The following is a 72,089-nucleotide window of genomic DNA, read 5'->3' as shown; positions in this document are numbered from 1 at the left end:
CCCTCCAACAAGTCAACACTGTCACTGTGTCAGTACTTTATTTTTCTCTATTCCACTGTTTTATTTCCTTTCCTATTGTGTACTCACATATATATTCTTTTATCACCTGCTATTTCAGAAATACATTTTAAATTACATATCTTTAATGTTCTTTGAGTGGGTCTTTTTCTTGATTGTCTAGTAGTAAATATTTATGTAAATAGAACTCTTCCTTCTCCTTTTCACCTAGAATATCTCTTACACTTCAAAGTTCCATTCATGGGACGTATTCTCAAAATATATTGTTATTCTGATTCTTCCTGATAAGAAAGGCACATTAATCAATCATTCTACTTGAGAATAACCTCTTTCACATTTTTCAATTTTATGATAAAATATATGTTAATATATATCAGTGCCTCATTAGAATGTGAACTTTTTGCTAGTTGAAGATGTTAAGAAATCTAAATATCGATTAGAAGACAGTACAGTTACCATAATGATAAAGATTGCTGTGACTCCCCATTAGAATGTAAGTTTTTGAGAACAAGATGTTTTATATGGGTCAAATTTTATTCTGGGTCTCAACCATAATGCTTCCCACATAGTATTGGATGAGTGACTTTAGAAGGAAGTAAATGAAAGAGAAAAGAAACAAAAAGGGGAAAAAAAAGATTGAAGGAAGGAAGGTTCTTTTTTCTAGTTATGTATTTAGTATCTGTAAATTTTTCATAGTTTTAGTTATTCTTTAATTGTTTTGTAGTTATTAGATTTTTCTAGTTAACTATGAGATTTGACAACATGATGTTACTTTTATATTTCATTTGATACCCTATATTCGTCACAGCAATGGGCCCAAAGATTAAATTTAATGAACTAATTTTATTTCACCATCAGTGTATTGTTTGATTAATTTCACCCAATATTAAGCTTGATATTGTCCCACTGAAACTGTTAATCTCAATATTCTCCTCTATATTTTTTATATTTAACTGATGATTATAAACTGAGTCTTTGAGATAAAATTAAACTATATTAAAAAGAAACTTCTCATGGAAAATTTGTCAATATTGGTAGTTGTTTTGACCACACCAAAATCAATTTTTCATTTTTGGAAATTACTTAGTTTGAATATTACACTTTATTTTATATATCTCTTAATCAAAATGATAATACATATTATTTTGTTTTTTATAAGTACATTCTTCACTTCAGATGCTTGCATTAAAGAATGTCCTGTGTTCTGTGGACTACATGAACTGACCTAAGTGTTAGTTCAGATATTTATTTTATTCTCACAATTATGAATAAAAGCCCTGACTCCAAAAGAAAAAAAAGTCTTGTGGCATCAAGCAGATTTATTAAAAGGCTTGCCACTGTTTTGTATATGTAAAACTATTTCAACTGTTTCCCTACTATCATCCTGTTTCCATTGAAAACAGGTGGTTTTGCTGATCTCATTATTTTCAGGATACCTCCTCATACAGTTCATGATTAACATGTTCTGTTTTTGTGTTATTGTTTATAGCTGCTAAAATTAATTTCCCTATTTTACCTCTTTTTTCTTGTCTTCCATTTTTGAAAGAAGTTTGGGTTAGGGAGAGTAGGTCTCTGAAATTATTCTAACATATTTGTCTTAGATTTATGCCAAATTTAATTTATGTTTCTCTTATGGGCTCAATCATCCCTTCCCAATATTAATAAGGTGAATGAAGCCTAACCCCCAGTACCTTAGAATGTGATTGTATTTGGAGATGGGAGACTTTAAATAGGTGATTAGCTTGAAATGAGGCCATTAGAGCAGGCCCTAATGCAATCTGATTGGTGCAAGAAGAGGAAATTTAAACACAAGAGAGACACCAGGGATGCCAGAGCACAAAGAAAAGACCAAATGAGGATATGGGGAGGAGACAGCTGTCTCAATTCAAGGGGAGAGGCCTCTGGAGAAATCAAACCTGACAACACCTCGATCTTCCAGCCTCCCGAACTGTGAGAAAATAAGTTTCTGTGTTTTAAACCTCCTGTCTCTAATATTTTGTCATGGTAGCCTGAGTAGACTACTACAACTTATTATATCTGATGCACTTCTACAATATGTACTTTTGAATTAGTGACTAAGTTGGGCACACAAATGCCAAGTTTTTTTTTTTTTTATGGTTTTAACGGGAATTCTGTCCTATGTCTGTAATACTCTTTGCCTTAAGCTTGATGACTAAAACCCTTATTCACCCATAATCATCTGTTTAAATATCAGACTGTCTTCCCTTGATTTTCTAACCCAACCACGCACATTCTCCTAATATCTTTAAAACAAAATTTTCTTCTTTATTTTTTTTTAATTTTCTTCTTCTTTGTGGCACTTAGCACAAACATTGGTTATATACATTTCTTTGTATGATTATTTGTTTAGTATATCTCCCTTCCTCCTACACTATAAATTCCATAAAGCATATTAATATCTATTATATTCCTTTGTACCCTCATCCAGTGCTTTTCATAGGTATTCAATACTATTTATTCAATGGGTATATTAATGAATAGATGAATTTTAGATCAGAAATTGTATTTCCACAACAACTAAATCTGTGCATGTTAAATCCATAAAGGACTGGATTGCTCAAAATGGATCACAAATATTTCACTAGTGAAAAGAGGATGCTAGGGCAGAGGCACATAAACATACCATAATTTTAGTCCAGTTTGTACTCAGAAAAAAGTTTATTGTTAATCAATTAAAATGTTAATGATTTGATATTTAACAAGGTGTTAGAATTAAGAGTGCATTTCTGAGATCATAATGAAACATCAGACAAAGATATTACCAAAAAAGATGAGAAATTTAGTTATTTCATATTTGATATTAATGGTTAGGTAAATTTTAAATGTTTTATTTTTTAATTTATAAATATGGTAAAATTAGTAATGATTTTATTGTATCCCATATAAAGCTTGTAGTGGTTGTTCAAGTGAAACAATTCTTAGAACAGTGATTAAAACTAGTAGAACCCATGGGACACCTGGGTGGCTCAGTCGTTAAGCGTCTGCCTTCGGCTCAGGGCGTGATCCTGGATCCCTGGGATCCAGCCCTGCATCAGGCTCCTCTGCTGGGAGCCTGCTTCTTCCTCTCCCACTCCTCCTGCTTGTGTTCCCTCTCTCACTGGCTGTCTTTCTCTCTGTCAAATAAATAAATAAAATCTTTTTAAAAAAAAAAAACTAGTAGTACCCATCATCTGCCTATAATGTGAATCTTCATTCATGTTTCTTGTTGTCCTATCTGTCTGCTTGTTTGTGTGAATATACTTTGTTGAATTGTTCATACAATTGGCTGATGCTGATTTAAAGTTAAAATCTTGATCAGAGAATTAGGGGGCACCTGGGTGGCTCAGACAGTTAGGCGTCTGCCTACAGCTCAGGTCATGATCACAGGGTCCTGGGATCGAGTCCCTCATCGGACTCCCTGCTCAGCAGAAAGCCTGCCTCTGCCTGCTGCTCCCCCTGCTTGTGTTCTCTCTCTCTCTCAAGTAAATAAAATCTTGATCAGAGAATTGAACTTAGTGTTAATAAAAAAAACAGAACTGTGGGAAAGGCAAACCCAGATAGATAAGGAATAAGAAAACTGAAATGAATGCTGACTAATGCTTTTGTACCTTAGCTGTTTTATGTATTTAAAAAATCAATAAACAGATACTTTATATGTTCTTATCAAAAAGGATGAAAAAACAATTGGCTAGTTAAATTTTAGTTGATTGAGACTTTATGGCTCTCTTTTTCTCTAAGTTACACATTTATTTTCAAAGCTGTATGCTGTGTTCCTAGATTTCAAACTCAGTGAAATCTAGTTTTCTCTTAAACTCTGTTCTGATGAATAATTGCTATTTAAAATAGATAATGTAACACCATCTTGGTACGAACTAATGATTAGGTTGTCATTTTTTGAGGAAAGAAATTATATTTAATCTTTGAAAGATCCTCCCAAGGAAATTGTATGTGCTCTGAAATGCTAATTACATGGTGTTAAATAATTCATATATCTTACTAGTTTTATGGCCTGGCTATATACTGAATGACTACTTATATATATGCTTGCATATTTTATATGCATATGTATAACATATTTTCATATAGTTTTATTCATCTCTTCATCTAGAGGAAAAAAACACAGCTCAGACTCTAAGATTATAATTCTTCTCAGACAGAATATCTGAGTTTTATCAAGGTTAGTAAGAGATAATAGAAAATATTTTTTAATAGAACCTAGTTTTACCACAGTTAGTGTGTGCTATGAAATTTTTTAAAAAGAACAAGTGATTTCCCCTGTATAGTTCCTCTTATTTTCTTTTTCCAATTGTCAATGTATCTTTTTATATTAATAATCTTTTCTTTGCTGATCAAAAAGTCAAGCACATTCACTTTCACCAAGACCTTAGACTTATGTCACCACTCTTTTCAGCCATCCTGCTGAGTGCCCCAACTCTCATCCCTTTAGAGTTTGTGAGTAGAAATTATATAGATACATATAAATTATATAGAAATCAATAAAATTACAGAGTTTAAAAGAATTGTCCTTCCATTCAACCATCAATCCAGCTGTTCATCCATAAAACTACATATTTATGTAGTTACCATATTTATTGAACATCTTTTATGTACCCATTGCAGTCCAGGTGCTAAAGATACAACAGAAAAAAAGTAGGCAGAAATCCTTACAACTTGAGGATTACATACTTAGGATTTTGTCTTTGAAGAATAAACATCCAGTCTCTGCCGTATAAAAGGAGTTTCCAAAGTTCCTCTTGTTCCACAGGTTTACTTAATTTTCCAACCCATCATGAAGATATTCTTTATTTCAACCTGCATTACTCTTCATTTCAGTTACTTAATTTCTCTATTGCCATGTCTCACCACAAGACAAAAAGTAAATTACATATGTACAGAAAACACATTGCCAGTTAGTATTCTTAAAAGACAATTTATCAGGGACACCTAAGTGTCTCAGTTGGTTAAGCATCTGACTCTTGGTTTCAGCTCAGATCATGACCTCAGGGTCCTGGGATCGAGTCCCACCTCAGGCTCTGCACTCAGCAGGAAGTCTGCTTGAGGATTCTCTCCCTCTCCCTCTGACTCTCCCCCTCCCCCCTTTCTCAAATACATAAATAAATCTTTAAAAAAAAAGACAATCTGTCAAATGGATAATAGTGGACTAAAACATTGAAAATAATTTAATAACATTTTCCTGTTAGAATTATTCATATTATTTTTGCTTTTTACTTAAAATAATGAAGAAAAAGAAAACTTCAGTTTTTTAAACAGTTATTTATACTAAGTGATAGTTTTTACAGTGGTATGAATTAGCATGCTTTTGTTGTGACTCAAGAAATTGGTTTGAAAAATTGGCTGCTTTTCTAGAAATCTTCGGAAGACTAAGAATAAAGATTCCAATAACTAGGGACATGCAAGGAACACAATAATGGAAATGTTGATAGGCCAATCCAAACCAAAAACATGTTTTTTAAATAATTTCAAGATAAATTTAATTGCCTATTTCAATTTTTGTTTAAATTCACTAATATAGCATTTATTTAGAAAAATTGTCATCATTGGATTTCTTTACTCTATATAAAGGTGGACTCCATGTATGTATTAAAGGCCTAACAATGAAAAATCCAAACAAGAGTGATAGAAGTAATATGGCAGAATGTCCATATTTATTTAGTTTTTAAGTTTCAACTATTTAAAAAAATCAAACTCCAGATAGATATGGGAATCTCATACATATTTTCGACATTTAGAGTAGAGGTTTGTTAAAATTGTTAAAATTTATGAGTGATGTCTGATTTCCTTTACATAAGCAGAAGCTCATAGCCATGCTTTAGAAGCATCTGCTGAAGCCATGCTTCAGAAACATAAAATACTTTCTCTTAACAATACAATAGTATACACAAAGTACATGATCAATGGGTATTTGTTTTGATATTCTTTCTGCACAATACTATTTTGCAGGAAGGGTAAAATATATAGATCATGAAACCTGCTGTGTTGTGCTGAATATATAACAGTATATTTAGTGCACTACTGCTTCAGTGTCATTAATAGCACTCTAGAGTATATAAGATTTAAAGTATCTTCTTAAGTCTTTAACTTACAACCAGGCAGTTCCTTGGGCCACTGGGAGATAAAAATCCCCTTGGTGTGATACTTCAAAGGTCACTAAGAACCATCATATTTTAGGAAATCCATTACAAAGTTCCAGATCCTTAAGATGAAAATGATAAGAAAGAAAATCAAAGAAAGCAAATGAAATTGTTGGATGCCTTTGGCTGACCTTACATAATGCACACACTACAACAAAATATTACTGGATAGTGTTGAAAATCAGAAGTCATAGACGATGAAGGGAAAATGAGGTAGAACTGACAATAATGTCCATGAGTAAAATGAATGCCACTAAGACCAACCAACTGTGCTGATTAAAATTGTGATAACAATTTGATCCTAGCTTTTTAAAGACAAAGGCAAAAAAGCTAGCATGGATAGTTACATGATTTACCATGCTCATTAATTTCCTATTGTTGCTATAACAAATTACCACAAACTTAATGGTTTAAAATAACATAAATGTATTATTGTCTTATAGTTATGGAGGTCAGAAGTCTGAATGGGTTTTACTAGTCCAGTTTTGGTAGGCCTGCACTCCTTTTGGAGGCTCTAAGAAAGAATCAGTTTCTTTGTCAATTCCAGCTTCTAGAACTGCAGTCATTGCTCATGATCCCTGTCTTGGACATCCTTAAAGCTAGAAATGTAGCGTCATCAAATCTCTGTTTCTTTGCATCTGTGTTCATTTCCCTTTCTCCTCTTCTGTGGTCAAATTTCCCTCTGTCTCTCTTTTATAAGGACACATGTGATTACATTTAGGATCCACTGGGATAATGCAGGGTAATCTCCTCATCTAAAGATTCTTAATCACATCTTCAAAATTCCCTCTGCTATATCAGGTAATATGTACTGGCCTTAGGAATTAGAATCTAGATAATCTTTGGGAGCCATTATTCAGCCTATCTACCAAACTCCAAAAAAAGAATCATTTACTCAAAAAAAAAAAAAAAAAAAAAAAGATCCTAACACTGAAATTAAGAACATTTTTGTCATTCCACAAAATGAAGACATAATAGAGAATATGCTGATCCCTAACTTGGAAATCATCCAAAGAGTAAAATCCAAATGATGTCATTGACCTTTTTTCTAAAAATTCACCTTTTGGTACAATGACTACAGAATATCAAATAACAATTTAGTTTTTTGAAAGTCATCCTAAAGGTTTCCATTTTGATACCTTGTTCTCTTTCAGTTTGGCTGAATTCAGAGATGGGTTTTGATTGTATGAATTCTTTACAAAAATAAATGTATGTCTCCTACAATAGAGAAGATCTATATGTACTGTAGTAAGGGAGATGTAAAGGTGTTCTGTCTAGCTATGACCACATACTTTTAACCCTGGAGTGTATGTTTAGTCAAATCTAATGTAGTTATACTTACTTTTTCTAATTTCAAATATAATAGATATTATCCCTCAGGTGTATAAAAAGAAGTTAGTTGTAGTTGTTAGTTGTATACTTAGTATAACATTTTAAAAGCAGGAGGATTATAGAAAAAAGGACAAAAACATTTATCTAATGAGCTAAAATATGATTAGTTTTATATATTATGAATGCATTACAAATGTAAAGATAATTTTTCTTCCTCTAAAAATCTGACCTCAATGCTCTGGAAAAACAATAAGTGTGGGAAAATGTTGCATTATATCATTGTGAAAATGGCAGAATGTTCCCAAAGCCTGGGGAAAATAGGAAATATTTAATTCATTTATTATTCGGTTTTCATTTTATGTGGGGTTCTTTGACTTTATATAAGCTATATTCTTCTGTGGTTGATGTGTTAACATGTGTTGGGAGTGATACATCCTAAGGTGAAGGTCTATTTCCCAAAGAAACATCTAAAATAATAATAATTCCACAATTTGGATTTTTCAGGAACCCTATTGAGATGTATTTTCCACATAGATATATTACTGTAGACTCTCTTTTCATTCTCATTTCTCTGCTTTAAATAAAATTAAAATCCCAAATTTTAAATGGCACAATATAGGTGAGTCCCATTCAAGAAAGATTATGCAAAACACCAGTAATTAAAGCCACATTTAAGGGAAGAAAGGGGATGTGTCTTCCATACAAAGATTGACAAATGATGTAAAATTGTATAATTTCATTCATTAAGTCATCACTGTTCTAGCAACTTGTTATAAAAAGTGAAAATCATAGACAAAGATCCCTCCATTTCTGTAGCTTATATTCTACTCAGTGAGGCAGAGGAAATAAACAAAAAAGTAAATAATATTATGTTATTAAAATAAGTGCCATAAAAGAGAGGGGTCAAGGAATTAGACAAAGAATGAGGAATATGACTTCTGGGTTGAAAATTTAAACACCATGAACCCTGCACCTTCAGGCCATCCAGTTTTAAAGCCATTCCTCTGCCTCTTTGCTCATTTACTTTCAGTTTCTAGAGGAAAAGGAGTTGTGTCCTAAACATTTTTGTATCCCCAATAGGTACCATAGCACCTGATGAGAAACAGACCTTCAATAAATAAGAGTTGATGGATGGAATGGATGAAAATATAGAAACTTATAACTAAAAAATCAAGGTAAGTGATTTTTCAGTTTGCTATTCACCAAGTTTGTTTAGTGAAAATAGCTATATTCTTTCTACATTCTACATTTAAGCAGAGTCCATTATTATTTTTTTCATTGGAATGAAATTTATATAAACTTGAGATTACTTAAATATGTTTAATATATTGGAACAGTTCTGAAAAGGAAGGTACAATTGGCTAGTTCCCTAAGGGTTAGGTGATTATATTTTTACATCAAAGTGTTTTCTGCCATGGTTCATCAAATTAAAAGTCAAGTTTCAGTAACTCACAGGAAAATGTGTTCCCTTTCTGAAGCTTATTTCTTTTGAAGTTTTGATAGATAAAAAAAACATAATTCTTCTTATACCCATTACCAAGTGCCAATTCCATGATATTTGTATTTAGCACATTTTTTCTTTTGGTAAAATACATCAAATAAGAAATTAACAAAAAAAAATTAGCTACTCATATATATTCTACATTGAAGAAAATTTGAATGTTTATCATAACTTCTGGCTAGAATAACTTCCTACTAATAAATGAACCAGTAAAGTATTTTATCTCACAATTGCCAGAAATTTAACCTTTTCTCATTCTGCAAACCACTCCAAACCTGAAATTACATATAGCACACATTTTAGGTAGCACTGTATAATAGAAAGAACATGTAATTTAAACTCAGAAAGCATACTATTCTAATGTTTACTCTGCTACTAATTTCTATTTGAAATTGGGAAAGTTATTTAATATGACTCTGTATTTCTTCAATGTAAAGTGACAATTACGATAATATATTGGGAAGTTTTGTAGACTACGATGCAAACATGGTTATTTACTATGTTTTAAACTATAATAATACATTTTCTAACTGTACTTCTATAAACTAGATCAATTTGGAAGCTACTTATATGAACTGCAATATCCTTTTTAAAAAAAGATTTTATTTATTTGAGAGAGAAAGAACGCACATGAGGAGGGGAGAGGCAGAGGGAGAAGCAGTCACCCCGTGAGCAGGGAGCCCAATTTGGGGCTCAATCCCAGGATCCTGTGATAATGACCTGAGCTTGAAGGCAGGTGCTTAACCAACTGAGCCACCCAGGTGTCCCTGAACTTCCTAATATCCTAATACACATTTAGTAATTCAATTTTTCTGTATTGTTAAATTAAGTACTCATTGGCCATCCACCCAATTATTAGAAAAATTTACTATTATATTTTCTTCTTTTGTATTTTAACAAATCTTAACACGATGTTCAGATATAATGTTGCCCACAACATAATGATGATAATATATTTGTTAGATAATAGTGAGAATAGTGAGAAGCATATAGATAATAGTGAGAATAGTGAGAAGCATATAGATGATAATATATTAGTTAGATAATAGTGAGAAGCATATACACATACAAGTAATATATTTGAAGGTTTATATACCTAAACAAAGAACTTGCAAATATAGAACTAATGAAAATTAAAATAAAAAGCACTTCTAGTCTCAGGTAAGACATTTATTCTCCTGATCATTGATTTGATTAATTTATTTTTGGGTGGGGAATGGGAGAAACTGAGAAACTCAGTTAACAAACTGAGAAACTTTTTAAGAGGGGATCTAGACAATAATTTCTGATGATCTAAATAGTAAATATATTGGGTTATATTCTCTGAGACTTCATGTGTTAAGAGAAACATCCTTAGTATTCATGCAGAATATTATTTAAAAAATTTGTGATAAAATTTATTTATTTTAGAGAGAGAGAGAAAGAGAGTGAGTGCACATGAGTGGGGGGAGGGGCAGAGGGAGAGAATCTCCAAGTGAACTCCCCCTGGGGGCTCTCTTTCATGACTCATGAGATCAGGACTGGAACCCAAACCAAGAGTTGGACACTTAACTGAGTGAGCCACCCAGGTGCCTCAATTTTGCTCATTTGAAAAGATAATAATCCCCTTATGTTATTTTTTCATTTTTATCTTTCCTTTCTGCTATTAGGGATTAATCAGAGAAATTTCACATGTACCTTGTAGATAATGTAAATACAGCTCTATAATAATGTTCCAAAATGGTACTTCCAAGAAATAAAAATATGAGATAGTTACTCAAAATACATTATCACTCTAAAGTGTAACAAAAGATTTTTGTGTGCTGAGTAAACACACACACACACACACACACACACACACACACACATAGATCTAAAAACAACAACAGGGGGCGCCTGGGTGGCACAGCGGTTAGGCATCTGCCTTCGGCTCAGGGCGTGATCCCGGCGTTCTGGGATCGAGCCCCACATCAGGCTCCTCCACTATGAGCCTGCTTCTTCTTCTCCCACTCCCCCTGCTTGTGTTCCCTCTCTCTCTGGCTGTTTCTACCTCTGTCAAATAAATAAATAAAATCTTTAAAAAAAAATAAAATAAAATAAAAACAACAACAAAAAAAATCAGATGGAATCTATAAATAGTGATAACAAAAACATTTAGCATGCATTTGTTTGCTTATCAAATGACCACTTCTTCCATCCCACTTATATCTTAATTCTATTTAATCAAAACGCTTGCCCACATTCAATTTGAGTAAATATCCACTTAATGTATTTTATCAGAAACCATATACATTTTTAGCAAATGCTTTAAAGTACTTTCTATTTATCAAGTTCTAAACTGAACTCTGGAGATCAAGAGTATATACAATGGATATGGCTTTCTTCCCCCCTAAGCTGCAGGTTATAGGCACAGGAATTATAGAAGAGAATGCTCTCAGTTCTAAGGTGGCACATGAGTGCTTGAAACTAAGATTTGGGAGGTGATAGAAAATTTCCAAAAAAAAAAAAAAAGTTCATCTTGGAAGAAGTAGGCATTAACAAGGTAAGGTAAGGCAAGGAAGAAACCTCCAGGTAGATATGGAGCATGTGCTGTGAAAGAGCCAGATGCAATGTAAGTATTATTGTGTTTAGGGGACTGGAAGTAGTTTAATTTTGCTTTTGCACTTGGTAGTGAGTTTAAGTATCAGTAAAAAGTCTTAGTGGAAAATTAAGGTAGTCTGTGTATGGTGAGCAGAATATATGTTCTAAAGGGATTTTCAGTGCCTCAGATCTGGGTACGCATTGTATCTAGAAAATGGAAAATCGTTGCCCTGTTGCAGATACAAAGGCACTGAGTATGTGGAAAATACTCAGTGTGTTTTCTTTCACTTATCTGAGAAAATGCTAATAAAAATAATTTTAGGGATAAATTAATGGAATAATTCACACAACATGGGGTTCAAGTGATATGTTAAAAATACCAAGAAAAATAAGTCAGTATAATTTGTTTTATACTGATTTTTAACATGATAGTTACATATATGACTCTTTAACCTATATTTAAGTGATTTTTTTTTTCTATACAATGTGTGCATAATACATTTTCACCTGAGTTTTCTATAGTAATTAATCTATATATTTTCTTTGGTAAGAGAATAAAAAAATGTATATTTTATTTTGCATTAACAGCCAGATAATAAAATGCCAGGTTTAATAATTAACACAGGCCTCATTGCTGTATTTTGTATTCTTTCAACTTTCTTTAGATGGTCTGTGTCTCTGCCTTTCTTTCATTTATCTAATTTCATGTTATATTAAACCTTTACTTTACCTTTGATGATTATGACAGCCTTTAGGCCACAAGTCCTTTGTTGATCAGTATGTTTCAGAATTTTCCTTTTCACCTTGTCTTCAGTTTCAGGTTTATTTAAGCTATCTAAAAACATGCCTCTCATTAATTTGCAATCACATCATAATACAAACAAAAATAATAGCAATTTCCAAAGTACTTTGTAGATTACATAAATCCACTATTTCAAGTTTTTAAAACAACAGAGATTGTTCCAACTGCATTAATAATGAAATAGAAGCTCAGCAATGCCAAGAGTGTAATCTAAATAATCTGATAGAAGAGCAGCTAAAAGGTCTCAAATTCCGTGCTCTAGCAAACATTTAATTTCTGGGTTTAACCTGTGAATGAGCTGATGACATTTTTCTCCAAAGCTCTTTGCTTTCTCAAAAGGTAAATGTTTCAACTATTGAAAACAGAAAATATGTTGCAAGTACTAAAACAGTTACTATTTGAGAAATAATAATATTGTGGAAACAACACATACATACCCTTGTATGTTCTAGTGATATTAAAAAAATAAAAACAGTAAATCAATAGTTATAGCTTATTCCAAATTCATATAAGTACGTTGTTTCAATGCAGATGACTTGAAATGTTATAAAAGTATTAAAGTGTATAAATTCAGTGAATGACTATAAAACTACATCATAAATAAACAGGTTTACAATGTGTAAAAATAGGAAAGAAAATTTCATCTTTAAGACATTTATTTTAGTATTTCTGAAAATTTTCAAAGTATAAATTATATAGGATAATCTATAAAATGAGATTCAAGTAAAGTGTTTTAAATTGAATAGTTCCAGTATTTTGAATTATGCTGATAATATATAAAAACTCCAGTAATTTTATAGGTAGGTTCTAGTTCCCACCAACAAAAATAATCCTACACTGTATAATCAACAAAAAACCTGAAATAGGTTTTCATCTCCTGTTGTTTGTAGAAAATTCTCTTATGTTATGTCATATATATATAATTATATATATACTTATGTAGTAATTATGCAGTAATATATATAATTATGTAGTAATTTTTTAATTTTGTGCTTTTTATATTGGAAACTATGTAGTAATTTTTAAATTTTGTGCTTTTTATATTGGAAACTATCATAGAAGATAATAAGATATGTGTCTAGTCTGCGATTATTTTAAAACCAAATTCTGTTTGCAACCAGAGACTAAACAATGGACTTCTAGGGGAATTTTCTTAATGATTCTGTATGTTTCTAAAATCAGATTCTCAAGTCAGGAAAACTGCCTTAAAACAGTCTCTCTAAATACAAAAAAGAACAACCTTTTCTTCAAAACCTCAAGCAAGTTCTTTATTATTGGGATTAATTTCAAGTGATAGAATAATTTCAGGAAATCAAGGGAGTAAGATTTTTTCTTCATAATGGAAAATTATCATCTTGTTCACTTACCTCACCATCTGTCCTGTTTCGACCTACTCTGTTGGTCATTTGGGCTCGGTTGAGAATCTTTCAGAAGGCATCATAGTTGTATCCAGATGGGGGTCAGCTTGAAAATCCCAACTGCAGCTGTGTTCAAACAGACTATGACACATATTGTCGATAAATCCCCTCTTTTATAAATTCCATGGCATTTTTATGATTCTGATTAGAGCAGCTGCTTTTTGGCTTATACTTTCACGAAAGTTTCACATTGTTACAAATGAAAATTATCATTCTAAAGTTCTAAATGCTTTTAAAAAGCAGGCATTTTAATTTCTACACTGATGGCTTCCAAAGTTTTTGTTAAACATGTGCATCTTATATCATTTGTTTTATAAATTTGATAGTTGTAAGTTAACAAAACATGAAATGTTTTCATTACTATGTGAAATTCAAATCTAAGAATATGGATCCCATTTAAAACATTCATTTGGTTTCCGAATGTTTACTTAATATTTATTGATGACCTTCTTCTGTTGTGAAATTGATTCCAAATAATAAACTATATTATTTCATTATCACTTAATTGTGATAATCAATCAACAAATATTTATTGAATGTTTCATAGATATTTAACACTATCTTAAGTATATAGTTAAGTTAAAGGTCTCATATTATTTGTAACCTCTTAGAGAGACAAAAGTAACAACAGTGAAACAAAGGAAAATAAGTCTACGCAGTATTAAGTTCTAAATTATGTGGTAAAAAGAGTAGAAGTAATTATGACAAAGTATGATGACGTATCTTCTCAAAATTTCTTTCACATATGTGTCTTTTTAAATCTTGCCATATTTGTTTCATTATTTTTGGTTAACAGTTGTCTTCCTTGATAAATTATATTCTTTATTAGGATGAGACATTTCCCATTTTGTTGTGGCAAATGTCACAAATGATCCAGAAGACCTGAATGTACATCATGCCTTCAACTGCTTTTATTAGAATTGTAGAGGATAATGGCAGAATGGCCATGGAAATGAGCATTAAAGAAAATAAGACACACGAGGAGTAAGGGAACAGTCTTTGCACAGTCTGAAAATAAAGAAGCAAACACAGACAGATTGGCCGTGAATGTTAAAGCAAGGATCGGATACTAACATTAATGGGGGAGTTACTGTCACAAAAATGAGAATGTATATATCCAAGATAGAGTCAGAATTCAAGCAGGTCAAAAACATTAAGATATTACATGAGCACTTAAGAATGAAGAGCATAAAATTAATCTGTAGTGTATCTAACCTCTGCTTTACTTCTTACCAGTATTTAGAAAGTCAGTTGCCTTTTTGGACATACGTGTGCCCATTTCTAAATATGATTAAAATATTCTTTATCAAATGGGTGTGTTGTGAGGATTAAATATGATATGAATGTAATTGAGAAGGCACATAGACAAATTTTGCAGAAGCATACAGTGCATGTTACCCAGAAATAAACAAGTAAATTGCACATTGCAGTAAGATAAAAGACACTTCCATGAAAGTCATTGAGAGTTAAACAAAAAAGAAAGTCCCTGTGATCAACATGCCCATGAGGAATGCACTGAATAAACCAGTGCATAACACATGATGGTTGCTTAATAAATATTTGTTAAATAAGAGTTGAGCAAATGCATAATAGGGACTGATTACCATAAGTCTTTATAAGAAATAGAATATTATTTGGCTTCAGATCACTCCAGATTATTTGGGAATATTGAGAGTATACAGAGGTTTATTTCTTTTGTTTTATTTGCTTTGTTTTGGATTATTCAGATATATAAATATGTCTTGGGAAGATTATTAATTGGTAGGCAGGGTACCCCAAATACCTCCTAGAACATATCTGTCTCATTGCACTATATATTAGGGCTCATATGCTATAAGTGGTTTTCCATTTCTTAACTGAATGCAGATTGGGTCTCCACATTAAATTTTCAAAATTTGTTGAGGGATGCACGCGAAAAGTGATGTCCAGATGAGACATAGGTTATTCCAGTTTAACTGTTTGATTTAAAAAAAAAAAAGTGGAAGATGGATTGCATTTTGTAGACAAAAGTTTATTGTTTCCCAAACCTGAAATGGCCCTAGCAATTAACATTCCTGTTTCCAGGTGGGTAGAAGATGTAGATTTGTAAGGCAAGAGATAGATGGACATCAAATCAGACTTGAAAGACCTCCATAGTAGGTCTACCCTACACACTTTTAGGGTATGTTTTCTAAAAATTTGCATGCCAGAGAGTGTGCTATATATCTACATATCGGATATTGCATTGGTAAACTCTGAATTTCACAAAGACCCAAAGTCACCTAGACAGGAGGCCCTGTGATGACAAAGGCAGAGATTGGAGTGATGGATCCATAATCCAAAGAATGCCAAGGATTGCTGGCAATGCTGAAAACTAAGAAAAAAGCATGAAACAGATTCTCCCCTAGAGCCTTCTGAAAGAGCATGGCCCTGTGGACACTTTGATTTCAGACTTCTAGCCTCCAAAATTATGAAAGACTAAATTTTTGTTATTTAAGCCTCACAGTCAGTGATACTTTGTTATAGCAACTCTAGTAAACTGATACCCTTACCAACTCCTATTATTTCTTACTTGAACAACAAATTCCTTGCTGCTGAGTTAACTGTTCCTTTTCATTCTGTACAACAGCACAATCCAGTATAACTTTCTGCAGTGATGAAAATGTATGTATGCACTGTCCAGTGTGGTAGCCAACAGCCACATATGGCTATTGAACAGGTGTAAATTGCTACTGCAATTTTCTTGGCCAACATAGCTGCTGTTATTGGAAAGAAGAGTTCTAAACAATGTAATCATATCAATAACTAAATTTAATTATCTCTTCTTATGCCATGTCATGCCATCTATTTTCCCTTAAAATAAAGAATAAAGCATTTAACATAGCCAGAGAGACTCCTAAAGCATTTCTAACAGATATTTCTCCTTGCCAAGTATTAATCCACTTTACTCTCCACCTAGCAGCACACCATGGTCCATTGCACTTCAAGATCTTTGCCCATCAATACTTGTAATTTTATCTCTTCCATGTGATAATTTGGTCCTGTTTAAACTTTGGATATTAATTTATTGTCTCTACCCTGAGATGGCAAACTACAATATGCTACCACTTATAATATGCTACCATGTACCACCCTCTTTTGTTGTACTTATCAGAGTTAAATTCATCTGTGTGTGATTATATGTTGTCAGCTTCCTCACTAAATATTAAACGTCATGAAACTGAAAACATTTATGATTCTCGGTCCATCATTAAAAATGACAACATGCCTGGCAGATGGTAGGCACTTAAGCTATTATTTGGAAGAATGAAAGATGAAGTCACCTTGACTTCGACATGGATTTTTAATCAATAATTTGTACCACTTCGTTGCATTATCCAAACTTTAAATTCTAGAGGCCTCTTGCTCATGTTTAAAACAGAATTTAAGTCATCTAGTACTGACTCATCATTTTTAAAAGTCTATGCAAATATAGAAAAAACAAACACTCTCAATAGCATTGGAAGCTAAAAATCATAAGCAATTAATACCAAAATCTGGGATAGATTGATACTAATTAAAAAGCAGATGGAATGGGATTGAGATAAAACCAACCTAGGCTTTTGCTTTTGCTATACATAGGCTTTACTCTATGAAAGAGAGACTATACTAAATAGATAAGATGGTACTTCATGACTCTTCTACCATCTGTCCACTGACTCTGATATCCAGTCTACCTTCTATGTAGAAAACTTGGCCTCCTTCATTACTTTGTGATGCAGAGACTACTTTCTTTACCACCTCAAATGATACCAGACTATTTGATAACAAAAATATTTTTGTAACAAAAGAAAATAACTTCACTTACTCAGTTAATGCAAAACTGATTAAAACACTGTATTAGGGAAATGTATAGTAGTAAAAGTTGCAGTGTGTGATTATAGGAATATTTTGAGGAAAGGACATTTGGTGGCCTATAAGAGTTATAACAGGTGCAGAGTTATAACAAGCAGCAGTAGAAGCTATGTATCAATATTTTCTACATGTTCCTCTTATATAGAATAAAAATGACCCATGGAGTAAGGATAGAAAAAAGACATAAGTCAATGGAACTGTAGTTGATATAGGTATATAATAAGCAGCAAACTAGGAGATATTCAAATCTGTCAAGGTGAGAATGTGATTTAAGTAATAGACCAAACATGGATCTGAGTTGCTCCTACTTCATTGATTTAAATGTCCAAGTCACATGCAACATGAATTTTATGATACAAAGAGTTTAGTAGTTTTCCTTTCCCACATGCATCTTCTACCTTGCACATATTTGTCAATTTTTGTAATCCTGGCCTTACATTACTGTCTTGCATTATATACTATATAATTCAAAATGAACTGTGGTATAAACACTTGGACATATATCACCATTTCACAGAATTAGTAATGATGTTAGAAGAAAGTTAATTAGAAAGATATAATGCAAAAACAGAAAAAATGTAATGCATAAAAGGGAAAAGTATATTAATGTGGAGAATCAGAAGAAGCAGATACTTATAAAGTAGAATCATTTGGATGCAGGATCAAATTTCAGGAGACTGTCATAATTCAGGTCACTATAAAAGAATTTTGTCTCCGTAAAGAGATAATAAGCTAAGAAAGCAAAATGAGGAAGGGACGGGGAAGGTTTGCAGGTGAACTGAGGCATAGTAGTCGTTATTGGAAACACTAGAACTGAGAATACTAGTCTTTGGGCAGAAGAGAACTGATTGCGCAGAAAAATCAAATCAGTAATATGGAAGGCAAACTTGAATAGTATTCCCAGAATACAGAAGCAAAGTGCAAAGGGACAAACATGATGAGAAAGAAAATGATGTACAAGAACAGAAAACAGGACCCAACATATAGAAAAATTTGTATTTTGAGGGCGAACTGAAAAAAAAATCAAATTCACAATGTGCTTGGATTGAATCTTTCTCGTATGAAAATTGTTTGTAAACTATGTATCAGATCGCTACAGTGCAAGCAACAATAATAATCAAAAGGCCAATAAAATAGACATACTCTAAAAGTACAACTGGATGATAACCACAAAAAAATATCAGGTACATAAAATTCCATGCAGAAAGATAAAATTCAGGTTAATCCGAGACTGTGCTGCCAGACCAAATTCTAGTAAAAATGGAATTTTGAGGGATTATTTTACAGTTTGGAGAACCAGTTTTGTGATTCCTCAACTTATTTTGCTTATTCAATTGTAAAAGTAACTAAAATATATTTTTATTCATGAAAAGGCTTATAAAATAGACGTCCCCTGAAGCAGTATTGACAAAAATATCCTTAAAGATGGATTCTAATTAAATGAAATACCTATCGTTTACTGAATAGTAAATGTTAATAACAGTTCTAAGAACTTTACATGCATTAATGTGGTGCCTATGACAGCTGTTAAGAGTAAGTTACTATTCTTATCCTCATTTTATAGATTAAGAAACAAAGACATAGTGGTTCAGTAGGTTTCCCAAGGCTACACGCTTGGTAAATGATGAAGATTGCATTTGAATTCAGACACTTTCAGTCTAGAGCTGGTGACATTAGCATCATGTTATCCTACTACACTGATTAAAATTAGATAAAGAGCTTAAAAGTGGGTGATGGGAAATATGAATGAAAAGAATGGGTGGTAAAAACTGAAGACTAGTTACATCAAATAATTCCGTACTATGTTTATACAAATGTTTATTAGAACTGAATGCAAAAATAGTTAATGTAGGATTGTTTTTATTTGTGATTCCCTTTTCCACTTTTTCTTCATAGACTATAATCCAATTCTTTAAGTGCAAAATTGTTTGAGAGTTTTATGAGGTACAATCAGAAGTGGAGGGAATAGATAACAGGTAAAAAGCAGTTTAGGGGAAAGAAAAAAAATTTGAAGGCACTTTTTGGTTTTGTATATGAAAGGAGAAGTACTGGGTGCCTGGGTGGCTCAGTCAGTTAAGCGTCTGCCTTTGGCTCAGGTCATGATCCCAGGGTCCTGGGATGCAGCCTCACATTAGGCTCCCTGCTCAGCAGGGAGTCTGCTTCTCCCTCTCCCGCTAACACTCCCCCTGCTGTGCTCTCTCATTCCCTGTCAAGTAAATAAATAAAATCTTTAAAAAAAATAAAAGGAGAAGTATAAAAGAAATTTGATGGGATACAGAATGTTGATGAGAAAAAAAGGTAATTTTAATAACTGTCATGGGATATGCATTTCTCCCTCACATTTTGTGTATGATTATGCATGTGAAACAAAACTAAATAACTTGATTTATTTTACTATATTTTGGTGTACAGAATATCTTTGGATGTGAGATCTCCTGAGGATATGTTATAAACCTCAGAGTAACCACTACAAAAATACACATGCAAATTAGAGATCTATTTAAGAAAACATTCAAATAGTGAAAAACAGACTGCAAAGGGAGGTCAGAGAAACAACAAAGAAAAAACAGAGGAGAAAATTTGAAAACATGCTAAAATAGTAACCCAGTCATATCAGTAATTACACATATATATGTATGCATTATTACATACATATAATAATCAAAGACAGATTTTTAGAATGTATAAATAACAAAGCCCAATTTTATGTGATTTATAGAGGTATACTTTAAATACAATTTCACTTTTGAACACTTTTATTGCAAACTCCATGCAATTATTTGGAGAGTTTTCCGTTTATTCTGCGCTCTGATTCAGCTTATATTACAAACTTAAAATTGGTAAAACTATAATCTGTCTTTACCTTATAATGATTACAGTACAAGCTTACACAATAAAGCTCCAAGACTGTGTTATAATTTTAGTCTTAGTCAATTATATGTTTTTTTAAAAAATAAGAAGAATGTGTCAAAAAAGAAAAGTTTTTGGACTTACACATATATTTACCGTTTCTCATGTTCTTTGTTCTGTTATGGGAACTTAGGAAGCCATCTGGTATCATTTCCCTTTCAGCTGGAACAATTTTCTTTAGCTTTGTTTTAGTTCAGTTCTTCTGGCAACATTCTTTTTGTTCTCTTTCTATCTAAAATGTCTTTATTTTGCCTTCAGTCATGATTTATATTATCACTGAAATTAGAATTTGGGGCTGACATCTTTTTTTTTCTTCATCAGTTTAAAAATGTCCACTCTTCTTGTCTTCATCATTTTTGATTGATTAATTGGATTGTTGTTTCATTGTATGTTATATGTCATTTTCCTTTTGCTGCTATCACAATTTGCTTTTTATATCTGACTTTAAATACGGTGACTGTAGGGGGCGTGGGTGTGGCCTTTAGGTTTATTTGCATGTTTTGTTTTGTTTTTTTAACATTTATCAACAAATCCTAAGAATTTGGGAAACTTTCAGCCATGACATCTTTTAAGTATTTTTTCCCCCTGTCATATCCTCTCTTTCTGTCATTCTAGTTCCATGCACTTTTGACCTTGTGATGCCATTTAACATGTCCTTGAGGCTCCAGGAATTATTATTTGAAATATTGTTTCTTTTTGTTCTTCATGTTGGATTATTTCTGTTTTTCTACCAACAAATTCACTTACTCTTCTGCCCTGCTCATTTGTCTGAGTCCACCCAGTAAATTTTTAATTTCAGAAATTCTGTTTCTCACTTCTAGGGTTTCCATTTCTTCTTCTTAATATTATTAATGTTTGAGAAAAAATATAGGGTACTTAATTTGATTCAAGGAGAGAAAATTCTGAATTTCAATATTCCTATTTTTTTTTTAATGAAAGACATTGAAACACTCATTGAATTATGGTTCCAGGGGCATCTGGGTGGCTCAGTTGATTAAGCGTCTTCCTTTGGCTTAGGTCATGATCCCAGGGTCCTGGGATGGAGCCCCGCTTCAGGCTCCCTGCACAGTGGGGAGTCTTCTTCTCCCTCTCCCCCTGCCCCTGCTCTCTTGCTCTCTCTCCCTCACTCTCGTGCGTATGTTCTCTCTAATAAAGAAATAAAATCATAAAAAAGAAATATGATTCCAGTAAAGATTACGAATGGATGCTTTTATACATTCATTTTTAAAAGAATATTGGCAAGATAAGAAAGTCCTTAGCTACATGGTTTGGCTCACTAACAACTTGAGTATTAAATTTTTAATCTAAATTTTGAATCTGATTTTAATAAGGTATTTATAAATATACATTCATATCTTTAATCCAGTTATGATTGTCTTCTGTAATCTCTTTCAATTCCAGCCTACCGAATACATAATGAAAGTGAAATGCATGCAGTATTTAGTAAATCATCATCATAAGACAATTTCATATTTGGATTCAATGACTTGTAGAAATGTTATCCTTCAGTAGAGCAGAAAATAATCCTTTCATGATTTGAAGCAACATTTTGTTAACAGTTTTGTGCACACACACACACAATTTCTGTGGGCTGAAAACGTAGAAAGTTCTTTATAGCAGGGCTACCAAGAGTTCTACATAAGTGATTATGAATTATATTTCTTAAGCATCACTGAGCAAGGAATTATTTTTCAGGAACATTTAATGGATCCTGTATTTATGTAAAAAGTTTCCCTTTGAGGAAAACTAGTCTATAAACATTTCTCTTCTTGCTTATACTTAAAATTATATAAAACATATTTTAGAGGTGCATGAGTGGCTCAGTCAGTTAAGCCTCCTGTTCTTGATTTCTGCTCAGGTCATGATCTCAGGGTCCTGGGATTGAGCCCCACCTTGGCTCTGTGCTCAGCTGGGAGTCTGCTTGAGATTCTCTCCATTTCCCTTTGCTCCTCCCCTAATTGTGCTCTCTCTCTGAAATATATACATAAATAAATCTTCTAAATATTTTTTAATTCACTTTCTGAAACACTACCAATGGTTTAAAAACAAACCTTTCAATGATGACTGATATTTTGTTGTTTTTATTCTGGTTTTGTGGATATCTTAGCTCTTTGAAATGTATGAATACTTAATTTTAGCTCATATTCTGAAAGCAAAACACTTGACATTCAATAGCTTCTAGAATCTAGGATAAGACAGCCTTTCAAAATATTCCATGAATAACATTTGACATTTTAAAGAACACTGACAAAATACCCTCTTTCAGCTTTTAGACATTGCATTGTGACGGCATGATGCCTAACACTGTTGCAACCATCTTGTGATAATGAGGGTGGTAAGAATAGGGTGGTGAAGAGAGAGGAGAGAGGGAGAGAAACAGGACAGATACAGCTGTTCATTTTCTTATTCATAAATAAGGTCAAGAGGCTTGTATATAACCAAAATTTTTTCCTCAGGACTGTCACAAATATCTGATAATCTTACTATAGGACTCGCAAGGTGCTTTTTGTTTGTTTATTTGAAAAACTGTGAGCCACTTCATTGTGCTGTGGGCTGTGGTATCTAAATAATTGCCTCTCTAAACTCATCAGCAAAAAAAATGGTTTCTGAAAACCAACTTTATTTTTATTATTATTATGAGAGTAAAATGGAAGGTTCCATGCCTTGCACTATTACATTTTTACTGTACTTAACTTCTGCATATTGAACAGTACAATGATCTTATTTTCATTTTTCTCTTTAACCATCTAAGTCATTTGCACAAGTAATATTATCAGCATAATTTTTTTCAGTAGCATGTGGTTTATTTGATTTATGAAGATTATATATTTCTTACATCTTTATAGCCTTAAATGCACAATTAAAGGAAACCATATATGACTTTTAGATTTCTCAGTGTTCATATCTTAGATTGAGGATTTTTCATTATGTCAGTGTGATATTAACAGTACATTTAGTCTTGTCCTTATTAAAATTGACAAAGTTTTTTAAAAATTTTTTTAACCCTAAATCCTCATACACGGTATTGGCAAGGAAAAATGTGCAAGAATTACAATGCTATATTCATTCAAATCATCTCCATTCTTAGATCTTTCTAGCTCAACGCGATATCCTGCAGGATTTGACATCTCAGTGGAGCAAAGGACTGCATTCATCAGTAGGATGAGAATTCATCCTGTATTCGTCGGTAGGATATGAAAACTGGAAATTGTAATCAATAAATTACACTTTACTATGGTTAGCCACTTTGCAGTTCTAGAGGGTTTGAATGATAATTTACAGGTCGGTATACATAGCATTATGATAAAGCAGTGGATAATGACACTAATGTTATGTAGGGAAAGCAGAAGGAATTACCACTTGCATTGGAAGCAAAAATCAAAATACGCAATGAGTTTCGGCTCAGAGTTTATAGTTGCTTTTTTTCTTCTTGAAGAATCTGAACTGTTCTTCTACATAGGAAAATCAAATTTCAGTAGTCTTTTTTTAAATTTCATATAATTAAAATGTTAAAAAAAAACATATTTGAAATGATAAAATGTGGAAGAATACCAAAGCACGGTGAAAATTGTTATCTGTTTACTACAGACTTTGCTTTGGCATCTTGTGGGCATAAATTAACTAATCTGCTTTCAGGAAAATTACAAAAGGGTTAGATTATATTACATTCACGATACATACAAAATATAGTAGGTATAATGTTCAAACTCACTTAGTCACTGCTCCTAACCCTCCTCCCCCCATAAACTTGCATCAGCTTTTCCTAACCTTTGGTATGGTCTCTTGGAAAACCCCTTGTTTCATTCCTTGGACTTAACATTAAGTGTTTTTTATTTGGCTAAGAACCAGGTCTTTTTCCATGAATAAAATACAAAAGGCCACAACGACTTTTTCTGAGAAACTATTCTGACCAGGTATTAGAATGTCAGACTATTATACATTGGGTCTGGGGAAATTGAGAAACTGCTAACCTAGTTGCCTTATCTTTGATGCTATGTGTAACTTAGAATGCCCAGATTCAAGTTTTCTCAAGTCAAATTACATATAAAATTAAAGGCTTTATCAAGCAATCTCCTTAAGGCATATTCTTTTAAAATTATCTATTTTATATAATAAAACATGTAAAAATTTACTAATTTGTACAACTTAAAAAGTTTTATTTTATTTTTTTATTTTTGAGAAACAGCACATGGTGCACGCACGCAGAGTCGGGGGTGGAGGGCAGAGGGAGAGGGAGAGTAAGAATCCCAAGCAGGCTCCACACCAAGCACAGAGCCCAATGCAGGGCTGGGTCCCATGACACAGAGATCATGATCCCAGCCGAAATCAAGAGCTGGACGCTTAACTGAGTGAACCACCCAGACGCCCCCAATTTCAAAAGTTTTAAAAAATATATATAGTCATGCAACCATTGCTACAATTATACATCACTGTAATTAGACCATTTCCATCAAGTTAAAATGTCTACTCCTGCTTCTTTGCAGCCATGTCTCTCCTAATTCTGCCCCCTCAAATCTGACATAGAAGCTGCCTTTCCCAGAATGTCATAAAAATCCAATTAAATGACTTGGAGTCTTTCATATCTAAATTATTTTACTTATCGTAATGTTTTTGAGATTCATCCATGTATCAGGAGTTCATTCTTTTTTATTGCTGAGTACTATGCCATTGAATGGAGGAACCAGTCTTTTTAGCCATTTGTCAAGTGTTAGACATTTGGTTTATTCCAGGTTCTGGATATTATAAACAATATTTTAATTCATATTATGATCACCAGAAATATTTAGCTGTAGTTTTTGTTTGGTTTTCTTGATGATATCTTTCTACACATGATGTGTTACTCTGTCAGGGTAATATCAAGGTAATATTACTTTAATAGAAAGATTTGGAAATTAGTTCTACCCCATCTATTATCAGGAAGAATTTTGCAGAACTGGTACTATTTCTTTATTAAATAGTTAGTAGAATCCATTGCTGAGGTCATCTACAACTGCAGTTTTATTTATAGGAAATATTTTAGGTGTGCATTGAATTTCTTTAATTGATATTTAAAAATATGCATATCTGTTTTTCTTGATTGAATTTAGGTGAGTTCCTTGCAGAGTATAAAATTTTATATTGCTATTTCATAAATATCTAACAGAAAGTGTTTGGGCCTTTGAAGTGTTACATTTGTTTATTCTTTTTCTTAAGATATAGAGTGTCTGCCATACATCAGTAATCAGATTTCTTTCTTTTTTTAAGAATTTATTTAAAAGAAAGAGAGGGGGAGAGCGAGCGAGCATGCATGAGTGGTGGTGGGAGGGGAGCAGAGGGAGAGGGAGAAGCAGACTCCCAGCTGAGCAGGGAGCCCGACATGAGACTCCATCCCAGGACCCCAAGATCATGACCTGAGCCAAAGGCAAACACTCAGCTGACTGAGCCACCCAGGTGCCCCAGTAATCAGATTTTTTAACCGCACACAATAGAGCTGTTTCTTTTGGAGTATGCTCTCAGTATTTAAGTTCAAAGTATCATTTCCTTTAAACCAGATAATAACTATAATTTGTATTTATGATCCTGAGACAGAATACAGTTTTGACAACCTTCAGTCTTCTCTTATCTTACAATACTTTGAAGCTTTTGAAATATATCAGCCAGTTACATAGAATGCACTTCAATTTGGCTTTTTCTGATGACCTTCTCATTATTAAATTGAAGCTATACATTATTAAGAAGGATACTTATGGAAGTTGTGTTACCTCATTGGTAGCACATACCTCATATTAGGGGGTACATTATGGCTATATATGTTAGAAGTGATACTAACCTTGCTCATTTGCTTAAGGTGGTGTCTGCCACAATATGAACTTTCTATTTTTTCCCTTAGAACTTATCAAATGCAGTTGAGGAGATATTTTGACACTATGTAAATACTTTGTTTCTGTTTAAACATTCACCTTCTAAATTTATCATCCCTCAGTGCCCGTAGCAATTATTCCTGGGTTATTCTAATGGTGGTGCTCTACTTTCTTTTACATCTATAGACCAAAATTCTTCGGTAAAAAAAGAGTTGTCTCTTCTTTGTATATTTATTTATTAAATTATTTCTTTGTACAATTATGAATTCACATTTTTGACTCTTTCAGTTTGATTCTTATGACATTTTTATTATTTATTTGTTTGTTGAGCATTCTCTTGCATAAAGTACAGTGTGTTTGTAAAATTCTTTCTGTCTTTAGACTTATAATATTTACCCAAGCCAGTTCCTGTCTTCCCCACCCCTTTCAGTGTGGTTATGTGATTCATTTGTAATGCAGTTAGATTCAGTTGTCATAGTCCACATTTCCTTACCCCCCACCAACATCCTGGTAGATTTAAAAATTTTTTCCATTCAGTAAAACTTACATTCTGTGGTGTAGAGTTCTATGGTTCTCAAAAAATGCAAATGGTTGTTTATACGCAACAATTGTTCCATACAAAATGTAACATTATCCACAAAATTGTCTCATAATACACCTTTATATTAAAACCATCTCCCTTCTCTCCTAAATCCTGACAAGAACTAATCTTTCTTTAGTCCCTATAGTTTTGCCTTTACCAGAATGTTACATAAAGGAAGCATATAGTTTTAGCCTTTGGGTCTAGGAGAACCACTTAGAAATATCTTAGAAATTTTCACTTAAAAAAATGCATTTATGGTGTGCCTGGGTGGCTCAGTCGATTAAGCGTCTGCCTTTGGCTCAGGTCATGATCCCAGGGTCCTGGGATCGAGCCCCAAGTTGCCTCCCTGCCCAGTGGAGAGCCTGTTTCTCTCTCTCCCTCTGCTGCTCCCCCTGCTTGTACCCCCCTCTCTCTCTGTCAAATAAATAAATAAAATCTTAAAAAAAAAGAAAAATGCATTTATTATTTTATTATTTAAAAATGCATATATTAACCTGCTATTGCAACCTTTGTTAGTATGTTCCTTTTTTTAAATTTCTGAACAATATTTCAATGCATGGATGTCCTAGTTAGTGTATTCATTATATTGGGGTTCTCTAATCTCTTTAGATTTGTTGTGTGATATATGTCATTAATTTTAAGAAATTTGTAGCCATTGTTTTTTCAGATGTCTCTTGCACCCCATTCTCTCTCTCTCTCCTTCTCAAATTCAAATTACTTATATTGGATGGATTGATAATATCCCATAACTTTTGGATAATCTTTTCTTACATTTTTTCATTCACTTTTCTCTTTGTGTTTCTGTTTGAATAATTTATATTGACTTATCTTCAGGTTCACTGAATCTTTCCTCAACTGTGTTTAGAATAAAGATGCACACATCTGTAGCATTTCTTGTTTCTTTTACTCCATATATTATTTTTAGCATTTCCATTTCATTGTTTCTAACAATTTCTATTGTCCATTTAAGTTTGCATATTGAACCACCTTTTCCAATAGAGCATTTAACAAAATATTAATAATAGTAAGACAATATTAATAATAGTTACAGTTTTTGTCACACAATTACTATAACTTGTCATAATTAAGTATGGTTCTGATGATTGCCTCATCACTTCAGAGTGGGTCTTTCTTTGCCTTTTCATATGCCTTGCAATTTTCTTGAATCCAGGCATCCTGTCAGGACAGTAGAAATGAGTTGAAAAGCTTTTATGCCCCACAATGGTCATGGCTTTCCTTCTGATAGGGCTTTATTGTAGGTGTTTGAGATAATCTAGGTTTAGAAATTGGAGTAGGTCTGAAGGTTATTGTTGCTATGGCTACCACCACTATGCCCTAGGTTATATGTCTGTTCTTAAAAAAATAAAATGTATCCTTAGGTGTCAAATGTTCTTACTTTTGAAACTGAAAAAAAAATACAGTTGCTTTTTAATGTCAATAATGTATTTAATAATCCAAAGATTATTTTCTTCTTAAGAAAAACCAAGCCTAAATCTCAGTAAACATATTTGCTTTAAATAAGGAAGCATAACCTTACAACATGCCTTTTCATGGTAAATGTTCAGTTATTTACTTGAAATGCATTAAAAAATCTCTATAAAATAGACTTGAAAAGCAGGAAAAATGGTTAGAGAATAAATGAACTGGATAATATATTTATTACAGATTCTATTAAGTCAAGTTATCAGTAAATCTCAACTATACAAAATTTTTATTGTACTTAAATCAGACATAAATAATTTAAATTGTATTAATAAAAAAACTATTATATAATACTCTTCTTTTAAAATGTATACTTCTATTAAGTTATTGTCTAGGTTGATATTAAAGGATAATTTTTTAAAGTGTATAGGTATTATTCATATATATTTTCAGTGAAATGTCTGAAATAAAAAAATAATTAAATCAATAGAGGAATTTTAAGCACTTTTTAACACAGAGAGTATTTCTCATACAGTTTTTAAAAATTTTGGAATTAAGTGAAGAACTGTAATTGACTACAGAATTTGATTGAAATTTCAGAAGAAAAAAGGAACAGGTAGGGCATGTAAAGATTTAGTATACCTAAAATAAATGAATTGACTCCAACCCCTTACCACAACCATATTTAAGATAATTAAGAAATCTAGTTTAATCAGTAAAAATAACTTAGACTTAGTCCTTATAATACTAAGGTATTAAAAACTTTCATTAAGGAATCCTGTTATAGAAGAGAGGTAGGCGGGGGATGGGTAAAATAGGTGATGGGGATTAAGGAGGGCACTTGGTATGATGACGACCGACTGTTGTATTTGAGCATTGAATCACTAAATTCTACATCTGAAACAAATATTACACCGTATGTTAACTAACTGGGATTTAAATAAAAAGTTGGGGAAAAAAGTAAAATAAAATAATCATCCTGAAAAAAAGGAAAAGAATTCTGTTATATTTTCACCATTCACAATTACACAAAGGAGTAAAAAGTAATTGAAATTGTCTTCTGATGTTTTTTATCGGTTGCTTATCAATAATTTATAATCTATTGAATCTCTAGATTAATTCACCCATGTTAAAAATAGTAGCATAAAATATTTTTACTTTAAATCTTTATTAAAACATGGTATTGACAAATATCTACATTTGATCTTTCTGTGGATAAAATCTACTTAAATATAATACAATTTCTGGGGCGCCTGGGTAGCACAGTTGTTAAGCGTCTGCCTTCGGCTCAGGGCATGATCCCTGCATTCCGGGATCGAGTCCCACATTGGGCTTCTCTGCTGGGAGCCTGCTTCTTCCTCTCCTTCTCCCCTGCTGTGTTCCCTCTCTCACTGGCTGTCTCTCTGTCACATAAATAAATAAAATCTTTATATATATATATATATATAAAATATAAAATACAATTTCTGTTTGTATCAAACCTCTTGGTTCAGATGTAGAGAGTTCCTATCCAAATTTTATCAGAATATAAGAATTGAAAAAAGATCTGTTTGAGAAAAATAAAACAGTGGAATAATTTGAAATTGACAAAAATACATATTACCTCAAAATATGGCTTTAGGCTTTGACAAGTTGAATTTAACTTGCATTTTAGGGTTAGCATACAGAAATGAAATGAGGAAAAACTTCTATAAAAATACTTATCGGTAAACTATATTCACACAATTGAGTTTGCATAAGATTTTTTCAGTAAGCCATTACTTAAGCAAAACTAGGAAGATTAAAGTTATTTTTTATTTTTCATTCTAGTTCAGCAACTAAAATTCCATCTCAGTACAATTTTTGTCTTCACATTCTATATTAGGTAAAATTATCATACAGTGCAATACATGCTATTTACCTGGCACAGCTATTGCAAATTTCAGTTTCCTAAAGTTCCATCAGCTTTAACTCTCAGTCTACACTCTAATGGTACAAAAGCTAATTCTAATTGTGTTTTTCTGTAACTCATTTTAATATCTTATACATTTCCATTCCTCCTGGTGGCAGAGACCAAATTTCTATCAATTCAAATATACCCTGTCTTTTCTTAGAGCGTCACCATATTTTCAGGAAAGCTCATATACCTAAGGTGACACTTTGGGACTTTAAAGTCATCTCTCCTTTTAGGTGCCATGGAGAGGTCCGCCATCCTATCTGTTCTTGGTTATCTGTTCATGTGGGTGTCTATTAATAAATCACTTGTTATTATCTGTTAATTTTATCCTTTCTTTCTCCCATATCTGTCTTCTCTTTCTCTGCCACACTGTGGGCATGAGAACTTGTCTTCTGCATCTGTATTCATGGAAGCATATAAATCACTGCTAGGTTATCTTCCTAGACTTATTCTACATCCACATAGTCTGAGGTGTTGCTGGCTCCAGTGAGCAGAATTCCCCTAATCATAGAACCCAATAACTTCTTTTGTTACTTTTTTACCATCTTTTATTTCTTCCTCTTAGCAATGGGAATATTGTCCTGATATAGAAAATGTGCATCAGAGTGGTTATTTCTCTTTTTTTACGATCGTGGTTTTGTGTTGTTTTGTTTCTTTCTAAAATAGTTCATTAATGCCTGAAGTATTTACCAAGTTTCATTTCCCCTTAAGAACCTAAGCTTTGAAAACTACAGACATGTATGATGAGTATTTCATTTTCTAGCCTGTATGACTATGAGGTTAGGTGATTATTATAAATGAGGCTAATTTGGAAGATATTATTATTCTTGTTGGTTATACTGTTTGTTTTTGTTAATGTTAGGGCTGTTGGGCCTTGTTTAGTTTAAAATACATATTCAGGAAAGAGAAAGAGTAATTCAAGAAATAGACCTCAGAGGAGATCCAATACCACGTAGAATTTTAGGGAAATTTGAAAAGTTTTCCCATTTGTACTTTAGAAAAACAAGGAGACCATTTTTGAAGGGCTTTGCTGTTTGTTTATTTTGGCGTAGATATTAAGTCAGTAGAATGTTGGCCACCCCTGCCAGTGTCCTTGTATTTCATGTGCTTAGTGGCCACAGTGATGTGGACCCTCATTCTGTATCCACACACTATACTTTTCTAAGGCCACTTTTCTGATCACAATTAATTTCTGATTAGCTTAGTTTTCAGCACTGAATATTTACCTAAGATGATAGTTTTAGCCTAGATTTCCCCAAAAAGTAGAGCTTGAAAAAATAACTTAGATGCTGATCAATTTTGTGGAAAATAACCTCAAAGAACAGGAGGGAGGGGCTTGAGACAGTGAGGGAATGAGGAAAAGATAGTATTAGGAGCGTTACTCAGAGTATTTATCAGCATCATTGGAAAACTGGGCATTAGTCCCACCTGAGATTTTTTAAGGAGGATGGAGACTGCTTCTGAGAATTGTGTACTGAAGTACTGGACGGGAAGAAGTACTTGCCCATTGGCTTTTGTTCCCACTGAGTGATGATTAACTACAGAATTAACACATTTTAGTAGTACATACCTATGTGCTGAGTGGGCTTCCTCCAAAGTCCGCTTCATCAGAGAAAGCCCGGAGAAGAGAGCAAAAAAAAAAAAAACCCTGTGCTGTTTGCAGAGGAGAAAATATTGTAGATAATTTGATTTGAAACCTTCCTGAAACTGTCTGCAAAAGGTGTAGGAGAACCAAAGGAGAAGCAAAGGTGGTGAGGCAACAACAGCTCTTACACAGTGACGCTGCTCTTCTGAAGACTACAGGAGACTGGTAAAAAAACAATTTTAGTAAAGAAGGAAGCAGAAGATTTATGCTTGACTAAGTATGACTACCTTGTAGAAGAATGGACTAGAGAGAAGGGGGAATAGACGTAGATTTAGGGAGATCTGTTTGGATTATAAGGGCCTAAATTACTTTGGAAATGTAAGTTGAATACAAAATTTCTGTGGATTTGTTTATTGGTTCTGATTTCAGTATTCTCATAATTTACAACTACTGTGTAAGAGTTGTAAAAATTAAGAGAATATATTCATTTCCTAGCATTTCTAGAATATGGATTGCTCATGTTTCTATCAAACAGGATATGTAGATAAACTGTTCGTTCATTTCATTGCTTTGCTAAAAATACAATTCTAAAGGTATAATTCCATCAGTCCACTGACATCCTCTAAAATCCATCAGTTCCCAGACTGGCGTTGAATTAGGCTCAAGGTGAAAACTAGATATTTCAAACACTATGCCTTTTTTTCCCCCTTGGAATAGCCTAAGTTGCCGGTGTTGTGCGTGACCAAGGAAGATGGAAGACCTGAGAATTAAAAAGATGGCAGGTTAGGTAACCCAGAATAGGCCCACTGTCATAAAATTAGCCCTTAAATTCACCATCCCATAAGGCTTAGAAACATACCTTTTTCTTGCTTGCTCTTATAGCACATCCTGTGGTTTCTTTTAATTTCAAGACTAAACTTGAAGTTGTTGGAAATAGCCTATAGAGAAGTTTAGTGAAAGATCAACAGAAACAAAAGATGGGAAAGAGCACCAATGTCAGAACTTTCTGTTTAAACATCACTGGTTAAAAATCTTATGAAATATTAAGTTACTAACTGTTTTTTTTTTTTTAATCATAGCCGACATCCAAATAACTTCTATTTCATTGCAACTTTCTATAAGAAACTATTTCAAAAAATATCTCATAAGAGTATCTTGTTTCTTTTTTATGATAATTAGAAACAATTACTGTACATTATTTTAAGTAATTATATGCAGAAAGAAGAAATTTATTCACCTGTATTTCAACCTCTCAAAACAATTTATGAGTCCGCACAAACATCAACATGAACACTATTTATGTTTTTATATTTCTCAGACAAAATTAGAGATGTTTAGTGAACTGCCATATTTTACATAATGACTTACAAACATCTTGTACTATCATTGCATATTATTTTACCCATGGAATGTGTGTGTATGTGTATATGTATGCTTGTGTATGTAAAATTATTTCTGATGACCTAGTCTTAAACATTTTGTTCTTTCAAAGTTTGGCTGCTATTGATTACCATAGCAGATAATCTACATCAATGGTTACTTTTTAAATAAAGTATTAAATTCATCCTAATATCACTTTCAAATTTTTATTAAAGATAACTACCTCTTTGTGGATTAAAGATATGAAACTACATGCATTTTATATATATAATAATGACACTTTGGGGCCACTAGTTTTTATTGTACTTACATTGTACAGTTTTTCTACTTTTATTTATTTTATTTTTTCAGTTTTTCTACTTTTAGGGATTGAATAATAATTTTGCTTTTTTACTAAAATGATTGCAAAGTATAGTTATTAAATTTTGGTCTATAAGACACAGTCTGCCAATACATATAATTTGATGCTGCATTTTTACTCACATCGTAATATCTAATTACAACAATATTTTTATGAGAAAATACTAATTCCTAAATTTCTGTTTTAGGACTTCTAGATACATATTTCTAGGAAATTAGGATGAATGTGCTATGTGTATCTTGTAATGTAAACTTCACTGACCTATTTATTTATATACCACTAGGTCCATGGGAGGGGGACAAATCAACCCATTACATTTTCAGATTATGTGCAATAAGCTCAGTGTATTGAGCATAAATATTAAATATTTATTTATTTGCTTTGTAAACTAATCTCTTGCTTCTGTAATTTGAAAATACATTTACCTACTTTTTAAGTTCCTCATTAATAAAGAGGTTATCTGTGATTCAAAGTAATTTTGTAATAGAAGAGTGCTATTTATTTTATTGAATTTTTCAGCAATTCAGTATGTGAAATGTAAATGATTGTTTTGATTGAATACAGGAGTGGTCGCAGCATGTGAATCTCTTGAGCCTTTTCTCTTCAATGAAAAACTGAGAGTGGTTCAGTTGAACCCAGGTTCATCCCACTTACTCAGACACCTACATATCCTCGAGAGAAGTCAAAGGCAATCTCCCTTCTTTGGAGAAGATCCATCTCTTCCTCACAGTGTGTTACAATACAGGCAGTGGTGGCCAAATATTAAGACCACAGTGCTATAAGTTTTCTATTCACCATCTTTAAGGGACAAATGGATTCCACATTTGGGGCATAGTTCCCTCGTAGCCTCAATTTCATCAGTAGGAATCAGGTGGGAACCTTGGAAACCCATCTTTCTTTTTTTCCCCATTTTTCATAGTCTCATCACCCTCATCTGTTTTACATTCCCAGGATTGATGTCATTATACTTTGTATGTCTGTAAACAAAGCATCTCTCAGTCTTATATTTCCACAAGATGCCTCATATCCTTGAGTTAGCCCTTATCTCTTGATTCCTAATCCCTACCAGGTTATTCAGACATTCTGATTGTGGTTACCATTTCTCATCCCTTGCTAGTCCTTAAATCCTCTTATCTGGTTCCACTAAATTCTACAGTCCATCAGCAGCAAAATCTTCTCTATTGTCAACCACCTATCTGAACATTTCTTTTATTGCTCAGACTTTTCTAGAGATTCTGTTCCCCATTTAGCCCTTTGTACTTTTTCCCCAGCCAGCATCACACGGGTGTATTTAGGAATGGAAATGCAATAGTACCCAAGAGGGCCTCAATGTTATCCTCTGCTTGACTAACTTTAGACAAGTTTTTGTTTATTGTTTGTTTGTTTTGTCCCTTGACACCAGGCCTTCCCTTTCTTAGAGCATCTGCTTTAGAAAACTTGTTATTGTAAATTCTCTCTCCCTTTGACATATAAATGTGGCCTCTGTAATTCTCATTGCTTTTTCATGGTTTCCTCCCCCAACAGCCAGACGCTGAGCATAAAACCTCACATCTACCAACTTATATTATTAACTGTCCTTCCTTGTTCTAATCGTTCATGGATCCCTCTTACACTTTATTTCTTAATTATTTTAGCAAGTGCCTTACTACCCTTTTCTCTAACTACTTCAAATTTAATTCTTAGTAGTTTAAGTACACATAGATGAAACTTTGAAATCACAGGGCTGTCAGTATTTTGGACTTTTCTGTTCCAGTGACCTTGTCCACTTTATCTCAAGTTCACTTCTGTTCAGACTTTGGTATTACTGGTAAATGCAACCCCTGTACAATCTCAACTTACGCAAGCCACTCTCTGAACACTGTCTCCTGTCTTTTTTGCCCACTCTCTGTTACCATTAAACCAACAGTTTTTCAACACTGTCTTTCATAGTCTCTTATTCCCTATGGTCATTTGTTCCCTCTTCACTCAGATTAAATTCCATGGTGAATCTCTATAACTATTCTCTTACATACAACCCCAAATAATTTGCTCTTCTGTTAGGTCTTCCTACTTGATTGGCAAAGTTCTAATGCTATATAAATCAACTCTTCACGAGTTTTATGATTGCCCCAGTAAACCAAAGCCGAATGTGACTGGAGAAACACACACACAACTATACAGTAGTGGGTGATATCACTTTAAATTTATAATGATAAATCTACTATTCCTGAGCAATCATACCGTATTTCCCTAGGTTGTTGATTTGTTTTCTCCCCTAGAAACTTTACCATACTTTCTACTTTCTCTTTACATTTCCAAACTCTTGTCTTCCACCTATGTTTCCAGCTGATGACATTATATTTCACTTAGAAAATTAAAACAATCACAAAAATAAACATAAACATTTGTGGAATCCTGGATATCCTCAGTAGAGCATTAAGCTGCTAATTTCCTGCAAGATTTTTAATAACAGCTTTTCCATATTTGATACTGTTCTAGATCATAATGAACTTCCGGCAAAATCCACAAGTCTTTGAACATGATTTAAGGCAGGATCTCACAGAAAATTTCCAGTGGATTCTAGACTTTCCTTTTCATAATGTACTATTTATCATTGCTAGTTTTTAGACTATTTCTGAAGAACTTACTCCATTTTAGTTTATTAAAAGTTACCACTAACAGACCCATTTCAGTATAGCCATGTATACCTGCAGCTCTTACATTCGAGGCTTATATCATAGGTGAAAGCACAGACTCTGGAGCAGACTTTGCCTTCACATCAGGTCTTCCTATAATGGAAGGAATTTATTTGATCTCTAATTCTTTAGTCTCCTTATCTTTAATATGTGGTTAGCAGTAATGCCTACCTCAATACATTGTGGTAAGAATTAAATACGAAAATCTATATTAGCTATTAAGGTAACACCATACACATTGTAAACTTTTAATATTACTTAGCTATGTTTATTAATATTATCCACATTTTTGGTATTACTAACAAGTCCACACTAAGGTCATATTCAGCTTCTTGTTCAGGAGTGGATAACTGAATTTGTCTACACAGTGTTGACTAAATTCTTTTTGTATTAATCAACATTTTTAAATCATTTAGTACTTTTTTTGTATTCTCTGCTTTTCTTTACTTGATTAGTTCCTGAACTACATACTAGTTGCATTTGTAGTACCCCTTTAAAGATAATAATTTACACATTAAATTTCAGTTTCCATGCACCACATTTCCAGAATCTCAGTGATTTGCAAGAGTGAATTGTCAATGCAAGTTCTGGAAATACTAAAAATTCAGGTCCCACCATTACATGTCTTATAAAATTGCATTTGAGAATTTCCTGCTGATACTTGTGCCTGATTTTTTGTTTGTGATCTATATTATTAAAGATATAATGCTTTTTTCCTTGACAAGGATTATCAATAATCTTCCAGAAAAAAAGTTTTTCTAAATTTTCAGAAGTAATATATACATAATAAACTTTGTTTTGAAATATATCCAAGATTATTTGCCTAATCATGCAATGAATTTTCTTTCTCTTTTGCTGTTCCTTTTACTCTCACCCTTTTTTCCCTCTGTTTCTTTTCTAGCAAAGTAGAAGATTAATTATAAAATATTGACATTTGCCAAAATACTTTAGGAAATTATAAAAAAATAAGTGCACTTTGTGGACATAACTTGTCAATTAACTTAGTACTAATTTATGAAACAACCCATAGATGTGTCAGTTTACATATGATAGAAACAACACAAAATTCCAAATCTGTCTGGATTGGAGATCACTTGAACTCTAAGGTGAAAAATATATTTCAATTTTGAAAAAAGAATTCTAAGTGAAAATGGGTATATTTTGATGAAATGCTTTGTGAAGAATAAATCCTGGAAATGTCAAGAATGACTCTGAATGGAATATGTCATCTTGTATATAAGCCATAATAATACAACAGACAGCATGAAATAGAAGACCAAATAAACAGGAAATGTTTTTGTTGTCATAAGACATTTTGTTTATGAAACAAAGTGTTCCAAAGAATAATGTAAAACATTTAGGTAGCATAAATCTTCTTTATGATACCTTTTGTGAAAACCTATGAAATTGTTTTTTTTCTATTCCATAAGTTTGAATTTCTTTTAAGACTTTGAGAAGAAATATCTATTTTTCTCTTCTTTCAAACAACACTCCTAGGAAAAAACCTACATGAAGTTATGAAATGGGATTACTTTCTATCGATGTCTAGTATGTACCAAGCACTTTGAATAATTTTTTGAACTTCCCTTCAACCATTACCCCTTCTATTGTTTTCTGTCTCAGAAATGGAAAAACCATCCATTATGTTTTGGATGCCATAATCCTTCACACTTTATTCTCCCTTATCCTGTATACTTCCGAATCCAGTCCTTTACTGAAACATAATGACTTTATTTTTTCTTGAATCAATCACCTCCTCTATGCCCCTTTCAAAGAAATCTTTAACTTTCTATCATACCTTGTCTTGGATATTGTAAGAGAGATCTAACTGATCTGTATACTTGTACAGTGTGTGGCACAATCATTCTTCATGATGCAGTCATGGTGGGTTGTTTTGTTTTTGCTTTTATTATTTGGTGGGGGGGAATCAGATCATGTCATTAATATCTGCTGTTTATTTACTCTTAAAATAAAGGCTTATGTTGTAAAACCCCAGACCTTCTAGATTATAACTACGTCTCTAGACTTATCTAGCACAAGTCCCTTCTTTGTTGACTTCAGTCCTCACCCAAGCCTTTTGAATATGAAAATTCAACCCAGAACATGGTGGTTTCATTTACTGGAAAAGCAATGAAGTAAAATTAGAGTTAAAGCTTATCAGTTTGGTAAAAAAAAATTGCATGCTGTGCTCTACCCAGAAAGTTTTTCTCATCTCTATTTTAGGATAACAATAGTATCTAGCTTCTAGAAGTGTTATGAAAGTTAAATGAGATACTACAAGTAAAGTGCCTAAAATAGTACTTGGCATAGAGTAAATGCTCTTTATTATAGAAGAAACATTGTAGTGATCAATGTCACCTGCTATGGAGACAGACTGCAGGTATAAAATCCCTGCTCTGACCTAGTGTATGCAAGGCTATGAGTAAGTTACTTAAATTCCTTATACTTCAGTACTTTTTAATGTAAATTAAGGTAATATTAATTCTTATATCATAGAATTGCTATGAGAATGAAATGCACTAGTAAATTGGGAATTACAGATCTATGTCTTCTACGTTGGCACTCTATAAGCATTTTCTTTTTTTTTTTTTCAAGTTTTTATTTAAATTCCAGTTAGTTAACATATAGTATAATATCAGTTTCAGGAGTAAAACGTAGAAGCATTGTCTACTGTTATTTTAAATTATTGTTATTAATATCATTATTAAATTTGTAATATAAATATATGACTATAATTTCTCCAGTTACCAATGTAAACAATCATTTTACCAGACGTAAAAGGAACCATTAAAGTTTTAATGACTATCTCTTAAATGGACAAGTAAGGGTGGTCTTGACTAAACCAGTTCTCACTCCACTCTGCTAAGGGTGGTTAAGATGTGCCTTCTCAAATACCATATGGCTTCACTCAGATATAGAATTTAAGAAACAAAGCAAATGAACAAAGAAAAAAAAAGAGAGAAACAAAAAACAGTCTCTCAGAGAACAAACTGATGGTTACCAGAAGGGAGGTGGGTGGGGGGATGGGTGAAATAGGTGAAGGGGTTAAGAGAACACTTATCATGATGAGCACTTAATAATGTATAGAATTGTTGAATCACTATAAAAACTAACTGGAAATTTTGGGATGAAAATTTAGTAAGTGAAGTAACAAGTGCACTATAAGGACTCAACAGTAGTTTGAGTCAACGGAAGAAATAATCAGTGACTTGAAGAAAGATCTGTAGAGATTGTATAATTTAAAAACAGGAAGAATGAAATGAACAAAGACTCAGAAATGTGAAGTAACATTAAATAGATAATTTAAAAGCATTGTATAGAGCCCAGAAATAAGCCTCTGTATAATGGTCAGATGATCTTTGACAAGGGTGCCAAGACTACGGAATAGGGAAAAGACAGTCTCTTCAACAAAAGGCATTGGGAGAACTGTATCTACACATACAAAGGAATGCACTTGCACCCTAACCTTACACTGTATACAAAAATCAAAATGAATTAAAGACCTAACTATAAGACCTCAAACTATAAACTTCTAGAAGAAAACATAGAGGGGCGTTGGATTTGGGAATGATTTGGTATCATGACATTGGATTTGGCAATGATTTTTTGGATATGACATCAGAAACGTAGGCAATAAAAACAAAAATAAACAAGTGTGACAACATCAAATTTTAAAATTTCAATGCATCAAATGACACATTCAATGGAATGAAAAGGCAACCTGTGGAATGGGAGAAAATATTTGTGGGTCATATCTAATAAGGGGCTGATATCCCAAATATATAAATAAATCTTACAATGCAACAGTGAAAAAAGCAAATAACCACATTTTTTAAAGTGCAAGGGACTTGAATAGATATTCTTCAGAGAAGACATACAAATGTCTAAGAAGTATATGCATATTCACAAGCTTAACAGCACTAATCAATCAAGAAATGCAAATCAAAACCACAATAAGATATCATCTCATCCCCATCAGGATGGCTATTATCAAGAAACACAAAAACCAGAAAATAACAATTTGGAAAGGATGTACAAAATTGGAAACCTTGTGCCTTTTAATGAGAATGTAAAATGGTGCACCTATTACGGAAAACATATGGAGGTTCCTAAGAAAGTTAAAAATAGGATTACCATAATGTCCAGCAGTGTCACTTTTGAGTAGATAGCCAAAATAGTTGAAAGCAGGGTCTTATAGACATTTTTATGTACCCATATGGACTATTAGCAAGTCCTGTTAGTTCTACCTCTAAAATGCATCACAGGCCACACTGCTTCTCATAACCTCCACATCTACCACTATGGTCCTGCCACCATCATCTGCAGCATCTGCCCAGCCTCCATCCCACACAGCAGCCTGAGGGATTTTTTTTTTTTTGCTATAAATATAACTCTATGTAACCACTGAAAAATTCTCATCAGTGAGTAGCAATCTTCCCTTAAATCTAAATGTTCCACTCATACTCCAGTATGTATCACCTAAGACTAAGGAAAAAGAAATAAAAAAACCCACAAAGATTATCTTAAAAATTACAAAAAGTTTGTAGTTTAAAATGGAGTCTAATAGCACTCTACTTCATTCTCAAATGCCTTTTGACATAACAGAAGGAGATGATAAATTCTATAGAAAAGAAATAAAATAATAGCACCTTAAAATAAGCATGGGTTCCATCAATGACAAATTCCTAGAAGTTAGAAAGTAGGTGGGACAAGATTAATAGATAAAGAGAAATAAAGGTCTTCCTGCAATGGTAGAATGTCTGATATGTAGAATTTATGTATCCATACCTCATATGTAGCCAAACTCAAGTGAGGAATTTGGGTTAGAATGATACAAGGAGACTGTAGCATTGTGGATATGTTATTACTCTGATAAATGCTTGCACTCTCTCTAGTTCTTACCTTCTGTAATCTCTATAGCTGAGTGTGCACATTTGAAAAGAAAATCAGTAGGAAGCAGTCAATCTCATTACTAAACTATTACAGCTTTTTGATGGTAAGAGTCCTATGTGTGAGACGGATACTGCCATGATGAAATTTAATAAAATTTCATGCAAAAAGGCACACTTTTCAAATGATATACTATGTATTGAGGGATCACTCTCAAGAAGGCAACATGGCACAGTGTCCTTAGGAATCATAAAAGTTGGACTTTTATGGAGTTGGACTCCCAGCATCTATGTGACGTGGGATTTCCTGAAACTTGATTTCATTAAGAAAGTAGCTCTCCATCATGTGATTATTTTGAAGGTAAAAAGGACATAACACGTAACCTGTTCTAATGAAATGTCCATTTTCCACTTGAGCTGAGAGTAGATAATCACAAAAATTTAGGAATTACTCAAAGCATATAAGCACATCATATAATAAGTGTTAAAGTTTTTAAGTGAAGATTTGATAGCAAACTAAAATAAATACAAAAAAAACTCTAAATACCCACTGATGAGTGGGCATCTCTGTTGTGTTCCTGACCTTAGGGGTAAAGTGCTCAGTTTTTCCCCATTGAGAATGATATTCGCTGTGGGCTTTTTGGAGATGGCTTTTATGATATTGAGGTATGTTCCCTCTATCCCTACACTGTGAACAGTATTAATCAAAAAAGGAAGTTGTATTTTGTCAAATGCTTTTTCTGCATCAAGGCCTGACTTCAAGCTATATTACAAAGTTGTGATCATCATCAAAACAGCATGGCACTGGCACAAAAGCAGACACATAGATCAATGGAACAGAATAGAGAGCCCAGAAATGGACCCTCAACTCTATGGTCAACTAATTTTCGACAGAGCAGGAAAGAATACCCAATGGATAAAAGACAGTCTCTTCAATAAATGGTGCTCGGAAAATTGGACAGCCACATGCAGAAGAATGAAACTGGACCATTCTCTTACACCATACACAAAGATAAACTCAAAATGGATGAAAGACCTAAAGGTGAGTCAGGAATCCATCAATATCCTAGAAGAAAACACAAGCAGCAACCTCGGCCACAGCCACTTCTTGCAAGACATGGCTCTAAAGGCAAGGGAAACAAAAGCAAAAATGAACTTTTTGGACTTCATCAAGATAAAAAGCTTCTACACAGCAAAGGAAACAATCAACAAAACTGAAAGGCAACCTACAGAATGGGAGAAGATATTTGAAAATGACATAACAGATAAAGGGCTGGTATCCAAGATCTATAAAGAACTTATCAAACACAACACCCAAAAAACAAATAATCCAGTCAAGAAATGAGAGACAGACACTTCTCCAAATGCTCCACATTGCTTGGCATCAGATAAATACAAATCAAAACCAGAGTGAGATACCACTTTACACCAGTTAGAATGGCTAAAATTAACAAGACAGGAAGCAACAAATGTTGGCTAGGATGTGGAGAAAGGGGAACCCTCGTACACTGCTGATGGGAATGCAAACTGGTATAGCCACTCTGGAAAACAGTATGAGGTTCCTTAAGAAGTTAAAAATAGAGTTACCCTATTACCCAGCAATTGCACTACTATGTATTTACCCCAAAGATAAAGATGTAGTGAAACAAAGGGGCACCTGCACCTCAGTGTTTATAGAAGCAATGTCCACAATAGCCAAACTGTGGAAGGAGCTGACATGTCCTTCAACAGATAAATGAATAAAGAAGATGTGGTTTATATATATAATGGAATATTACTCAGCCATCAGAAAGGATGACTACCTACCATTTACATCGAGATGGATGGAACTGGAGGGCATTATACTAGTGAAATAAGTCAAGCAGAGAAAGACAATTACCATATTGTTTCACTCATACATAGAATATAAGAAATAGTGCTGAAGATCATAGGGGAAAGGAGGGAAAACTGAATTGGAAGAAATCAGAGAGGGAGACAAATCGTGAGAGACTCTTGACTCTGAGAAACAAGTTGATGGTTGTGGAAAGGGAGGTCGGTGGGGGGATGGGGCAACTGGGTGATGCGCATTAGGGAGGGCACGTGATGTGATGAGCACTTGGTGTTATGTGCAACTGATGAATTATTGAACACTACATCTGAAACTAATGTTGTACTATATGTTGGCTAATTGAATTTAAATTTAAAAATTCTGGATTAAGACACAATCAATATCCTAGTGCAGAATCCTTGTTAAATAAAAATATGAGAAATGGATGGAGAAATGCAGGCTAGTCTTTTCTTTTTTCTAGTACATCTTTATTATATTACACCCAGATAGTAGGCTATTAAGATATTTGGTACATTTTCAAAAATGTACACATATTTTTTAAAGAGATCATTCATTGTTAGGGACATGATTCATGCTGACATTTCAAAAATATTTTTAAGATTGGTGCTTATTATATACATTATGACAAATAAGTTATTTCATATTGTAAGGCTACCATACAAAACAACCACATTAAATGGCTACATTAATTTCCTTCTAATCAATTTTCTACTCATATTCTCATTTACAGCTATAAGGGCAACTCATGTATTTTTTGCTGCTTTAGTTTAAGATTGAAGCAACTCTTTAAGATTTTATTTTCATTTAAATTGTAGAATTTATTTGTTTATATATTAAAGTGGTCAAATTAACTTTTAGTTATATTTAATTCTATTTAGTTTTCATGTATGCACCAAAATTATGACAACGTTAAGAAGATATTGCAAAAAAAAAAAAAAAATTTGCAGGCCAGAAGTTATCTTTTGTAATCTAAGCTATACTCATGAAGGCCCTGAGTTACTGAAAAGTTATTTATAAGTTCTGTTCTTTCTCATTCTTATGAGGGTTTGAATGATAAAGGGAAGCATATTTTAGATGATTATACCTGATATTAAAATGACTCCTCTTTTTTAAAATGTTTACTTGCAGATTAGGATTATAAGCTACAGTAGTTGTTCAAATTAAAATGTTACCTAATGATTATTCTTATTTTAGTTTTATGTATTTCTAAACTGTTACAGGTTATACCAACAAACACATTTTTATAGTAGTCACCTCTTCCCCCTGTACTTCTGAAAATATGCTACAGACAGACAAGTAGGAAACAGCTCCAGTAACAGAAGGTTGAACAGATGGCCATTTTCAATTTTATTTTTCCAGAAAATGAAAGAGTTTTGTTGGTAACATATAAAGTTGATTCAAGAAGGTGCTTACTATGACAGACCAAAAAAAAAAAAAAAGGAAAAAAATATTAATTACTTGAGAAGCTTTGAGTTTTGTGATAGAAGCTTTCTCTATTTGGTTGAATCAAAAGAAAAAGTAAACCAACTCCCTATAACTGTTTAGAAACCTGTCTTTGAATTTGAAAAACTTCTCTTTTTCTCACTTATGGCACTGAAAGAAAAAATACAAAAAAATAGAAGAAGACACTGAGGAAAAGGGAAGACAAAAGTGATGTAGTCTGGAACTAAGAAAAAAAAATTTAGTTTCCTTTTTCAACATGTAATGATTTAAAGAAAAGATAATAAGAGCCTAAGGAACATATACTTTATATTTGTTAAAATTAAAATGAATTTGTTAAAACATGCATTCAGTTTTTTGACCCCCACTGGGCAGCATAAGAATGGGTCTTGGACCTGGAACATTTCCTTACTAAGAGATGAAAGGCCCACATAGGCTATGCTGAGCTTATCACCTTGTGTGGGAGTACTTTTACCGTTTCCGGCTCAATGAATGCTTTTTGTCTCTGCTTGAAGCACGTGTGTCATGTGGTACCTAGCCAGCCCCACTGTTACATCTGTCCTGTGAGGAGAGGTTGAGATCTTACACTGTGGGAAAGGAAATGTGTGCATGAATCAATTGCCTTGTATGGTCTGCCAGGAGAGACTCCCTAGTCATGGGGGACCAACACCTATTATTGAAACTCCTCTTCCTCTGTCTTTTCTCTGAGTAAAGCAGTGTTCTATCCTCTGCTTAACTATGTTATTTGGTGATTTCCATACCAAGATGCAATAGACAGAAAGTGTTTAATCCTCCCCTGCAATTGGTAACTGGTGCATGGTACTCTGCTCAACATGTGCATTCTCTTTTCATTATTTTTCTCTTTTCAAGTCTGTGTTTTCAGTATAGTAGTCCCACTTAATCTGTGGTTTCGCTTTCCACAGTTTCGGTTACCTGAGGTCCAAAATCAGATGATCCCCTTTCTGACATAGAGTTGGAAGGTCAATAGTTGCCTAATGCTACATCACAATGCCTATGTCATCACCTCACTTCATCTCATCACATAAAATTTGATCATTTCACATCATCACAAGAACAAAAAGGCTGAACACAGTACAATAAGACATTCTGAGAAAGACCACATTCATTTAGCTTGTAATATAGTATATTGTTAGAATTGTTATATTTTATTACTAGTTACTGTTGTTGATCTTTTACTGTGCCTAATTTATATATTAAGCTTTTTCATAGGTAGGTATGTACAGGAAAAAACAGTGTATATATAGGGTTTGCTTTTATCTGTGGTCTCAAGCATTCACTGGAGGAATCTTGGAACAGATCCCCTGCAGGTAAGAGGGCACCACTTACTTTGTCTTAAATCAGAATTTAACACATACAGATTTCATTCCCAAAGAATACATGTAGAATTAATTTCTATTCCTTTGAAGATTGGTTAGTTATTACTTTTGGTGTGTAAAATACAATAAAAGCATGATATTCGGTATAAGAACATACTTATAAACAGATGGCATAAGGGAGACTAAACAGAAGCAAACAATAGGGTAAAGTTAGATGATATTTCAGGTTAGACATAATTCACCGGCAGGAGCATGAACTCTGTTATGTGGAAGGAAAGAGTCAGCTAAGATCTAGATATAAGGGAAAATAACCAAGAAAACTGTTAGGCTCTATTTGTTCATTGACCGGTGTAGAAGCAATGTGATATGGTGTTTAATGAACTTGATCTCTTGGTTTGTGTTAGGGTCCAAACACTGTCTCTCTTTCTTAACAGTTACGTGGGTTTGGGTCAGCTATTAACTTTATCGTGCCTACTTTGTAGAATTGTCCTAGAATTAAAGGAGAGAATGTACATCTATAGTATTTGCACTACTCCTGCCACACAGTGAGAGCTCAGTACATGCTAACAGCTAAAATAATGCTAAATTTTTCCCAATAAAATTCTCTAATTTCTAAGTTGAATAATTTTTTATCCATAATATAAGTGGGAGAATAAAAACAGTAGGTGATTTGGAGAAGATTATCCTTTCTTTGTATTTATTATGCTAATTAAAAGGACAACATAATGTAGTTGTCTATTATTGTACAGCTTAGACTAATTTTGTTGTTACATAAACATAAGCATGGGATGAAACATTCATCATATATGCTGAGATTTCTAGCAGTCAGCTTAAAGGCACATTACATTCCCAAGGAAGAGTTGTCAGTATTATTCTCATTACTGTGCTAGAAGGTGCTAGGTGTCTCTCGGCTCCATACCTGCATTACTCTATATTTTCCCCTAACTCTGAAGCAAGATGACTACAAACTACATTTCTCAGATTCAATATCCTATGTTCTTTCAAGGGGAAGCGCTACGGCAGAATGGAGGGCAAGAGGCTATGAAAAGTCGTTTTCAGAATAAAACCATACTGTACTTAAATGACCATACAAGTAGCAATGGCAATAGCAGTGGCCAGTGAGTGTGGCCAGCCTGAGAGTGATCGCAGCTCCAGCAATTTCTGCTTTTTGGGTATATCTTTTCAGTCCTTCAATTAGCATTTCTCCAAGACTGTAATTGATTCACTGTATTAAATTCCCTTTCTTCAAAATGATTCTTCTTCTGTTACCTAATAGTCATCATATTTACAGATTATAATCATTAGTAACAATAGATATGTAATCTGAGAACTTTGGATAGAATATGACATTCAAATAAGGGCTTAATACTGTTAATTGAACAGATGAATTGCTGCTATTCATTACCATCTGGTTCATGTAATATCATTGCTGTAAGTTGGCACTACAATTAATTATTTACAGTAATAATAAGGTATGTTTATCAGTGTACCTAAAATATAAGTTAAAATCAGATAAATATCACTTCAGAGTACATTGCAGTTTAAAATTTCCAGTTTGTAATGATACATTAATTCACGTGGTCTTACCGAAAATAGTTACCGAAAGTTACCGAAAATATAAGGGAACCAAGATTTTTAAATACGAAACTATATGATTTAAGTAAGTTTTATCAATCCTGAGTGGTACTCTTTATCCAACACAAGTACTATTAAAGGTGATAGATGCAAAGTATTGTCAATTAAATATTTTGTAAAATGTGTTGATACTTTACACATTTTAAAATAGCTGTTGTTTACACCATTAAATATTCTCATTTTCATAAGAATAAACAAAAAGGGATCTCCATCAACTAGATATGAATAAAATATTCCTCATTTATTTAAACTAATATAGAAAGAAAAATGATTTACATATCCACACATATACATGTGTGTATACTTTGACATACATATATAAATGCACAGAAGTACTACGTTTTGCCAATTTTGAATTTTTCCATAATTTAAAAAACCTTTAGAGAAGATGACTGAACAGATGGGCAATATTTCCTAAAACCATTTACCATCACATATTGAGAGGTATTAAGTGAGAAAAAAAAAAGAATGTTTAATGTAGAATAACTTAAAGTTTAAAAAATTGGAACATACATTTTGAACAGCTAATGTGAAATGAAGAGATTTTAAATTTACCTGAATACAGGACAGGTTTATTCACAGAAATCTCAAGGGAATAGTATTCTGTGAAAAATATTTTGAAAATTATTATTGTAGAATAAATGGCATGATTTGATTAATATTTTATATATCCGTTGGCTGCCTTGTAAAACTGTTATGGAGAGCCTACGTGCAATGATGAGGCTGTATCAGAAGCCGAGGTAAAAGAAAGAGGGGGTTATTATGGTCAAGGCAGGAAAGAAGGAGAAAGTCATCAGCTCAGGTTAGGCATTGACAGTAGCCTTCATAGCGTGTGCTGAAATACTGGGTGTGGGAGCTGAGAGACAAGCCTCAAAGACGATGCCTAGGTTGTTTGAACATCAGTTAGATGGCATTTAATGGAATCAGTCAATTTTGGAAGGGCAGTTTGTAGACCAGATATATCAATGTACCTGTGGAAATTAGAAGTAACTAGATAAATGATATATATTCTAAAATATGGAAAGTTTTTCATTTTATTTTTAATATCAAATATGAAATCGATAATATTAAATCGATAATACTTTTAGTTCTATTTCTTCTCTTTTTTTTATATAGTTGACACGCAATGTGTCTGACATGTGTATGACATAGTGTATGACATAGTGATTCGACAACTCTCTATGTTGTACTATGCTCACCACAAGTGTAGCTACCATCTGTCATCATACAACACTATTATAATACCTTTGACTGTATATTCTATACTGTATCTTTTATCCCTATAATTTATTCTTTCCACAACTGGAAGCCTATACCTCCCATTCCCTTCCATCAATTTTTGCCCATACCCTACTCTCCTCCCTTCTGGCAACCATCAGTTTGTTTTCTGTATTTATGGGTCTGTTTGTGCTTTTTTATTTTTGTTTGTTTTTGTTTTTGTTGTTTTTGGGTTTTTTTTTAGATTCTACATATAAGCGAAATCATATGGTATCTGTCTTTCTCTGTCTGACTTATTTCACTTAGCATCATACCCTCTAGGTTCATCCATGTTGTCACAAATGACAAGATCTAATTTTTTATGGCTGCGTAGTATTCTAAATTGTGCTTGTGTGTATGTGTGTGTGTGTGTGTGCGTGTGTACCACATCTTCTTGGATTCATCTTTCAAAGGACACTTGTGTTGCTTCCATATCTTGGCAATTGTAAATAATGTTGCAAGAAACATAGAGGTGCATATATCTTTTCAAATTAGTGTTTTTTGTTTTCTTTGGGTAAAAATCCAGTACTGGAATTACAGGATCATACGTTATTTCTGTTTTTAATTTTTTGAGGAACATCCATGCTGTTTCCACAGTGGTGGCACCAATTCACATTCTTACCAATAGTGCATGACGGTTCCTTTTTCCTCACATCCTCACCACACTTGTTATTTCTTGTCTTTTTTACTTTAGCCGTCCTGACAGGTGTGAGGTGATACCTACATTGTGGTTTAGATTTGCATTCCCCTGAGGATTAGTGATGTTGAGCATCTTTTCATGTGTCTGTTGCCATCTGTATGTCTAATTTGGAAAAATGTCTGTTCAGGTCCTCTGACCATTTTTTCAAGTGAATTATTTAATTTTTTTGGTGTTGAGTTGTGTAAATTCATTATATGTTTTGAGTATTAACCCTTTATTGTGTATGTTATTTGCAAATATCTTTTCCCATTCAGGAGGTTGCCTTTTTATTTTGTTAATGGTTTCTTTCATTGTGCAAAAGCTTTTTATTTTGGTGTAGTCCCAATAGTTTACTTTTGCTTTTGTTTTTCTTGCCTGAAGAGACATGTGTAGAAAAATGATAATAAGACTGATGTCAAAAAGATTACTGTTATGTTTTCTTCTAGGAGTTTTATAGTTTCAGGTCTCACATTTTTTCTTTAATCTGTTTTGAGTTTATTTTTGTGTATGGTGTAAGAAAGTGGTCCAATTTCATGCTTTAGCATTCAGCTGTCCAGTTTTCCCAGCACCATTTATTGAAGATTCTTGTCCCCATTGTATATTCTTGTATATTTTGTCATAGATTAATTGACCATAAAAGTGTGGGTTTATTTCTGGTCTTTCTATTCTGTTCTTTTGATCTATGTGTCTATATTTTGCCAGTTACCATACTTTTAAAATTTTTAAGGTTCTTTTTAAATGTCTGTAGGTAACAATGTATTGAAACATGGGCGCTGAGGTAATTATTTTTGTCAGTGAAGTTTATAAGCAAGTGTAATATTAAAGATATTGAATATTTCCTTAAAATTAAAAAATAATGTGTATTGATTTACAATTTTTTAGTTTAAAGTTAAATAAGTAGTTTAGTAATTAAAAATAAAAATCTCCATAGTTGTTTGCCACTTGAGTCACTGCTGATGCATGGAATTTCTATTTCTAGTTGCTTTATATTTTGTTAAATATTTAGTATTGTCAGATTTGTTAATTTTTAAAAATATGATGATGTAAAATATTTTCTCAGTGTGTTTCAATTTGTATTTTCCAGATTATAAATTATGTTGATTGTATTTTTATGGTCTATTACTATAGATTACTATTATGTGAATTGTCTTCATTATCATTTTCTCATTTTTTTGTATTAGACTCTTCATAAATTTCTCTTTCATTTTAAATTTATATTTAGAATTTATTTATATATTTATTGGTAATTTATATGGGCTGCAAATATTATTCTGAATTTGTGGCTTATACATTATATAATTATTTGATGAATCTAAAGTTTAAAATTTTTCATGGTTGAAAGTGTGAAACTCTTCTGTTCATAATTTCTAGTTTTGTTCTTTGTTTTTCCTTGAGAAACCATTAGTAAATTCCATTCATGAAAATAAACTTCTACATGTCTTTGAATATTAATTTTCTCCTCTATATGGATCAATATGGAATTAATTTTGGAACAGTGCCTAATAGTAATTCAAACTTGGCAATTCCCTATACTTAATATTTCTATGACTCCCATATATCTATATAATTTTTATCATATTTTTATTATTTTTTAAAATTTGAAGTAGAATTTATTTCCAGTAAAATGCATAGATTTGATAGATTTGATGTGTACAAGTCAATGAGTTTTGACAAATCTGCCACTGTAATTAAAGAATATAATATTTTTATCTCCCCAGAATGTGCCCTGGTTCCCCTTTTCAGGTAGTGCCTCACTCTTGCCCAGATAGCAACTAATATAATTTCTTTCACCTCCATTTTATCTGATGAGAAGCCAGACATCATTCTTACCATCAATCTTACAATCATTCCTGAATATAATGCATCATTTCTTTCCAATGTACTCAAAAATTATTTTTATTTATGGTTTTCAGTTATTTGAATGTTTGTGATGACTTATTGCATTGTATTTTGTAGAGGGTCTTTTATTTGTAGCTTGATATTTTTGACAAAATTGGGAAATTTTCATCATTTTTTATTCAAACTGTTTTTTCTCCTCCTACACTCTCCTTTCTTTCTCTTATCTTATTCGAAGACTATCATACACATATGTTAGACCCATGGTATTATCTCACAACTTACTGAAACTGTCTGTTTTTTCAGTCCTTTCTCCCATCCTCTCTATTCTGTGGTGTCCAGTGTAATATTGAGCCCATTCAGTAGATCTGAAGATTCACCATTTCTTCATTCATTATGCTTTTTTCTTTAAATTTTTTTTAAAAGATTTTATTTATTTATTTGACAGAGATAGAGACAGCCAGCGAGAGAAGGAACACAAGCAGGGGGAGTGGGAGAGGAAGAAGCAGGCTCATAGTGGAGGAGCCTGATGTGGGGCTCGATCCCATAATGCCGGGATCACGCCCTGAGCCGAAGGAGACGCTTAACCGCTGTGCCACCCAGGCGCCCCTCTTTAAATTTTTGAACACAATTAGAGTAGCTATTTTAAATCTTTGTTTGATAATTCTGACACCTGTGCCCTCTCCAGTCTCTCTTTTAAAACTCTTTATTTCCTAGTTATGTGTTCATTCTCCTATTTATTTATATGTCTATAATTTTCATTATAAACTGCATGTTGTGGATGTTATGTGTCTGGCTTTGGATGTATTCTTTTAAAAATGTTGAATTTTATTGGAGCAGATAGTTAATTCATTGGCAGATTGGTTATCATCTTGAGACTTGACTTTAGGCTTGCCAAGGCAAGTGTAGCATAATCATTACTTTAGGGCAAGTGTAGTCTTATAATATATAGCCTTTATGGGGTCTCTCTGGGTGCATGGGATGTTCTGCAAGGCCTCTCCAGTTTTGCCTGTTAAAACTCTAGTATCTTCCACCACTTATGCAAATGCACAATACCTTAATAAAGTTACTGAGAGAAGTTCTATGAACACGGAAGAAGGAAGATCCTGTGTATGACCCAACTCAGTGGTTTTCAACAAGGGGTGATTTTGCACCTTAACCTCCACCCCCAGGGTTATTTGACAATATCTAGAGACAGTTGTGGATGTCACACTAAAGGGGGCAGTGTTATTGACATCTAATTAGTAGAGACCAGGATATTGCTAAATGTATCCTACAACCCTCTATAAAAAAGGGCCATCTAGCCTGGGATATCTCTTAGGTAAATTTTCTAAAGTTTGAATATTTGCACAGAAAATTTTTGAACTACCAAAAAAAGGAAAATAGTGTATTTTAGAAGTCATATTGGGGGCACCTGGGTGGCTCAATTGGTTAAGCATCTGACTTCAGCTCAGGTCATGATCGCAGGGTCCTGGGATGGAGTCCCACATTGGGCTCTCTTTCAGCAGGGAGCCTGTTTCTCCCTCTCCCACTCCCCCTCCTTATGCTCTCTCTCTGTCAAATAAATAAATACAATTTTTTAAAAAGTCATTTTGTATTTATAATGATAAATGTTTTATAAATCCAATACCAAAAATATTTTTAAATATCTAAAACATTTTATATTAAGAAGAATCTAATATTTTATCCAAAAAATATGCTAATAATAATGATTTTCTGGTGTCATGAATAGTTTGAGTACATGTAATTTTAATTTTTTTAAATATAAAAATTTGAAGGTAAATGTAATACCCATCTATCTAAAATATAATGCCAGAAAATTCCAGTTTCCACAGGGCATCATATAATAGCAATGAGTCATTCATTTCTTTATGTTGTGTAGTACATAATGGGTAAAACTAGTTATATCACTTCCCCTTTCTCAGCACAACATTTATTCAGTAAATAAGCTGATAATTAGAGGTACAGTTGTTCATTTGGTGATAATACAGGCTATGTCCACTTAATATATAGCACTGTATCCCAGACAGAACTTTCAGTAAAACAACTCAGAAATGCACATTCTCTTAGCAGAAGAATCCATAAATAACATACAATAGGCAATTGCATGCAGACTGATTATCACAGTTTGATTCAGTGGCTATAAGTGATTTTAATGGTCTTGCTGCCAGATGTGCTCAACACAGCCATCTCTGCTTCACTGAGTGCCCAAGATGTTTTCATTCTTGAAATGTAATAGAGTACTTTTAAAAAAGGCAGGACAAAGTAGAAAAATAGTAGTCGTTCAGTAAATTGGAGCTATCTTGTGAGTAGGGACATTGTGGCCTTGAATCTCCTATGCTTAGCATAGCACTTTTCACATTCCAGTTAAATGTCTGTTAAAAAACAAAAGTGCACAAATTCAAACTTAAGTAAATATTTAAAATGTATTATTTTTATTACTAAAACTCTTACAATGAAATATCAAATGTCTGTTATCTTTCGCTTATTAAGGGCATTATAGAGCATTTTCTTGAATATTAACCTAAGTTTGCCTTGTAACATGAATGACAGGTTTCACTGTTTGCATAAAATGAGTTTCAAGGAATTGGGTTAATTTACCAAACCATATTATAAAGCAGAAAACCCACAGAGAAGCAAAACACAAAAAAAACCCTACAAAAAAAAAAACCAAAAAATTTTAATCATAGTAAATAAAGTCTTTTAAATCAAGAATGTTGTTTAAGTACAAAAATGGAAATAAATGTTCCATTTTAAAGTCATATTGCATAAATTATTAAATAAGAATATATTTATTTAATGAGTCATTCATTTTTAAATCCATATACTGAGTAGACAAATAAAATGATACTACAGATTGATACTAATGTTATGTACCTGAAATAAATCTTTTTTTAATTAAGTTTTTAAAATTCCTGTATAAAATGTACATTATTATATTAGTTTCAGGTGTATAATATAGTGATTCAACAATTTTATACATTACTCAGTGTTCATCATGATAAGTATACTCTTTTAATCTCCAACACCTATTTCACCCATCACCTCCGCTCTGGTAACCATCAGTTTGTTTTCTATAGTTAAGAGTTTGTTTCTTGGTTTGACTTTCTTTCTCTCTCAATCTCTCTCTCTCTTTTTTTTTTTTTTTGCCTTTGCTCATTTGTTTTTTTTCTTAGCTTCCACATATGAGTGAAATCCTATGGTATTTGTCTTTTTCTAATTGACTTACTTTACTTAGCATTACACTCCCTAATTCCATCCATGCTGTTGCAAATTACAAATTTCATTGTTTTTTTATGGCTGATTGATATTCCATTGTATATATATGCCACTTCTTTGTTATCCAGTCATCTATTGATGACACTTGGGCTGCTTCAATAATTTGGTTATTGTAAATGATGCTGCAATAAACATAGGGGTGCATGAATTAGTGAATTTTGTGGGGTTTTTGGGTAAATACCCAGTGGTACAATTACTGGATTGTAAGGTAGTTTTACTTTTAACTTTTTGAGGAACCTCCATACTGTTTTCCAGAATGGCTGCAGCAGTTTGCATTCCCACCAACAGTAACAAAGTTCCTTTTTCTCCACATCCTTGCTAACACTTATTGTTTCTTGTGTTTGTGATTTTAGCCATTCCGACAGGTGGGAATTGGTATCTCATTATAGTTCTGATTTGCATTTCCCTGATGATAAGTGATGTTGAGCATCTTTTCATGTCTCTGTTGGTCATCTGTATGTCTTCTTTGGAGAAATGTCTGTTCATGTCTTCTGCCCATTTTTAATTGGATTGTTTTTTGGGTATTGGGTTGTACCTGTTTTTTACATAGTTTGGATACTAACCTTTTATCAATTATATCATTTGACAATATCTTTTCCCATTCCATAGGTTACCTGTTAGTTTTGATGATTGCTTCCTTCACTTGCAGAAAAGAAGCTTTTTATTTTGTTGTAGTCTCAATAGTTTATTTTTGCTGTTATTTCCCTAGCCTCTGGAGTCATCTCTAGAATAAGGTTGCTATAGCTGATGTCAGAGATGTTACTGCCTGTGCTCTCTTCTAGGATTTTTATGGTTTCATGTCTCACACCTAGGTCTTTAATCCATTTTGAGTTTATTTCTGTGTATGCTGACAGACAATGGTCCAGTTTCATTGTTTTACAAGTAGCTGTCCAGTTTCCCCAACACCATTTGTTGAAGAGACTTTTTCCCATTGGATTTCTTTCCTCCTTTTTCAAAAATTAACTGACCATATAATTGTGGGTTTATTTTTGGGTTTTCCATTCTGCGCTGTTGATCTGTATGTCTGTTTTTGTGCCAGTACCATACTGTTTTGATTACAACAGTTTTGTAATAGAACTTGAAATCTGGACTTGTGATACCTCCAGTTTTGTTTTTCTTTTTCAAGATTGCTCTGGCTATTCAGGATCTTTTGTGGTTCCATACAAATTTTAGGATTATTAATTCTAGTTCTGGGGAAAATACTATCAGTATTTTGATAGGGATTGCTTTGGGTAGTATAGACATTTCAACAATATTTGTTCTTCTAATCCATGAGCATGAAATGTCTTTGCATTTCTTTGTGTTATCTTCAATTTATTTTATCAATGTTTTATATTTTTCAGAATACAGGTCTTTTACCTCCTTGGTTAAGTTTATTTTTAGGTATTTTATTATTTTTGGTGCAATTGTGAATGGGATTACTTTCTTAATTTCTCTTTCTTCTACTTCATTATTAGTGTGTAGAAATGCAGCAAACTTTTTTGTACATTGATTTTTTTTATCCTGTGACTTTACTGAATTTATTTATCAGTTCTAGTAGTAATTTTTTGGTAGAGTCTTTTGGTTTTCTATATAGAGTCATCTGGAAATAGTGAAAGTTTTACTTCTTCCTTACCAATTTGTATGTATGTATGTATGTATGCATGTATGTATGTATGTATTTATGTATGTATTGTTGTCTGATTGCTATGGCTAGGACTTCCAGAACTATGTGGGATAAGAAGTTGTAAGAATGAACATCCTTGTGCTGTTCCTGACCATTGAATATGATGTTCAGTGTGGGTTTTTCATAGAAGGACTTTATTATCCTGAGGTAAATCCCCTCTAAACCTACTTTGTTGAGGGTTTTTATCATGAATGGATGTTGTACTTTGTCAAATGATTTATTTTGTATCTATTGAAATGATCATATGGTTTTTATCCTTTCCTTTATTGGTGTGATGTATCATGTTGATTGATTTGCAAATACTGAACCATCCTTGCATCCTGGGAATAAAGCCCACTTGATTGTGGTGAATGATTTTGTTAATGTATTTTTGGATTTGGTTTGCTAGCATTTACTTGAGGATTTTTGCATCTATGTTTATCAGAGATTATTGGCTTGTAGTTCTTTTTTTTTGTGGTGTCTTTATCTGACTTTGGTATCAGGGTACTACTGCCCTCATAGAATGAATTTGGAAGTTTTCCTTCCTCTTCTATTTTTCAGAATAGTGTAGAAGAAGTATTCAATCTTATTTAAATGTTTGGGAAAATTTGCCTGTGAAGCCATTTGCTCCTGGACTTTTGTTTGTTGGGAGTTTTTTTGATTACTGATTCAATTTCTTTGCTGGTTATCAGTCTGTTTAAGTTTTCTATTTCTTCCTGTTTCAGTTTTGGCAAGTTATGTATTTCCAGGAATTTATCCATTTCTTTTGGGTTGTTTAGTATGTTGGCATATAATTTTTCATAATATTCTCTTAGAGTTGTTTGCATTTCTGTGGTGTTGGTATTTCTCCTCTTTCATTTGTGGTTTTGTTTATTTGAGTCCTCTCTCCCTCTCTTTTTTTTTTTTTTTTGATGAGTCATGCTAGAGGTTTATCAGTAGTTTGATCTTTTAAAAAAAAACAGCTTCTATTTTCATTGATCTGTTGTTTTTTAGTTTCTACATCATTTACCCTGCAATAAATCTTATCTCTCTGGACACTATCAGGTGGAAAAAAAGATATTTAATATAAATGTGTGTATTTTTATATGTATATTTAATTACATATTTATATTTATATAATATATGTTATATATGCATATGTGTATTTACACATTTTATATATTTTAACATAATTTATATGTATATTTATATTATTTTATATATTGTATATATTTATGTACATATTTTGTATATGGGTATTTATATATGTAATATGCTATATCATGCATAAATATATATTCTCATGAAAACTAGTTATTCAAATCCCCAAAATATATATATAGAAAAATGTACTTATAATTCTTTTTTTTGTAATAATATTTTTTATTATATTATGTTAGTCACCATACAGTACATCCCCAGTTTTTGATGTAAAGTTCCATGATTCATTACTTGTGTATAACACCCAGTGCTTATAATTCTTATGACACAATGTTAAACTCCAGTTATTAAGGAAAAAACTATATATAACTTTGAAACAGTAAGGATTGTTTGCAAAAATGTTTCTTTGCATACTTCTTTGCAATGTGATTTATCTGCTCCTCTTGTAAATGGTGGAAACTATTTCTTACCCCTTGTATTCTGTGCTGACCTTATGGCTTATCTTGACCAATAGAGTATGGAAAAGGTGAGATTTTATCAGTCTAAAGCCCAGGCCTCAAGAAGCTTTATGTCTTCCACTTTTGCCTTCCTGGAGCACAATCCAGAGGTGTCTATATAAAGAAGTGCAGTGTAGTCTGCTAGAGGTTATAGGGCTGATGGAGGAGAACTGAGTTTCTCAAGCCAACAGCCAATGCCACTTCCAGTATATGAGGGAGAGCATTTTGGACCACCAAGCTGAAATCTCAAGCCACTACCTAAATGCAGCCTCATAAGTGATTTCAGAGAAGACCAGCAGAAGTAGTACCCAACTGACGTTAGCTCAAACTGCCAACCCACTATATTGTTAGCAATTATAGATAGTGGTTGTTTTAGCCTAGTAAGTTTGAAGATGATTTGTTATACAGCAGTTGGTAACTAACAAAGAAGTTTTCTGAGAAAGTAATATCCGCTAAATTTGCCAGCGCAGTGACACAATGGTGTGGAAAGGTAGTGAGGAGAGAGGGAAGAGCAAAGCTCTCAAAGATGTTGTGGATTGTTGAAAGTTGCAAGTATTTAATTATTTCTGGAGCAAAGCCAAGTATATGAAGAGACATGGCCAGAGTTTGGTAGAGACTTTATATGATTTGTAGGATTGGGGATTTTATAGAGAAACAATGGAGCATAATTGAAATATTTGAAAACATTGATGTGACCTTATTTTACTGTTTAATTGATCATTCCAGGACCTAAGCTTGTATACACATTTTAAGAAAGAATATTGGCCAGTGGGCCAAATATTTCTGGGTTTAGTGAGAGATAATGGAAAACAAAAGTAGGGGTTAATGATAATATGTTGTTGAGAGACCAGGGAAATTAAAATTCAACTAAGAATTGGTTGCTATTACAGTCATTTCATACTTGAAAAATATAACTGTGAGCTGCATAAAATTGCAAAATATCTCATTTCAAAAGAAAATATTATGTAAAAGACCAGAGGCCACATCACATATCTTGGAGGAAATAAAGTAATAAATTAAAACAGGATAAACAATAGCACATAATAAGTTCAATTTGCTAGTATTTTGAAATATAGTTAAGTCAGTAAAAAAGGAAATGTAGTATTATATCAAAACTAATAATCTGAAAGTCATAATTTCCTGTTCAGTTTGTAGACTTTGGGGTTTCATGAAGAACAATGTTACAGCATAAAGAAAAATAAAAATCACCAGAAGCAATAGCAACTAGATATTGAATTTTTTCTATTAGACAGAGTTCTGTGCATTTTTATTTTGTACATAAAGAACTAGAATAGAAGCATAGAAAATGATCATCCTTCTCTATACACAAATGTAAAATAAAGAATGTTGAGATACATTGAGAGGATTGAGAATTGCACTACATTATAAATAAATGAAAAACCTGGAGTGCATGGTGTTTGTCATTCACTTTGTAATATCTAACATTAAATGTGTATTATTGCTGTCTGAAATGTGGAAAAATAGCATACTTTCTGATACTTTTCAATAAATATTCTAGAATGCATTGTCCTTCCTACTGTCCTGTGTTCAATAAAGTAAAATCAAGGAATAGAAATAATTATTCGCCAAGAGTGGGTTTTCATTCTGTGTTAGATTTCTTTTGCAGAGTCTTTGCTTGTTGTCAAAATATTGGAAAGTTCTGGGTTTGGCTGACATCCCTTGTAAAGATTATTACATGAATCTCTGAACAGACATCTATCTTTTGTTGATATTGTCCAACACATTTAAAGAAGTAGAAACTAATTATGAATAAAAACTTTATTAAAAGTGTAAAATCTGTTATCTCTAAGTGATGAATTCTATCATAATATTTTATTTCAAAACATAGCAAAATCTCCAAAAGAGTTTTATTTAAATAATAAGGTTTTTTTTCTTATTCTAGTTTTTCAGTTTGGCTATAAGAACTTGACAGAAAATGATTTATACAAGTGAGAATATTCTTTATAAAAGGTCTAGATAAAGAGAAATTCTTGCCCAAAAGACCCAAAACCAAAACCCCAAACATATGTATAAGCTATGTGTATTTCTTCTAGTTCAAACACTTCTACTCATGTTAAACAACAAAAATCCAGCTGAGTAAATTAAAGATCAAATTGGCTATATTGAATGATTTATGAATTGGGCATCATCCCATCTTGCAAATAGAAAGGAGCGCCATCAAGCTGCAGAGAAGAAAACATTTTTAAAGACAGAGAGGAAACAGAAAAGAGGAAATTATTAGCAAAGAATGCATGGTCTTAGGCAAGGTCACCTTCCTAGAGGGACTAGAAGGGGTCTACTAGTAAATTTGCTAGTGCTGACCAGGAAGTTCCATTTTGACTGGTTAAAGAAGACATTCATGGGTGGAAGGGGGTTGAAAGTACAGTTAGGTTAGGTATTAAGTCTTAGTTTGCTTATGTGGGGCCTACTAAGTGACATAAGTGATTCTATTTTGGGGCTGTGGTTTCTTTTTAACACTCACAACCCCTGAAATATGAATGAGAAAATAACTGTTTCTCAAACAGAAACAGCCTTTGTAACAAAGTACCCTTCAAAGTTGACAAAATTTTCAAGCAGCTATTTTTTAAACCAATTAAATATAGCTTTTTACTTTTTTTTTTTTTTGAGAAATACCATTCATAGGTAGAAAATGCCACACTTCTGTATAGGCACACATAAATCTAGAAATAGGGACTTATCGATATTGTTTTAAAATTTTTAATCCTGAGACAGGTGTAATAATGCAAAACTCACTAGTTTATAAAAGAACAATTGGATCCAAACTTTTTTCTGGCAGATGGAGTAAGTTAAGGTTACCTGCTCAGATGACTAAATTTTTTTCTGCTAATATTTGTGGAGAAGATGATTTTTTATTTGTCTAAGTTTCAAATGAACTTTACCCCTTTAGTTCTACTTCTGATAAGAGGTACCTCCCTGAGGTTTGTACTTTTTTAAATCTCAAATCTTTTTATCTCAAAGGCACAGGGAAAGAATGCAAGTTTCTCCAAGAAGGACTTCGGTTTCCTAAGGCCAATAATTTACAAGACTTTTGAGATAAACGGGGGAGGTTTTGGGATTGGTAAAAGTAATAGGTAAACTTTGAATTGCCTCTAGAGCTGCATTTCTAGTTTTGTAAAGATCTGTAAGATGAGGACAGTTGCTTTTAATTCCTCAAAGAATTGAATTGAAGCCTGGATGTTGAAGGACTAACATACGCATTCACCTGTGTTAGAATGTTTTTCTTTCCCTCTGGTGCATTTAGCTTAGAGAAGGACTTAGCCAGCTTATACCAGTTTTCCTAGGATCCCATCTGGAGGTTTTGAGTGGGGTTTAAAATGGAATGTTGCTCTGATATTCACTAGAATTCAGCAAGTTTTTTGTTTTGTTTTGTTTTTAAATTTTAGTTTTCCCTTGGCTGCTTTAAGGAGTACTATAGTGGTTCACCAGAAAATACCTGAGTCTCTGGACTTTTGTTTACAGTCATGTAAAAGCAATTCAGGTAGAAGAGAAGTGGAATGAGTATTTAAATAAAGGGGGATAGAGGGAAGCAATAAAACTTTTCTCAGTCTTGTAGTCTTTTGTATTAGGTAGCTTGTGTGTTTTTAATTTTTTATCAGCTTTTTGCAACAAAACTTTTAATGAAGTTATTTTTGGAATTTTGAAATCTTAAGTGCACTTCTTAAGTGATCCTATCTAATTGGAATGTTACTCATAATGGCCATTGTAATTTTAGGTTATTCCACTGAGGGCTGGCAGCAGTTTGGTAGAACCCTGGCTACAAACAGAGTTTAACTCACATTTCTGTCCAGCCATATAAAGCCACGGATGGGGTGCAACTCATATATCTGTCCTGCCTTATTTTGGGGCCCCCAACGTGATGGTTACCAATCCAAATTCTTTTAGGACACAAAACACACTTAATAAGATCCTGCCATTTCTGTAGTTATTTATTGCTTCTGAGACCATAGTTCTTAGGTATAAAATAAGCATGTGTGTTGGAAGATGGTGTGCTTGACTCTAGAAATTAAGGTTGCCATTTTTATTATTACCTGTTTTGTTGTTGTTTTTAGCTAAACCTTTGGGTTTCTTGGAGCCAGATTAATACCTAAGAGAGATGTGCTGCAGAGTTGGGATTGTGTGGTGTTTCACTCTGTACCTTATTATACAGAAATTTTCTTGAGGTTGGTGGGTGACTTAGTGTCAATCTTACCCAGTCCTTAACCAACTTTTCCTAACATAGAAGTTTTTAGGTTAAGTATTAATAGCACTCTGACAGCTTTTAAATGTTCAACCTATATCCACCAATTTTTGCAGCTTTTTGGCCTTTGAGATCCCCATTAGTAAGTAATTAGCTTTTATCTCATGTGCACATTAACTGAAACCAACAGTGACTAAGGAAACAGAGCTGTGGACAGTAGCAATAACCAAAGAACTAGGGTTTAGGGAAAGGACTGAACCAGCAGACCTCAAAGAATGAGGACTGTGGACTAATTCAAAATAAACGGAGAATTGCAACTGCCACCAGAGGTTCCCAACATAGATTTTGTGAACAGAACCAAGGGCCAGGGTTTAGAAGTTACTGCAGATGGAAGGCCAACAGAAAGCCCTGCATGCACCATCAACAATCCCCAGGGTGGATGAAACCAGCTGACTCCATTGGAGATGGCAGAATGGACCTGGAGAAAGGACTAAGCCAGCAAATCCTAATAAATGGGGATGTGGACTGGAACCGAGGAAGGGATTCCAATGTGGAATTACAGACTGAATCAAAGGCTGACTGGCACTCTATTAGAGCCTCCTGTCAACTAGACTGATCTATTAACCCTGGACTGGAAAGCCAATTAGATCTTAAATCTGTAGCTCAATGCAAAGAAAGCAGAGCTCAAAACAGGGAGGGAACCTACCCATAGACTTTGGAAATGGCTAGAAAAACTGTGAACTCAGAAAGGGCTTTGCAGGTGCCATGCCTGTGTTTCTCGCTGTCTCTGAAGCCCTCTCCTTCAGTTATGCCTCTGCCACTAAATCTATTAAATGACACAAAATGTAAATTCCAGTACTTAAAAGATCAAATTGGCTTTAATAAATGATTCATGAATCAGGCAGCATCCCATCTTGCAAATAGAAAGGAGCTCCATCAAGCAGCAGAAAGGGTTTTTAAAGATAGAGAAGAAGAAAAGAGGGAATTATTGACAAAGAATGCATTCTCTTAGGCAAGGTCACCTTCCTAAGGGGACCAGAAAGGGTCTACCAGTAAATTCCTAGTGTTGACTAGGAAATTCCATGTTGACTGGTTAGACTTTCATGGATGGAAAGGGGTTGAAAGTGCAGTTAGGTTAGGTATTAACTGTTAGTTTGCTGATGTGGGGCCTTAAATGACATAAGTAATTCAATTTTGGGCTGTAGCTTTCCAGCTAATACTCAGAACCCCTGAAACTATGAATGAGAAAATAACTGTTCCTCACTTGCAGAGAAACAACTGTTATGACAAACTGACCTTCAATACTGAAGTAGATTTCAGAATATCTGCATTCTTTTCCTGACTCCAATCTTGGTAAGACATTGAACATGTCACTTAATCATTTTAATTGTGAGCTTCCTTGGAAAAAAACATTATTCAGCCCACCTATGCAATATGCTTTCAGGGACAGAAAGAAACGCAAACTTCCTTCAGGGAATGATTCCTGCTGATGCTGCCCCAGTGATTGAAAGCCAGATTATATAGTCAGTGCTTTCTGTGGGAAAGCAGCACCTGAACACATTATCAACCAGTAAAACATTTCTTCTAATACTTCCTCAGATTATGGAGCCATACTTCTAAAAGAATATTGAGGTAAACCCCTGGCAAAAATTCCTGAGTTTAGCAAATATAGACACGTTAATAGAATAAAGGAAACACTGTCTGTAGACCTGGATAGAACTACCGAAGTTATGATGTGTGTGTGTGTGTGTGTGTGTGTGTGTGTGTGTGTGTGTAAAAAGAGAAAGAAAAATTGCTGCAAAGCATCTCAGTTCTACATAATTGGGTTTTTATGACTTCAAGACAGGACAATTGATGCAGTCTATCTTTAATTACAGTTTTCCCAATATCTAGCACAAGATTTGATATTCTCTTTCTTTCTTTCTTTCTTTCTTTCTTTCTTTCTTTCTTGCTTGCTTGCTTGCTTTCTTTCTTTCTTTCTTTCTCTCCAAACACACACACACACACGCACACATATACACACACACAAACAGGTGTATATTACAGTTTTGACAAGGAAAAAGTGTAGGAAAAGACACAAAATATAAGTTAAAAATAATGAAAAATAAAATGCTTTTTTGAATTACATGTTAAGAGGTGAACAAAACTAGTATCCCTGAATCCATTCTAATTCTGTTCTTCTGCTATAACCATTAATTAGGCTTTAATCGATATTAGTCAAAAAATATTTTCTAAAATAGGACTAATTTGTATGTGCCCTTAAAGATGTAATTAAGATGCATTTTTTATACTCTTGTATTTGTTCCTTTATTACTTAGTATTACAGTAAATTTATTTCATGAAAATAATGAAGATACTTTGGGGATAAAATAAGCATTTTCTTCATTAATCTAATATCTTTAGATAATAACTATCATTAACAAACTGCCTACTATATATTACATGTTAATCCACTAGCATTACAAACATTGTTATAAGGCTTTTAAAAGTAAACGAGCTAATATTACAGAAAAAGAACAAAGACATTGAGAGGAATTCATGTTTTAGCCAGTCATTTTGTTAGCAAGCAGTGAGACTGGGGCAATAGCCTCCCAGCTGGGTTTTTATGTACCCTCTCTGCTACCTAATATGCTTACACACAGATGATAAGAACTGAGAGGTCTAATTTACAAGTAGCTAAACTATCACTTACTGCCATAAAAATTCTGCGTTAATTATTCAAAAAATCATTTTATAAATTATCAATACATCTGGTGTTTTATGATGTATACTCAAGGATAGCAAATTATTTCATAAAGATACTTGCTTTATCTCAGTTACACCAATGGTTACAAACTCAGAGGAGAACACTCATTGTGCATCCATCTAAATACTCAAACACATTGCCATCAAAAGTCTAGTTTATTGCCTTTAATTTATTAATATTATTTTATTATTTAGGAGACATAATGTGTGGTTATTTTAAACAGAGTTGTACACACTGTTTACTCCTTTCTCCTGACACTAAATATTAACCCTGTATCAAGCTGTACCATCAATGAGCTGAATATTTGGATAACATTATTTGCCCCTTTATAAAAATCCATTCCTATGACTTGCTCTAATTGTATTTATGCAAATGATTTATTAAGGTGTGTTTCATGTTACAGTTTGCCCTGGAATTAACTGTAAGAATTAAGGGAAAGGAAAATATTTTATTCAAATCATTCTTATTTCATTTTCATTAGATGATAGAATTTACATGCCTTTTATGGATTTACATTTTCTGTGTTTTATACTTTCTCTTATTTTCCTTTCATCCTGTTTTTGTCATGTATTTATTTTTAATTTGTTACATTATATACAGTGTTGCAATATGCACATATAGATGTGCTTAAAAGCTATAAATAAACTATAAACACTTTTTAAATACTTTTACAAATACTTTTGGGTACTACAGAAGTGTATTGGTAAATAAATTAAATAGTGTTATGATACCACATATATTAGTGTATCTTCATAAGCACTCTTCTATCGTACGATATAATTTGGGTACTGTAACTTTTGATGTCTGACTAATCTACAACCCAAAATCTGTACTACAGTTAATTTTTCTGACCAATGATACTTCATTTAGACTTCATACCATTCACTTCTTATAGAAATGTATTTCAGACCATCTGTAGGTGGTAAACAAATTTTATTTTTATTTGTGGCTACTGTTCGTGGTCTCTCTTAACAGCAGTATTTATTCTGAATTTCATCAGTAATCTCCAGATTACTCCTATCTTCAACTAATGTGGTATCTAATAGCTACTATTAACTTAATATGCATTTCATAGAACTAATTCAAAACATTCTAGATTTATATTTGGCATGAAAGCAAATATTTCTTAAAAATTTCTTATGGGGCGCCTGGGTGGCTCAGTTGTTAAGCGTCTGCCTTTGGCTCAGGTCATGATCCCAGGGTCCTGGGATGGAGCCCTGCATCGGGCTCCCTGCTCAGTGGGAAGCCTGCTTCTCCCTCTCCCACTCCTCCTGCTGGTGTTCCCTCTCTCGCTGTGTCTCTCTCTGTCCAATAAATAAATAAAATTTTTAAAAAATTCTTATCAAAGCCTGACATTGAGACCTATCCTTCTATGGAGGTGGGTGCTTAGACTCTCCTGATATAGAAAAATTATCTTTTATTAGCCGCCAAATCCTCCTCACAGGAAATGTGTTTTATAAGGTAAATGCTTTGATCAGCATAATGACATGGGGACAAGTCTCTCCTAAGGCTATGTTTAATAAAAAATAGTTATTCAATGTCCTGTCAGGTACTGGCTTTAGTTTTGAAAGAGAGATTATCTTAAACAAAGGAGAACATTACATTTGCGTGATAAGAGTGAAAATTTATAGTCTGTTGGAAAGAGAGAAGAAATGTTATGGGTTTCAAAAAATAAAACATTGAGATTTTTTAAAAGATATATAATGGGTAGTAAATTGAATTTCTGCTTTGGTGTATGCTATTAGAATGCTCTGTTCTGTGTCCCTATGAGATCTTTAGCAATGTCTCAATGTCTGTTTTGAGGTATATGACCATATGCTGAATGTGACCTCAGGTGTGGGGACAGAGCAATAGAAAGACTGCTGTTTTATATACATTTCTAGCTCAGTTGCACTATTATTTCTTGGATATAAAGATATTCCCACATTCTTCTCCAAATGTTCCCTGCTGGAGTTCAGAGATACGTGCAAACAGATATTTAAAAAAAAAGTCTACGAGGCTTATTATGTAAGGAAAGTAATGTTTCTGCCTACTTGTAATTTAGTATTTAATTTCTCGTGGTTACAATTAATAGATATTTCTTAAGCCCTATATTTAACCTAAAATCTCATTTTATTTATTATTTATTCATTCATTCATTCATTCATTCATTCATTTACAAAGGGTAGACTATGTTTCTTCAGAGTCACAAGCAGTTGACTGACTCAGTGTGACTCAAGCCACAAGGAAACCATTCCACTTCACTCCATTCTGAGTCCTAGGGTAGCCCAGACTGGCAGGAGTTCTGCTTGGGGCCTGTTCACAGGTTTACAAGCTTCTCATTAAAGACAGTCTATGACTGCATGAGATTGGCCAGGTTGGTCACCATCAGTAGGGTCATTGATGTTGCTGTTGAGTATGGTCTCAAAGTCATGGGGAACTATCTTGGATACTTGGTTAATCAGACTCATCAAGAAACGGCCCACAGTATTATCAGCTGACACCTTTCCAGACAGTACATACTCTGCATACTGCAACACTGTGCTTAGGGCATCCCAGATGCAAGCTAATGCTCTTCCTACTTGCTGCAAGTCGCTTGAGAGTCCAGTCACCTGGCTGGGGCTAAAACAGGTCTTCAAAGAAATAAGTTTTTGCTAGAATTAAAAACACTTAAGTCTTTCCTTGTTCTCTGGTTTATGCTCAATTAACTTTTAATTTTGATAGATTAAATTTTCCTAACCATCTAATACCATTTATAAACTTCATTAAATTCTCATGACACTTCAGATTACAATTACAAATTTAATGTATCTAATTGTTTCAAGCACTTCAAAACATTTAATAAGTGAGACCTTAACAGCCGATGTGCAATGCGCCAAATTCCATCCACCTGCCAAGGATACCACTAGTGTACCACAAAATAAGTCTGTAAGTTTAAAATGCTAAGTAGGGATGATAGGATATAGAGTCTGAAAGAATGCATAGCATGAGGAAGAATGAATTTATTTTCCATGATGCCATAGATAATGTTGTGACTAAGTGACATTGCAATGGCAACAGGAGGTCTGCAGACCGATCCCATGTTCCTATCTACAAATTTCCAAGGATAACTAATAAACAAAATAAAGACATGTATATATATGGAGAGAGAAAGAGAGTATGTTGAGTGTGTATACACACACACACACACACACACACACACACTCATACAAATAATGCCAGCCTCCTACCAATTATTAACAAATGTCTTATTCAGCATTATATTACCTTTACCTAACAGAGTGCCTGGTATATAAAACCTACCCAATAAATATTGGTAAAATTAAGTTAGATATTTCTGTGTCCCTTTCATTTATTTATTTAATGTCACAGGCAATGGCAAAAAAAAAAAATGTATGTACTCTGTTTACTAAGCATATATTCTTGCTTGTTTTTCTTTTCATCTCTTATTGAGTTATGTTAATCTCCAATTATAAATATGTCTTTTGTTTGTACTAGCATTTTTACTAATTTAGCCCTTCTCATAGAATACTAATTGGTGCCTGACAACTCATTGTTTCACTATAAATTATTTCCTCTTAATAGCTATTTTTTTAATTAGTGAATTTCTTTTCTTTCTGGTGTCAGAAAACCCCATCTCTTGCCAGTTCCCCATCTTAGTAACTGACACGTAATCAAGAGTTCTTTCCTTGCAGTGTGAATCCCGAGCACAAACACTGAACAGTGTAATACAGTGATGATCATTCGCCTGGTGCCACTGCCTTAGTGCCCTGCTTTCTAATGGTAGAGCTTGTGCTGTCCTATCAACAAAGAAATTGTGAGAACATAACCCATATATATGTACATTTATTTGTAAATTATATACACTTTTATCTGTTCATAAAACATACATGTATTTTTAAATATTTGTAAAATATATTCTTTATTAGCTAAAAGGAAATGTAACTAAAAGTATTTATTTAGCCATTTTGTTCATTTTGGGGACACAAGCACTTGCTGATCATAAGTTTCACTGATTTGTTTCTTACAGTCTGTCTTTGGGCTAGTCCTTTGTTTATTTGTTAAACTCCAGTTATTCCGATAAATATTACTTTCTCGATTAGTCAGAGTCAGTTACTGTTACTTGCAAGCAGAGAAAAATAATAAAATAATAAAGAATGCAAAATAAGAAAGAATCTGTATTACAGTATACAGGTAAGATACCTTAGGTATCTACCCTTAGGTAGTATTAGGCCAAGATATAGAAAAGCCAGAGTTTTCTACTATCATAGACATATTCCAAGGGTCTAAGGAATGCTTGGACCATAACAAAAGATAACTTGCTCTAAATGCATTAGAAAATTTAAGGAAAGGATTGGGTGCCATGCTGGCACTCACCAAATGTTCCTATACTGTCTTGTCATTCCATTTACTCATTATGTTTCATCAAAAACTTCACTTATAGAAAATAGAAAAAAAAAAGTATGCAAGGACATTTGTGTTTTTATGTATTTCTTTTTAGCAGTATACTCAGTTAACACAGCCCTGTAGGACATAATTTATAGGTTTTTATTTTTCCAAAATTACCTCATTTTCCAAGGGATTGTAATATAAAATTGACCCAGTTTCATCAATTTTCCCTTATGTCAGGTTTATTTATGTCTATTTATAAACAAGTCCAATTTATTAGCTGTAAAAATCCATGCAGAATTGATCCTCCTGTGGCTTGAGTTGCTGGAGTTTGTTTTAAATAATTTCAGATGCAATCTAAATCTTTCATAAAATTTATCTTTATCTCCTTGCCTGTTACCAAGCCATGCTGTGCATTGTTGAAATAAACTACCATGCACCTTGATCAGCATTTTGAATATTTCATAATTCTCATATTGTGATCATTTTAACATACATTATTCTCTTTTCAGAATAGTTTCAAAATTTTATGTAAGATACTTGGAAAAAAATGTTTGTAGTGACTTTATTTCAGTGTCTCTCTGAAGTACTTACAAATTTGTTCTTTCTTTTAAATTCCATAAAGCAATGAGATATATACTATTATTCCCAATGTTACTGGTTGTAAAACTGGATCAAATTATAGGCATCTGTTGTTTTAAGTATCAGTCATCTATAGAACTACATAAATTGTAACTTCTGTGTCTTGCCCACATATATTTTGCATATTTCAAACACCTCATCCTTGTCTTTTCTGTTGCGGCATTGGTTTAAACACTATGTACATAGCTTTGTCACTAGATACTGAATTAATTTTGTTTCCCATCAAGTTAATTTCTTCCTCTATGCACCCAAATATACCAAAGACAGGAACAAAGTGTACCCATTTCTCAAACTGAGCTAATTTTTTGTGGTTGGTATTTCTCATCCGGTTTTAACTAGTCATAATTCTATGCAAATTATTAAAAATTCTGTTTCACTCAATCATATTGACGTAGGCAGGCTAGGTGCAAGGACCCTGACCAGCCAAGAGGGTCCACAGCTTCATGCAGGATAGAAATCAAACGCAAGCCAAGAGGAAGTGCGGGCAGAATTTATTGACTAGTGTAAATGATAAAAGTATAGCAGACAGAATGTCTGGCAGGTTCAGAAAAGGAGAAATGAATCTCTTCATTGGGGTGAAGAGTTTATACTGGAAATGGGTCCAGAGTACGTGTTCCCTTAGGAATCCAGGGGAGGGTCCAATCAAAGGCAAGTGACAAATGAACAATAAGTGTTATTCCATAAATCACCAAAGGTAGGGGGTATTGATACCAGTGTCAACCAAGTTTTCAAAGCTATTGTCCTAAAACATGCGCGGGATCTGGTTCTTCTTAGATGTTATCAGGTGTATGGGGACCTAGGACAAAACTCAGGGAATGATTAACTTTCTTGCTTCCGCCTTGGAGTGGGAACATAGCTTCTTTGATTGACTCAGATGCAAGGTGAAATACAGAACGTGCGTTAATAGGGCCTACCAGAGAAACAGCAGAGTGGATCCTTTCTAAAATAGAGTCCTTTCAGTTTCTCTCAATATTATTGTTTAGGATATTGAAATGATAAGTTGATGAATGATACTTTACTCCGTGACTGAGAGATAAAAAGAAATAAAAATATTTATATTCTCTGAAGGAAAAATCATTTAGAAAAGTGTGGACTTCTATTATACGTACCATATATTAAAAATAGAACAAAATAGGGGTGCCTGGGTGACTCAGTCGTTAAGCATCTGCCTTTGGCCCAGGGTGTGATCCTAGGGTCCTGGGACTGAGCCCCTCATCAGGCTCCCTGCTCTGCTGGGAGCCTGCTTCTTCCGCTCTCACTCCCCCTGCTTGTGTTCCCTCTCTCGCTGGCTGTGTCTCTCTCTGTCAAATAAATAAATAAATAAAATCTTAAAAAAAAAAAAAGAACAAAATATCTATCATACGGCAATTTACTTCATTTATTCATTTTTTTAACTAATAATGTCTAATGACCAAATGTCAGAAGTTTTGTTTGGTTTGGTTTTGTCAGAAATGGTTATTTTATTGCCTAATCTTTCCCACCACTACATTTAATTCCCCTTGCCGATCTTTTCTGTTAAACTTATTTCTTTGTATCTTTAATCTTTGTGTGAGATTTCCCCTTGCCTACCAAGTACACATTTTGGAACAGATGAAAATAATTTAAAAGAAATGAATAAATTGAGTTCAATCTTCATTATTTTTATCCTGAATAGATTTATTAAAAAATAAAATAACACTTTCAAATTGTATCTGAGCACTTTTTTTCTTTTTAAAACTATCATTCAAGACTGTTTGCTTATGGATTTGATGTAGTAATTTGAGGCAGATTATTATTAATGTCAATGAGAAGTAGGAAAGCCTGATAAAATACAAACAGCTATATCTGTCTATATCTATAGATCTATATTTATATCCGTATCTGTATCTATAAACTTTGAAAAGAATTGCTAAAGTGATCAGGACTTGAGGGAACAAAATTCCAGAAAGAGGATCAATAATTTACAACTGCTTATTTGTTCATAGCATTTAGATATGGAGTAAAGGAACTTGCCAGAGAACCCATACTTAGGATAACCCTAAGAAGTAGAAATGTGAACAGATAATTAGGCAATCTCTTACAACTAGAGGGACCAAAAATCATATTCTTGAGGCACTAAGATACAGATAAAAACAAAAGGGAGAGGTGAATCACCCACTCAGCCAACTATTCTCCTCAGGACATTTTCCTATATTCTAAGTTAGCCCAGGGTAGTATGCTAAGAGGGTATATAAAATCAGCGTTGTTCAGAGTCTTCTAATTCTTGAAAGATAAAGATCACATTTGGAAGTAATCCGTCACCAGAGGCTCTCAGTTTAAAACACTGGAGGGCTCCTTGGAATCACTG

Source organism: Ursus maritimus, unplaced genomic scaffold (genome assembly GCF_017311325.1).
Source record: "Ursus maritimus isolate PB19 unplaced genomic scaffold, ASM1731132v1 scaffold_10, whole genome shotgun sequence".
Classification (NCBI taxonomy): Eukaryota; Metazoa; Chordata; class Mammalia; order Carnivora; family Ursidae; genus Ursus; species Ursus maritimus.
Note: the sequence above shows the minus strand (reverse complement) of the source record.